The 72089-nt window shown below is 38.3% G+C and overlaps 1 protein-coding gene and 1 non-coding gene across 2 annotated transcripts; one reads left to right on the top strand and one right to left on the bottom strand.

Moving 5' to 3' along the window:
• The first annotated feature begins 12517 nt into the window (after positions 1-12517).
• Positions 12518-12660, top strand: LOC129677874 (small nucleolar RNA SNORA48). Its single transcript, XR_008720278.1, has one exon. It is a non-coding gene; the product is annotated as a small nucleolar RNA SNORA48 (small nucleolar RNA).
• An 8016-nt stretch (positions 12661-20676) lies between these two features.
• Positions 20677-37839, bottom strand: Slc10a2 (solute carrier family 10 member 2). The gene is made up of 6 exons (XM_055608509.1): positions 37463-37839; positions 30493-30611; positions 26664-26752; positions 25311-25486; positions 22840-22997; positions 20677-20804 (listed from the first exon to the last, which is right to left on the bottom strand). Exons 1-6 carry the CDS (start codon positions 37837-37839, stop codon positions 20677-20679), a joined length of 1047 nt encoding a protein of 348 aa, XP_055464484.1.
• Between the last annotated feature and the right edge of the window lie 34250 nt (positions 37840-72089).

Here is a 72089-nt window from a genome sequence, read left to right as displayed (position 1 = left end):
TTTTTAATATGAAAAAGGAGCAAGAGCATCTGTTTTCTCTGATTACAGCTGTTTGTTACTATCTTGAGTTGGCAAGTCAGTTTTGGGCACTTTTGTAAGAAAGGAATAGTAAAAAGAGAAAAAAACATTCTGTTTCTGATCCTGATGTGTGAACCCCCCTGTCACCAGTCTTGTAACTGGAAATGTAAGTACTTAGGAAGCTCTGTTTCTCAAGGTCTTTATCAGCCATGAGATCCATGTTAATTAATTAATGTGGAATGTGTGTTTTTTTCTCCTTTCACTAATTTGTTATATATATATATTTTTTTTTCTTTCTCGAAGTTGGTTCACTTTTAAAATGAACAGAAATGTTAAATAAAGTATGTAGACAGTAAAAAAAAATGCTTAGTCATCTAAATCATTGATGTAAGCTAAGCAAAGACCTTGAGGGACAGTTTAGCTCTGCCATGATTATGCAAATCTCACTGAGGCAAAAAGATGTGTGTATAAGAAATACCAAAGTGACAAGCAGGTTGGAATGACAAAGTGATTACTATTATGGGTAAAATATTCTAGTCATTCAGAAAGGAGAGAGAGTAATGAGAAGCAGAAGTCATTCTAGTCAGCTACTAATGGAGGCAATAGGGAACATTTTGCAAACGTAGAAAGAAAAGGATATGTTGCAGTCTGCCTTGCTTAGGGGAAGCTTCCTGGGACAGTATCTCAGTTTGGAAATACATGGCAGAAGTTACATTCAGATTAGAGACATATTTGAAGTCTGGGTTATGACATACTGGCATCAGAATGACTATGGAGAACATCTTATCCAAGGTACACCATTATTGTCTCTCAGTTTTGATTTCTTTCATACATTAAACAAATAGTATGTGGCTGCTAATATTTGATAAGCATGATGTCAAGTGTTGAGTGCACTAGATTTTATGAGGGAGAGAAAAGAATAAGGGGAGTTAAGTGGATGATGTAATTGCTGTGAGAAAATGAGGGCTAAGATTGTATTATAGAGCTAGTAAATTCAATAATTGGTTATCTCAGATTTTCTTTAAATACATTTTATTGAGTGTCTCATACATGTGAGGTATTATGCTAAGTATTAAGGTTACAGGAATTAGCACGCATGTAGGGTGAATTCAAGGAAGAATGAAATATTACTATCACATGAAATAACAGAAATATTTTAATAAACTGACAGGATGCATTTTATGAATATTCAGAATAAACACAAAACTCAGAAATTATATAAAATATGTTTAAATTGAATATTTTCTACTTAAGTTTATGATTCAGTAACACCAATGACAAGAAAGTAGTCATAAAAAAAAGATATGAGGAAGTAAGGATTGCATAGAACTTTATGTGTATGACTGATATGTATCTCAACCATCATCAGATAGGACCATAAAATGCCTGAGACCTTGAAGAGGGGTGGTTGTACAAGGGGTGGGGCAGGGACAGGCTTAAGACAGGCACTTAAGACATTCCACCTTGAGAAATGAAGCTGTTGAGTCAGTTTTAATCACTACATTTGACCTCCAGTGATTTGTCAGGAAAGTGATAAACAAGGAAAACAACATTTAGATAGCCAGACAGCATATTAAAGTCACAATTGTGAGGACTTTTATTTATGTGTATACGTTTTGCCTCTGGGATAACACTTGTCAGGGTCCTGTATATACTAACTAGCACATGAAGCATGCACCTATACACATGCACAGCTATGCTTTTACAGGCACATTTACAGTTCATTCTTTGGTAAACAGTATCATCACTTCTTAGACTTTGCAAAGACTTTCTTAATCTGGAGAAATGTTTATTATGAGCTCTAGATTATGCTTTTGTAGCCCAGAAAATCTTGGTATAAATGACAAGGATAACCATGAGTGGGCTGCTGATTAATATGTATGAAACCAATATATATTTTGTGTTATATAACGATACACTTTAGTGCTGATGATTATCTGAAAGACAAGAACATTTTGTTGTGTGGCATGGTAAACAAATGCAGATAATTTACCTTTTAAAATATATTATCCTTTAAGTAACTATAGAATTAATCTAAGAATATATAGTCTTTAAAAGCATACTATACTTTAAAGCAGTGATTCTCAACCTGTGGATCACAACCCCTTTGGGAGTCACATTAAGATATTCTGAATATTAAATTAAATATTTACATTATGATTCATAAAGGTAGCAAAATTAAAGTTATAAAGTAGCAACAAAATAATTTTATGGTTGGGAGAATCACCATAACATGAAGAATTATATTAAACTGTCTCAGAATTAGGAAGGTTGAGAATTACTGCTTTAAAGTCTCTACTCCTCAGAGATTATTTGTTGAAGTTCATTTATGATGTTGGAGAAAGAGAGAGAAACTAATAAAACTTTGAGAAATGTCAAAATAATTGTAGAGATAATAAGAGCTATGAGAGGTTTGGGTAGGTAGAAAATAATAGGCAATTGTATTAGTTTTTCGGGGGAGCTGTGAGCAAACACCTGTTTAACCTAATGAATGCACCAATAGACAAAAGTCATAATTTCACCAAGTCTAGCTTATTGAACCAATATCTTTATTGTGCTAACTTACTGGACCATCAGTGCGGGCTTGATTATGGAGGTTACAAAAGCTGGATAACTGAAAAGTCCCATCCCAGTATGGGTGATGTCCTCCTAAAAGCTGTACAAATGGAGTCACCTCTTCAGGTAATATTCTGTGCCTATATGCCTCCCTGAAATGCTGGTACAGCTGGTAGGCAGGTGTAGAAGAAGGCAATAGCTGAAATCTTAGAATACTAATGACTCTCCTTATTTCTCTTCTTTATGTGAAGGAATGCCAACAGGTCCTGTTTTGCTAAATAATTATAGTCACTGTTATCAAGAAGGTAACAGATTTGTCATGCATAAAGAAAAGTATTCCATTATATTAGGAAATGGCTCAGAGTATGTATTGCTGTTGTTGAAGATCTGAGTTTGCTTCTTAGCACCTATGTGGTAGCTTACAAACACCTGTAATTCTAGATCCAGAAGATTTGACAGCCTCTTATGGCATCTATGAGGACTGAACACATGTATATATATCCCACCCCATAATTATAGTCTTTAAAATAAGTCTTTAAAAAATATAATTGAGCCTACCTCTTCAGCATTTTGAAGACCACCATTAAGCACAGCCTTAAAAATCCATGGTATATTGAACATATTACTTTGGGATTTTATAGACTCCAATGAATGTAACATGTGAGCCATTCTCAAGAATCTAGTCTAGATTTACTTGATAAATCAGATAAGCTTACTTTTAATGGCCTTGTTCTGGTTAACTGAGCTCATAGTAATGAGTACTTGAAACCTATACCTAATACAAATGACTCAATAGTCTTTAAAAAGTTCAAAAAGTAAACCCATGTACAGAAAGCTAAGGCAGTAAATGAGCATTTCAAGCTTTGAAGCAACAACTAAGCATTAAGAGTCCACCATTTTTCCTTTTTTGTGTTCTGTTCTATCTATATCTGGTTGGTATTTGGTAAGGACTTAATTTTTCCTATAGCAAATAAATTGTGTATTTATCCTCAAAGAAATGTGTATAGTGTGGAAAGAGTTAAAGTCATGATAATAGTGCTGTATAAATGTGAAATATTTCTAGCATAGATAACTTGACTTTAACTGCTCAGAAATACAAATTAATTCCTCTTCTCTATATATGAATCTTATGTGTTAATTATTTTTATATGTATGTCTATGGGGAGGATTGTCTTGGAAATAGGCCACATTAGATAATTTAATTCAGGTCCAGTGTTCTCAATTTCCCAAGTGCAATTAAACTCCTTTTGTGATAATGAGAGATGTGGAAAATTAAGTGTCAGTCATTGTCTTTATGGAATTTTGCATCCTGTTTCCCAGACAAAATACTTTATGGAAAATTTTTGTCTTCACATTGTCCTCTACACTCTTACTACTGTCAGCCCTCACTGATTACTTATGCATTTGTGGAGGTATTTTACTTAAGACAACTCTGGCTATAAGGTACCAGGAGGTTTAAAGTTGAAAATATTAGTTTCAAGTAAAACTGGCTGTGGGCATGCATATCTTAAGTAAACAGATGTTTATTTTGCTCTTGGGTCAGTATATCTAGAGGTAAACAGCAACTGGCTGTGCTTCCATGGTGGCTCACTTAATAGGGAATAGTGTTTCTATCCTTCTCTTCCTAGTCATGTTATGGTATCAGTAGACAATCTTTTTTTCTTCTTTTATAAAAGCAGAAGGTAGAAGGGGATCAATGCCAGCACACATTGCCTTTTAGTGGCATCAACACAAAAATAGCCAAGGATGACCTTAACCTTCAAATCCTGTTGCTTCTTCTCCCTAAGTGCTGGGATCACAAGGGTGTGCCACCACAGCTGGCTTATATGGTACTAAACACATGCTTTGTGCCTGCTAGATAAGCCCTTTAACAGCTGTCATCCTTATTCAGGAAAGAATTTCATTCTGGTGTAATGCACTCATGCATGCTTTGATATTCATTTGCCTATGGATATGTGTTTTAAAGTTTAACACTGTGGTCAACCTATAGATTGCAGAACCTGACTTATTTAGTTCAGGCCTTGTCATTTTTCAGCTGAGTGATCTTAAAACTGTTACTAGCTTAAATTCCTCAACTGTAAAAGGGGATAATATGACATCGAGTTATTGTGCGGACTTATTTAATTGCTCTATACAAATAACCTAAAAGAAAGCCAGGAGTAGTGCCAATATGTTGAAGATGTCTGTTGTTGTCATATGGAGACAAATTTTTATATTTAATTGACAGTAAATTTTGTTTACATAAAGAATTAGATGGTATGGAAGGGCTTGGGCATATGCATAATTCCTCATCCCTTAACCTTTCAAGTTAGATGGAGAAAAAACACTATAATACTGACCCATCATCAGAATAATTCATTATTTATGCCTTTCAGACAGGATCTCACAATTATCCCAGGATATTTTAGAATTTTCCACACTCTTGCTTCAGTCTCTCAAGTTCTGGGACTGTACACCATACCTGGCTTTTTTGAACCTTAGAAAAAAGTCTGTAAACAACTTGATGCTAGCTTTTTACAATTTTGCTGAAAACAGAGAATTGGAACTTTCAAACTGTTTCTCTAACCAAAGTTATTCATCATTTCAATTTCTGTTGGCAGTCAAAGAATTTACTAGTTTTTTAAAAATAACTCTTAGTTCCAGCTTCTTGTTACTTAGAGGCTCTAAATTTAGTTTAATGTTCTTTGAAAGTGCTGGAAAGTATATTGAATGAGTTTTACTGCTACACCTTGACCAATGGCATTTCCAGTCAGCTTTATTATAGTAAAACCTATATAAATCAACTTTAAAAGTATAATTTTTCTAGATGGTAAGACATGACTGAAGATACTATATGCCTCTGCATCAATCGAGATAGAGAAATCTGTTTTGAAGTGTTCTGAATCTTCTTTCCTGATTCTAGCTACCAAAAAGTGTTATACAGACTCCTGGGGAGCATTGTCACCAACACTCTCACTCACCTGTGGGCCTTGTATGAAGCAATTCTGATAGGTCAGGTAGGACCACACACTAGTGTAATAGTGGGAAGTCAGGTACTGAGGTATCCATTCACATTATTGGATTTGAGGCCTGCTTCATAGGAGGGATTCAAGTCTGGTGCTATAAACTCAACTGAAACATCTAGATGAGAAGGCCATAGACCATTAGTGGGGAAGCTCCTGCTATTGTTTTGCCAAATGGGAATAAATGTGCCTCTTGGATTACCTTAAAAATAACTTTATGCCCATAAAATAGTGTTACTTCAGCTTTGGACAGAGAAGCTTCATTTTACAGTGGTGGGTGGTGACTACAGAGATGTGTAACTGGCTAAAGTTCAAAGAATAAGTGACTATGGAAGGCACAGCCATAAACGGAACAGTCATACCATCTTCCCCAGAGACAGGGAACATCATGGAAGATGGCGCCGAAAGAATATAAGAGCTGAAGGAAGGGTGAGGGTGTGGTATGGAATGCTGACTTCTGGGCATGACATAGTTGTACCCTTGAACTTACAGAAGCTGTGATTACCTTCACAAGACCTGCACAATATTGGGCCTGTCAACACCCTGCTATAGAAGGGGGAAGAGTTCATAAGACCTACCCTCTCCCTGAAGATCCAAAAAGAATTAACATTTGATGAGGAAGGGAAAGATATTTTCTTTAGTGATATTGCATTAGTTGCTTTTGGTTGTTATGATAAAATGCCATGACTATAAATAACTTATGGAAGCATTTATTTGGTTTTTAATTGCTGAGTAGTATTTCATTGTGTAAAAGTACCACAATTTCTGTATCTATTCCTCAACTGAGAGACATCTGGGTTGTTTCCAGGTTTTGGCTCTTACAAATAAAGCTGCTATGAACATGGTTGAGCAAATGTCCTTGTTGTGTACTTGAGCATCTTTTGGATATATGCCTAGGAGTGGTAAAGCTGGATCTTGAAGAAGCGCTACTCCTAATGGTCTGAGAACGCACCATATTGATTTCCAAAGTGGTTGTACAAGTTTGCATTGCCACCAGCAATGGAAGAGGGTTCCTCTTTCTCCACAACCTCTCTAGCATGTGTGATGAATACTTAATTAGAAAGACAAATGGGATTGACATTGGATGTAAGAGAAAACAAGTAACAGGACAGTAGCCTACACAGAGGGACTCTGAAAGACTCTACCTAGCAGTGTATCAAAGCAGATACTAAGACTCATAGCCAAACCTTCTGCAGACTGCAAGGAATCATAAGAAAGAAGGGGGAGTTAATATGACCTGGAGAGAAGAGGAGCTCTATAAGGACCAAATATATCTGGGCACAGGGGTCTTTTATGAGACTGTTTCTCCAACTAAGGACCATGTATAGATATAACCTAGAACCTCTGCTTGGATATAGCCCATGGTAGCTCAGTATCCAAGTGGGTACCCTAGTAAGGGGAACAGGGACTATTTCTGACAGGAACTCAATGGATGGCTCTTTGACACCCCCGAAGGAAGAACAGCCCTTATAGGCCACAGAGGAGGACTTTGCAGCCAGTCCTGAAGATACCTGATAAACCAGGGTCAGATGAAAGGGGAGGAGGTCCTCCCCAAGCAGTGGACTTGGAAAGGGGCAGGGAGGATATGAAAGAGGGAGGGTGGTATAGGGAGGGAATGAGGGAGCAGGATACAACTGGGATACAAAGTTAATAAACTGTAACTAATATTCAAAAAGTAAAAAAAAAATTAAAAAAAGAATTTATTTGGGCTTATGGTTCCACAGTATGAGATTCCATAATAGTGGAGAAGAATGGTATCAGGCTGCTGGAATAAAAAGCTGAGAGATCCCATCTCCAATCACATACAGAAAGCAGAGAGAGTAAACTGGAAGATTAATGAGACTATAGGCTTGTCCCAAGTCATGTATGTCCTCTCTTAAGTTTCCACATACATAAAAATTCTGTAACCTCCCTGAACTGCACCACTATCCTGGAACCAAAGTCAAATAGATGAGCTTAAGTGCTACATTTCTAATAAATAAATAAATAAATAAATAAATAAATAAATAAATAAATAAATAAATAAATAAACCATTTAAAATCTAATCAGACAAATGTGGTAAGATTCCCACATTTATCTTAACAATTATAATAAAAATCGTTGGGTTGCACGATTCCTGGATGTCACCCAGAACTGTGTAGGGTGGGGTCTGAAACGTACATGAGCTACCTGCCAGTTAGTACCTGTCTACACACATCATGACAATCCAGTTCCTGACACAACATTACACAACACTGGTTTTGATGGGTTTAGATAGGGAACTGTGCTAGAATATGGGACCCAGAATGACATCTCTGAATCACCATTGCCAAACAGAGCTGAGACAGAAAGTGAGGGAAGGAAGGGAGAGAGGGAGAGAGGGAGAGAGGGAGGGAGGAAGAGAGGGAGGAAGGAAGGAAAGAAGGAAAGGGGGGAAGGAGGGAGAGAGATAAGAGAGAAAGGAAAGAGGAAAAGAACGAAAAGAAGCCAGAAAAAAAGGAGGTAGTGAAGGGAGAAGAACAGAAGAATGAGGAGGAAGAAAACAGGAAGGAAGAAGAGAAGGGAAGGATAAGGAAAAGATAGTGATGAGAGGGGAGAATGGGAAAGTGAAAAGACAGAAGAAGGATGGAGATGAGTGTAAGGAGGAGAAAGGGAAGGAGAGTATAACGGAGGGGAGAAAGAAAAGGAGGAGAAAAGGGAGAAAGAAGGGGAGGAGGGGAGGAGAAAGAGGAAGGGAAAAATGAGAAAAGGGAAGGAAGACAGGGAGGAGTGTAGGGAGGAGGGAGAGGAGAGGAGGAGGGAGAGAAGAAAGAGAGGAAGGAGGGGAGGAAGGAGAGAAAAAGGGAAGGAGAAGACCTGAAGTAAAGAAGTAAAGAAGACCTGAAAGTAGGTGCACTAATTGCGAAGAGGAAGGGTATAAGTAGAAGGAGAAAGGGAACAAGAGAGAGTAAGAGGTATATTATGTCTATATATATGAAAGTAGCACAAAAATAGACATTATTATGTATTATTAACATATGCTAATAAAAATTAAAAGTATATTTTAATGAATTTTTTGTTTACATTTATTGTACAAAATAATGGGTATCATTGTGACATTCATATATTCCTAGCATGCATTCATGTGCTTTGCTCATTTCCAACTTCCTTCCCCTCCCTTGATTTTCCCTTACCTCAGTGCCTGTTCTTTTCTTTTCCCCAAATATTTCCACTTTTACTACTATTACATTATTAAAATTAAAAATCTAAATTTTGACTGAGAGAAAACATGTAATATCTTTCTTTCTGAACCTGCCTTATATTCTGTAATACAATGATCTTCAATTTTACCCATTTTCCTGCAGATGATATACTTTTCATAAACTCTTACAGATGTGAAGCCTCCTCCAAAGTCATGATGACCTCAAATTACTCCTTCATGTTTCCTTGAAGCCAATCTCTTCTCTATGTGCTTTGAAGATTGGCTTTTAGTGACAATTTTTATTTCAGGTGATATTGCTGGAATGCATAGGGATGAGATCGATGGCTGGTTTTATCTTTTTAAAAATCTGCAGTGTTTTTTTGTTTTTAAAGCAGTGGCACCACCAGGAGTCTATGAGAGCTGAGAGCTGTTGTCTGCCTCTTGTCATCACTGATGTCTTCTCTTGCTAGCTATTTTTCTGGACATTCAGTGGTACATCACTGTGGTTTAATTCACATTTATTAACTGTCATGGTGAGTATCTTTTCATTGTTTGTCATTGTTTTCTGCTCATTGTCTCCAGTTGCCAGTGTTTGATGAAAGATTTATTAAAATATTCTTAAAAATTCAGTTAGTTGATTGGCTTCTTACTATTGAAATTTGAGTTATTTTATTTTGGTTTATCATGCGAGTTTTGGTTTGGTATATGTCTGTGTGTGCACATGGGCACAGTAAAGTCAGAGGAAAATGTTGGTGATCTAATCTACCAATGTCCACCTTATTTTGAGAGAGTGTCTCTCACAGGACCTAAAACTAACTGTGTCTTCTAGGATGGCTGGTCAGTGATCACTCAAGATCAACCTGATTTTCCCCCTAATCCTGGGACTACAGCCATTCAAGGCCATGTTGAACTTTTATGTGAGTGCTTGGAATTTGGATCCAGAGCCTATAGTTGTACAGCAAGTTCTGTCACCTACTGAGCAATCTCCCTAGTCTTTCTTATATATTTTAGACTCATTACTTTGTAATGTGTTTTTTATGATAGAATATCTATTCTTTCTTGACAGAGTCTCATATGCAGTCCAGACTGACTCTGAACTCACTATGTAGCCAGGCTAAGCTGAAATCCACAGCATTCCTCATGCCTCCCCATGCAGCTCCGGTATTATACATACACCACCATACCTGACTTTATCCTGTTTTATATGTACTTTTTATCTTAGAGCCACAGATTGAGCTGATGTATACTCTTTTCTGAAGAGCTGTGAATCTGAGGGAGAGGGGAGGTGGGAAGAAATGGAAGCAGGGGAGGAAGGGGAGGCTGCCATCAATACGTATTGTATAAGAATAAAGAAAAATGAAAAGTATAAAAATGTTTTGTATGTTTTTTTAAAAAATATACTGGTATGTCTTTTACTAATTTGGGCACTTTTCATTCATAATCCCATTAAAAGTCTGGTCAATGCCATTTAATTAAGAGTTCTTTTCTACTGTGCCTATAGTTCAAAAATTTGTTATTTTCATGGCATCTCATAGTTTCTGCTTATTCCTTTAGTGTATTTTAAAACATTTCATATTCTTTGACTGAGTGGCTGAATTCCTCTACTTTATTCCCAAGTCCTGATATTCTGTCTTGATCTACTCTACTGATAAAGCTTTCAGAGTCTTCTAACTGGGTTGTTTAGTCTTTACCCTTATATTTCCCACTTCACACATCAAGGGATCATGTCAAAACAATTAGCCAAAGTAGATCTTTTTTATTTTGTATTTTTATTATTAGTTACATTTTATTAACTCTGTATCCCAGCTATATCCTGCTCCCCCATTCCCTCCCAATCCTACCCTCCCTCCCTCATCTCCTCCCTGCCCCTTTCCAAGTCCACTGTTTGGGGAGGACCTCCTCCCCTTTCATCTGATCCTATTTTATCAGGTATCTTCAGGACTGGCTGAAAAGTCCTCCTCTGTGGCCTAGCAGGACTGCTCCTCCCTTGGGGAGTGAGGAGGTCAAAGAGCCTGCCATTGAGTTCCTGTCAGAAATAGTCCCTGTTCCCCTTACTATGGGAAACCAATTGGTTACTGAGCTATTACGGGCTACATTGAGCTGAGGTTCTAGGTTATATCCATAGATGGTCCTTGGTGGAGTGTCAGTCTCAAAAAAAAAAAAAAAAAAGACCCCTGTGTCCAGATATATTTGGTACTTGTGGATCTCCTATCATTTCCACGTAATACCAACTCCCCCTTCTTTCCAACCCAGATGTCCATCAACAGAGGAATGGGTACACAAATTGTGGTATTTTTAAACAATGGAATACTACTCAGCAATCAAAAATGAGGAAATCATGAAATTTGCAGGCAAATGGTGGGATCTAGAAAAGATCATTCTGAGTGAAGTATCCCAGAAGGAGAAAGACACACATGGTATATACTCACTTATATAGACCTAGAAGATATGATAAACATAATGAAATCTATGCACCTAAAGAAGATAAACAATGACATTGAACATTTCTTTAAGTGTTTTTCTGCCCTTCTATATTCCTTTACAGAGAATTCTCTCTTTAGCTCTGTTCCCCATTTTTTAATTGGATTACTTGGTTTGCTGCTTTTCAGCTTCTTTAGTTCTTTATATATACTGGATATTTACCCTCTGTCAGATAAAGGGTTGGTGAAGATTCTTTCCTAATCTGTAGGCAGTCGTTTTGTTTTGATGACTGTGTCCTTTGCTTTACAGAAGATTTTCAGTTTCATGAGGTCCCATTTATTGATTGTTGCTCTTAGAGCCTGTGCTTTTGGTGTTCTGTTCAGGAAGTTGTCTCCTGTACCAATGAGTTTTAGGGTCTTCCCCACTTTTTCTTCTAATCGATTTAATGTGTCTGGTTTTATGTTGAGGTCTTTGATCCACTTGGGCTACAGTTTTGTGCAGGGTAATAAGTATGGATCTATTTGCATTTTTCTACATGTAGACATCCAGTTAGACCAGCACCATTTGTTGAAGATTAGCCATCAGGAAAATGCAAGTCAAAACGACCCTGAGATTTCACCTTACACCCATCAGAATGGCCAAGATGAAAAACTCGAGTGACAATACATGCTGGAGAGGCTGTAGAGAAAAGAGAACCCTCCTCCACTGCTGGTGGGAATGTAAACTTGTACAACCACTCTGGAAATCAATCTGGCGCTTTCTCAGACAACTAGGAATAGTGCTTCCTCAAGATCCAGCCATACCACTCCTAGGCATATATCCAAAAGAGGCTCAAGTACACAATAAGGACATTGGCTCAACCATGTTTGTAGCAGCTTTATTTGTAATAGCCAGAATCTGGAAACAGCCCAGATGCCCCTCAACTGAAGAATGGATATAGAAATTGTGGTACATCTACACAATGGAATATTACTCAGCAATGAAAAATAAGGAAATCATGAAATTTGCAGGTAAATGGTGGGATCTGGAAAGGATCATCCTGAGTGAGCTGTCCCAGGAGCAGAAAGACACACGGTGTTTACTCAGTCATATAGACATGTAATATAGGATAAACCTGCTAAAATCTGTACATCTGAAGAAACTAATCAGGAGAGAGGACCCTGACTAAAATGCTCAATCCCCATCCTGAAAGGCAAAGAGGAAGGACATCAGAAGAAGAAAACAGGAAACATGCTAGAAACCCACCACGAAGGGCCTCTGAAAGGCTCTGCCCTGCAAACTATCAAAGCAGATGCTGAGACTTATGGCTAACTGTTGGGCAGAGTGCATGGAATCTTACGTAAGAAGTGGGAAACAGTAAGATCTGGTAATGGGCAAAGAGACACTTTATTGGTGATGTTATTCTTACATCAGTCAGGGGCAGAGCAGTTGGCAATCTTTTGTTCATCCTAGCTTGATGCCTAGCTTGATAGCTAAAGCTGTCTTATGCCTAGGACTCACTAAAAATAAAATAAAATCCAGGTAACACAACACAGGAGAAGGAAGACAGTCAGAGACCTGGGGCCTGCCATACCACCCACAAACCTGACCTCCAGCACAGGTGGGCCATAGACACCTGCATGTGGGGTGATGCCCTTTCCCTCTCCCCTCTTGACCACCAGCAGTAGCTGAGAGAGCTGCCTCTCGGGTTATGAGAGCAGGAGGGAGGGCTAACCCTGCCCATTCAACTGGCTGTAGCACTCAGGAGAGAGGGCTCTACACCTTGCCTAGGCAATACAGTGGACGGTTGAGCCAGTCCTAAGGTTTGTGAGAGCAGGGGAGCTGTCTCAGCTCCTCACAGACTACTGACACTTGGGAGTGTGAGCCCTGAACTTTGACTGGGAAGCACAATGGAGCTGGCCCTGGAGGCATGAGTGTGGGCGAACAGGCCCTGAAGGTATGAAAATAGGAGAGCTGACCCTGTCTCCTGCCATTGACAGCATTTGGTGGCCTAGCCAGAGCAGTGCTGGAGAGTTTGCCCTGGTTGTTCAGAAAAAAACAGGCTGACCAGCTCAGCTACCATCCAGGCCTAGATCCAGGTCTCTGAATTGTCTCACCCCCAAATCTATGTTATGTACAAACGGTTGGGATGTGTGAAAGTATCAGTCCTGCTGTTCCAAAGATGCAGGATCTCCATGACAAAGGACAATAAGAGGGTAACCGAAGAGAGTGCTAAGAAGGATACAATGTTGATGGTGTCACAGAAGCCAGAGATCTTGAACCAGACCAATGACTCATTGCAATGAGTATGTGCAAGTGAAGATGTGTGGATAGAGGGATATATTGTGGGACAGACACATTGTGATATACTTCAGCTTCCTCTATGAGATTTTTTTTTATATGCTTTTTGTTTTGTTCTTTGTTTGTTCTTGCGTCTTTTATTTTATGTGTGGGAGAGGTGGCAAAGACAAAGGGCAGATATAAGGGGATGAGGAGATGAGCAGAACTGGGATGCAAGATTGAAATTCACAAAGAAGCAATAAAAAGTTAAAAAATGCGTCATTGTAAGTCCCACTGGTACATATCTTAAATTTAAAGGCTGATTTTATTTATTTATTTATTTATTTATTTATTACAATTTATTCACTTTGTATTCCTCCTTTAGCCCCCTCTCCTCCCAGTCCCACCAACCATTCCTCTTCACCCCTATGCCCTTCCCCTAGTCCACTGATAGGGAAGGACTTTCCTCCCCTTCTCTCTGACTCTAGCCTATCAGGTTTCATCAGGGCTGGCTGCATCATCTCCCTCTGTGGCCTGGTAAGGTTGTACTCCCCAAGAGGAGGTAATCAAAGAGGCAGTCACTGAGTTCATGACAGAGACAGCACCTCCTTCCTTACTAGAGAACCCACTTGAAAACTGAGCAGCCTATGGACTTCCTCTGAGTGGGGTTCTAAGTCCTCTCCATGCACGGTCCTTGGTTGGAGTATTGGTCTTTGTAGGCCTTCCTGGGTCCAGGTTATTTTGGCTCTGTTGGTCTTGTTGTGGAGTCCTGTTCCCTCCAGATCTTCGTATCTCCCTCTTCTTCCATAAGATTTCCTGCATTCTGCACAAAGTTTGGCTCTGAGTCTCAGTATCTCCTTTGATACCCTGATGGGTAGAGTCTTTCAGAAGCCCCCCATGAAAGGTTCCTGTCCTGTTCCCTGTCTTCTCCTACTTCCGATGTCTATCCTGTTTGCCCTTTTGAATGAGGTTTCAGCTTATCCCCTAGGGTACTTTTTGCTGTCAAGCTTCTTTAGGACTATAGATTTTAGTATGTTTAAACTATATTATACAGCTAATATCCACTTATAAGTGAGTATATACCATATGTGTTTTTCTGCTTCTGGGTTACCTCACTCAGGGTGATCTTTTCTAGTTCCCACCATTTGCCTGCAAATTTCATGATTTCCTTGTTTTTAATTGCTGAATAGTATTCCATTATGTAAATGTACCACAATTTCAGTATCCATTCTTCAGTTGAGGGACATCTAGGTTGCATCCAGATTCTGGCTATTATGAATAATGCTGCTATGAGTATAGTTTGAGTAAATGTCTTTGTGGTATGCTTTAGCATCTTTTAGATATATTCCCAGTAGCTGGATCTTGAGAAAGCAGTATTCTTAATTTTCTGAAAAACCAGTAGATTGATTTCCAAAGTGGTTGTACAAGTTTACATTCTCACCAGCAATGGAGGAGGGTTCCCCTTTCTCCACATTCTCTCCAGCATGTGTTGTCACTTGAGTTTTTAACCTCAGCCATTCTGATGGGTTTGAGGTGGAATCTCAGGGTCATTTTGATTTGCATTTCCCTGATGACTAATGATGTTGAACATTTCTTTAAGTGTTTTTGTGCCATTATATATACCTCTGTTGAGAATTCTGTTTAGCTCTGTACCCCATTTTTAATGGGAATACTTGGAGAGATAAAGTGTAGTCATTTGTTTGTTTTGTATCTTTTATAGAAAGGATTTTATGTGGATTAGATGTCTTCTTTCAATGTCTCACTGATGATCTTGGATCTTTGAAGGATTACAGCTGCTATATTCTGGTTGACAAAAGAATCTCCACCTCTACCACAAAGTCTTTTTAGATTAAAAGCATTCCAAAACAGAGCCAAACCCTCTTTTTTATTATTCATTACAATTTATTCACTTTGTATCCCAGCTGTGGCCCCCTCCTTAGTCTCCTCCAACCCCCCCTTCTCCTCCTATGACCCTACCATAGTCCACTGATAGGGGAGACCCTAGCCTATCAGGTCTCATCAAGACTGGCTGCATCGTCTTCCTCTGTGGCTTGGCAAGGCTCCACTCCCCCACCCCCAACAGGGAAATAATCAGAGAGTCTGCCACTGAATCCCTGCAAGAGACAGCTCCTGCTCCCCTTACTAGGGAACCCACTTGGAGACTGAGTCTATCGGCTACTGGTTGGGGTATCAGTCTCTGCAGGGCTCCTAGGGCCCAATTAGTTTGTCTGTTTGTTTGTTTGTTTGTTTATTTATCTGTTGGTCTCCTTTCGGAGCTCCTGTCCCCTCCAGGTCTTTCTAGCTCCCCTTTCTTTCATAAAATTCCATGCCCTCTGCCCAAAGTTTGGCTATTAGTCTCAGCCTCTGCTTTGATACCTCCATCAGTAGAGCCTTTCAGGGGCCCCCTGTGGGTATATCCAAAATATGCTCAACTACACAAGAACATTTGCTCAACCCGGTTCATAGCAGCTATATTTGTAATAGCCAGAATCTGAAAACAACCTATATTCAACAGAGGAAAGGATACAGAAATTGTGGTACATTTACACAATGGAATACTACTTAGCTATTAAAAGCAAAGAAATCATGAAATTTGCAAGCAAATGGTGGGGACTAGAAAAGATCATCTTGAGTGAGGTAATCCAGAAGCAGAAAGACACATATGGTATATACTCACTCATAAGTAGTTATTAGACATATAATATTGGATAAACATACTAACATCTATAGTCCTAAAGAAGCTAAACAACAAAGAAGACGCTAGGGAAGATGCTCAATCCTCATTCAGAAGGGCAAATGTGATAGACATCAGAAGCAGGAGAAGACATGGAACAGGACAGGAGCCTACCAAACCCTCTTTATTCTAAACTCTTAAATATGTGTATAACTAGGAAAACATATGAATCTTTCCCTCAGATATCAATATTGATTGTATCTATTGATATTAAAGATTTTTTCTACTCTCAGCCAATGACTTGTAGTAATATTAGGGATACTGAGAGCTGGCTGTGGACGGGGTTTATAAAGAAGACTAGAGGATACTGCAAGCACTGAGAATGTCAGACAGGGAAGATTTATAAAACAGAAAGGGAAATTTGTTATATATCCTGTGTGCATACTCTTTGGACAATCCCATATTCCTGTGAGTACCCATGGCATAGTTTGAAGACTTGTGTTCTAAATATAAGTCCTAATCAATTGGCCTCAGTGAGATGTATTTGATATCCTACTGTGTCTCTATGGGTCCCTCAGTGATCCAATCATTCCAAAGAATATTTTTTTTTGTTAGAAGAAAATGAGTGTCTTCTTCATACTAACATAGAATAGAATGATATGTTTGAGGAGTTTCAGTAAGGTTGAGACCCTGAGTCTTCCCCATTGGCATTGAAGAGAAATTTTCATACATGAGTAATTGACCTCTCTCTCTGTGTGTCTCTGTCTCTGTCTGTCTCTCTCTCTTACACACACACACATACACACACACACACACACACACACATACACACATATATTTCTTTCCTATAGGGTGATAGCTTTATTAATAAGACCATGAAGTACTTTTATTATTATTTTAAATTAGCGATCATTGTCACATCACTTTTAAGAGTCTTTGATTAATGTTTCTCCTGCACTATTTTCTTGGAGGGGGGAAATCTCAATTGGTATCAGTAGGAGACTCAATTATTAGTGTATTTAATTAAGAGTTTCTTTCAGCACTTTTCAAAGAACAATTTAAGATCTCAGAAACTCCACCTTATTTATATTCATAGGATTGTACAGTGAGAACATCTTGACAGTACTCACAAAAACTCCACTAGCCAGATATTACAGAAATCATTTATTCATGCCTTTGAAATAAAATATGCATTTAATATGAAACAGCAGCAATAATATACATGATTTAATCAGCTTTTCAAACTCTTTTAAAAATAGAATGTCATTTTAGAAAGCTTAGCTATTATTCTTCCTTCTAAAATATTAAGAGAAAAATAAACTCACCAGCCACTACATTTCGAAGAAAACAATGTTCTATGTCGCTCACATTCTTTAATCAACAGGGAAGAAAAATGTGCTGTTGTAGCTGCTGGCATCCAGGCCCTCAACATTGGCTGTGTTGAGAACTTGATAGAAATTCACAGGGTGTCTTTAGTGCATCTGTATGTTTTCTGCTTGAGGGGGAAAGTGTAGAAGGTACTTAATGGCGAGACTTCCCTTTGCATCCGGAGGTACTTTGATATTCAAAAGGAGAAAAAAAATCCATTCTCTCCTCTTCTAATCAATATTCAAAGCCGTAAGACATTCCTCACCCAACTTACTGTATTTGTCTTTTGGTGGAAAAATGCTTCAAATTGTTTGTTTATTTATTTTTTATGTACGGATGTATGTATGAAGGCATATGTGGTCAATGGCAGGTGTCTTCCTTTGTAGCTCTTCACTTTAGTTTTTGAGACATGGCCTCTCATTGAACTCAGAACTCTTTTTTTTTTTTTTTTTACTCTACTGGCTGTGATCCTCCTGGCCCCTCCTTTCCAGCACTGGGATTACAGGTATACATTGTCATATCTGCCATCTTTATATGAGTGTTGGTGGTAAAGCTCAGTTCCTCATGCTGCCAGAGCAAACACTTTGCAGACTGTGACATCTCTTTAGCCAAAATGTTTTAAGTCTACTACCTGAAGCCCTTATTTCTCTATGGGAATTACTGAGTTCCTATAATCCTTTCATGCATCAGTGCTATTTGAAGTCAGATCACCAAACATTATAAGTTAACTGAGTCCACATGACATGGGAATATCCAAGTTGCCATGGGACTAACCACTAAAGGCTAGTTAAAAACATATATCTGCTCCAAAATAAAAAAAAAAAAAAGTAAATCAAGTTGGATCTAAAGGGAAAAGCTCAGCACTTGACCAATTTCATCCTTATAGAAGCCTTAAAACCTTGCTGATTTTTACTAAATCTTATGTGGCTTCTGTCATTACACCTATCTATGATACTGCAGGGATGCTCTTCCTATTTGCTGCCTAGGTACTTGTTATCTTCTTCAAATATCACTTCCTGACATGAATTTTCCTATAGCTACTTTCTGCCATATTAAGTGTTTTGGCCATATTTCTTTTTTTGAACATGGAATCATGATAATTTATTAATTTCTTATGCATAGCATATTTATTTTTAAAATTTTATTTTTTATTAATTGAAATATATTCACTTTGTATCCTAGCTGTAGCCCCCTCCCTCATCCTATGTCAATCCTGCCCTCCCTCCCTCTTCTCCTCCTATGCCCTTACTCTATCCATTGATAGGGGAAGTCCTCCTCCCCTTCCATCTGACCCAAGCCTATCAGGTCTCATCAAGACTGGCTTCATTGTCTTCCTCTGTGGCCTGGTGAGGCTGCTCCCCCTCAAGGGGAGGCAATCAAAGAGCCAGCCACTGAGTTCATGTCAGAGACAGTCCCTGTTCCCATTACAAGGGAACCCACTTGGACACTGAGCTGTCATAGGCTACATCTGTATAGGGGTTCTAGGTTATCGCAGTTCATGGTCTTCAGTTGGAGTATCAGTCTCAGAAAAGACCCCTTTGCCCAGATATTTGGTTTTGTTCCTAAGCAAGAAGGAGGACCCTGGGTAAGATAATCAATCCTCACTCAGAAAGGTGAACTGGATAGACACTGGAAGAGAGAGAAAACAGGGAACAGGACAGGGGCCTTCCACAGAGGGTCTCTGAAAGATTCTACAGGGTATCAAAGCAGATGCTGAGACTCATAGCCAAACTTTGGGCAGAGTGCAGGGAATCTAATGGAAGAAGAGGGAGATAGAAAGACCTGGAGGGGGCACAAGGAGAGCAACAGGACAAAATTTCTTTTATCTGTGCTTTTCTTTATGTTTCCTTGTCTCTCTCATTGTATTAAGTCAATTTCTAGACTGATATATGTTTTCTTTGTAACTTCTGACACCTCCCTGCTCATGATGGCTGCTATGGAATTTCATGTAAGCTGAATAGCTATTGTATTGACCCATTTGTACCTGCTTCATACAGATAATTCTTGAGTAGACCCCTCCAGAGTTCCAAATACCAGTTGCCAAATTCAAACTGTTTCGAATGAGCCCTGTTTCTTGAAAGATAGAATGGTCATCAGTGGATCCTAGTATGTGAATAGATGTAAAATATCCTTGATGACTTTTAGTCAATTCTAATTTGTTATTGAATTAATTAGTTACACTTTCTCTCACTTCTCCTTCTGGAATGTCATTGGAAGGAACTACTTTTCTAAAATACATGTACAGATAATTGCCAACATATAGTGTAAATATCACAAATAAATAGGTTGCAAAATTTCAAACTCATGATTAAAATGTCAGAGGAATACATTCATTCACATCAATCTTTTTAGAATCATAAACAGTGAAGAAATCAACATTTTATTGTAATAGTTGTTACATTTTAACATACAAAATGTATGTTACATTTTAACATACCAAAGTGTTTGACTCTGGGTTCAGCTAATATATGACAAAGTTTCCTGTTAGACCTATATTTTTAGGTCAGAAGATAATATATTAATGATAATCAATTATCTATTTATCATCTATCTATCTATCATCTATCTATCATCTATCATCTATCTATCTATCTATCTATCTATCTATCTATCTATCTATCTATCTATCTCTCTCTCTCTACCCACTTACCTACCTATCTTTAATCATCTATTTATCTATCATCTACCTATACATTCCATGCACATACATTTGACTTCCCAAGGATAAGTTTGACATCTACGGTTATAAGCCACTATTGCCAAAAATATCTGGAAAATTATGTCTGTACTGAACATACAATATCACAAATAAAAAAATATTATTCCATAAACAATACAATGAAGCAATTATTTACACAGTATTTACATAATGTTAATTATGTTAAGTAAGCTAGTATTGATCTGAAGTATATGGAGAAAAATACAAACCCTTTGCCATTTTATGAAAAAACTTAAGCTTTTGTGAATTTGGTACCAAGGGATATCCTGTGACCAGTCTCCCAAAGATACTGATAAATGAGTCATGTACCCACTAAAGAATGTGCCACTAGTCCCTTTATGCATAAAACAATAACTAATTTCAATTTGAATTTAACTTTTAACATTTTTTTTTGGCCATCACTCCACCAAAAGAAATAATTATAGTTGTAGTTTAATTAATGCTGTTCTGTAAGCTTTTTTTTTTCTTTTTCTTTTCTTTTTTTTGTCTTCTTAGTGCCTACTTCTCGTCTGGTTGAAATCCTTTGTTTGTCTCATGAAATGATGGCGTGGGGTCCATTTCATTGTCTGTTTTCTCTAGAAACTCAGCATCATTTTTCCCAGAACATTTCTTATATGCGACATAAACTGTAAAAACAATACAGGAGAGATCAAATAAATTTCAGAATGACACCTTGAAAAATTACTTGAACAGTGATTACATTGTACAGCTCAGAAAAGAGTTTTCATTTTCTACAGACTGGAGGTATTGTGAGAAACCAACTTTTTTTTAAAGTTCTGTAATCACCAATATGGCACAAAAACATGACCTTCTCATGGCTTCAAGCTATATATGCTACTTATCAGTAATGAAAATATAATTAATTATTTTGTATATGACCCACCCCAGTTAATGTGATAGTTTTCAACTAAATATGCCTGTGTGCATTCAAGGCTGTGGCCTGGTCATCCTTTGTGGAAAGACTTGGGTCAGGATAACATGCCTAGTCTTTCCTCTTCACCCATTCTTTCCTGTTGTTGATCAGACTTCCTTTCACCTGTGGTGAAAGTTTTTCTCAACACCTTATTTTTTATTTCTTTGCATGTTTATGAATGTGTGTACATGTGTGTGTATGTTGTAAGCAGGTATATGTATGTATTCAAATGCATTTCCATGCATGTGCCTGAGTGTGGAGGCCAGGGGCCAGCCTTGTCTGTTGCTCTTCAAGAGCCATCTATCTTGCTTGTTGATTGTTGAGCTAGGGGTTTTCCATTGGCCTGAAACTCACTGGTTAGGCTAGGCTCCCTGGCCAGAAAACTCAAGCCATCTACTTATTTGCATTTCCTCAGAGCCACAGCTGGACCAGTTTGATGGACCCTTATGATGCTCATGATATGAGACTCCTATACTGGAAAAGAGACTCTGCCTGAGAAGCATCACTGAGATACTAGGGTAAAGGGCACCTGCAGGCACATGGATACACATTCAAGCTGGGGAAAAATAATGCAAAGAAAAGTGAAACTATATCTGGGGATTTCCTAACTTAACCTTCAGAGTGTTTTTACTCTGCACCTCTACTTTCCATTTTCTATTAAAATCTTGTAAAACTTTAAAGGGAAGTTTATTTGTTTTAAATAGGATTTTATAAATGAGGCCTAAGCACCATCAAGCTTTGGATAGTCAAATGTAAGAAAAAGTTCCAATTTGGTGAAGGCCATTTGGTGTGGACCAAATAAGAAAGGATGAAATTATGCTAAAACAGAGTAAAATTAAGAATTGGACTATTGGGCCTATGGGGCCTTACAGAGACTGAACTGCCAACCAAAAAAACATGCATGGGCCAGACCTACATCCCCTGGGACACATATGTAGCAGATATGACACTTGTTCAACATGTGGGCCCTCTAACAAGGGAGTAGGGGCTGTCTCCAACTTGGTTGTCTGCCACTGTCCCCTAGCTGAGCTGCCTTGTCAGGCCCCAGGGGGAAGGGATGTTCTTAGTCCAGCTGCAACTTGAGGTGCCAGGGTGAGTTGGTTCTCCTTAGGGGCCTCCCCTTCTCTAAGAAAGAGAGGGGAGAATGAGGTAGGGGAGCTACAGGAGGGGGCTGGGATCAGGCTATAAAGAGATTAAACAAATAGACAAAAAGAATTAGACTATATATCTCTGGTACATCTTTGCTTACACTTCTTCAGTTTTATGGACATTTAAAATTGATATGTACAAATTTACATATATATCTGACAAGATTTTGCATGATAAATATAGTTTGCCATTTTTTTTTATAAACACCCTATTTACAAAGCATACCAAGACAAAGCTTTGAGGAAAAACCACTAAAACTTGGGTTCCTTGGAAGCATTTAGAAAGATGTACAATTAAATGTTCCTCAAAGGTTAATATGTCTCTCTAACTATTGAGGAAGAGAAAGTCAACAAAGAAGATCCATCTCCTTTGTTTTTCTCTTTAAAAAAGGTCCACTAAGACTTACAACAAAATTACAGTCTCTGCATCAGCATATATAAAGTCATGACAAGTGACTTCTGCATTTTCTCCAAATTGGTTTATACAATTCACTGCCAGATAATCTTACAAAGGCCTTTTTTTTTTAAAAAAAATAAATCAAATCCAAGATTTATTCAAAAGCAACATCACAGTAGAATTTTATTAGCATTATTCCTTACTTCCTAAAAATATCGCTGCAAAGATGATCTGGAAAATGCTATAGATGAGTGGGAAGGTGAACACAAGGTTGAGTTCCTCAGGGCTGAAGGAGAGCTGTACTATGGTAGAACACAGCTGTGTGTTCTGCATCCCAGTTTCCAAGGCAACTGTTCGGCACCTGGGAGTAAGATGTATATGATTTACCTTGTTATTTGACTAATTATGATATAACACAAAGAGAAAGTATAATGAGAGCATGTACATAGACTGCCCTTTTGTCTTTCTTCCCTCCCTCCCTTCCTTTTTCCCTTTTTTCCCTCCCTCTCTCTCTCCCTTCCTCCCTCTCTACATTCTTCCCTCTCTTCCTCCCCCTTTCTGTCTTCCTCTCTTCCTCCTTCCTTTACTCTCTCCGTCCCTCCTCTTCCTTTCTTCATCCCTTATTTTCTTTCCTCTATTTCTCCCTATGTTACTTTTTCTTCCCCTTACCACTTCCATCCTCCTACTTCCCCCTCTCCTTCTTTCTTTCTCTTTTCTTTTTCTCTTTCCTTTCTTTCTTCTTCCTTCCTGTCATTATTTCACTTCCTCCCTTCTTTCCCTCCCTTTATTTTTGTCCTTTCAAGATAGGTCTCACTATGCAGTCCAGGTTAGGTTGTCATCTCACTTGTGGCAATCCTCCTGCTTCAGTTTCCCTATTGATGAGATTACAAGCATGTACCTATGTTTTATCTCTGCTTTAAAAATACATATTTGGTGTATACTTTTAACACACAAATTTACATTGAGTAAATACATTAATACATAAAACAATCTATTACATATATTATTTTAAGCTTTATCTTTAATGTTGTGTGTGCATGTGGGTATAAGCATGTGAGCGCAGGTGCACATTGTGATCAGAGGCATTGGGTTCCCTTAGAGCTGAAGTTACAGGTGGTTGTGAATCACCCAATATAGATGCTAGGATGAAAACTCAGCCTCCCTGGAAGAGGTAGTACATGCTTTTAACTACTGAACTTTTTCTCTAGTCCCAATATGTTTATAATGTGAGAGGTAGATTCATTTATAATAGCATTCCATAGATCACAAAGGAGGTTTGGTTTACCCTTTTCAAACTATTTCCTTAGTAAAAGTATACAGAAAGTATCAGAGTTCAGAAAATATTGAAGCTATGGTATTTCTCATAGGCATTTATTTTTAAATAAATTTTGTTCTGACTAAATCTTGATGATAAATCTGCAAGGTAAAAATTAATGTTCTTAATCTTCAACAAAGAGAACTAAGATAAAGTAAACATGTAGCCCAAAGTCCTCCAGTTAGTGAGTGACAGGGGTAGAATGAAGCCCGAGTCTGCTCAGCTCAAGCAGACTGTGCCCCACACTGTTCAAGGTTGCTCACCTCTTTCCCAAATGCAACTCACACTTGTTTCTATACCTGATTTATATACCTATCTGTCTATTGATTTAGATAGACTATTTGGAAAGAAATGTTTTTGATAGTGACAAGTATACTCCAGTATTCATCACCCAAAGGTGATGAAGTCCATTTGGTACTGGAGGAATATATATAGTTATTAAGTTGATTATTTCCATGAAACATGCCATGCTTATTAAATCAGAATGCATAGCAAAGGAAGAGCTTTATTTCCTAGCATGTGGACTAATGGAGAATATCAGGCAGGTGAGGACAAAAGTAGTCAATACATCTTGAAGATTTGTATAATTTACAAACAAATGATGCTATTCAAATGATGTAATCTGTGATTGAAAGGTAAGGATTTTGAACTTGGCATCAATATTTTCAGGTCCTGTGGTTTGAGTAGGTCTCTCATCCAAATTCAAATGTTGCCATCCCATATCTAACCCTCAGTATCTAAGAATGTGACCTTGTGTGTGAACAGGGTTATTGTAGATATAAATAGTTAGGATGAGATTATGAGGGTGGCCTGTAATTTAATGTTACTCATGTGCTTATGAGGGGTAATTTTAGCTCAAAAGTGTGTACAGAAGGAATAAAATGTGACGAGACACAAGGAGAAGATAGGCATTAAAAGCCAAAGTGAGAGGCCTCCAATAAATCCTCCTCCCACACCTCAGAAGAAGCCAGCTCTATGCTGACTTAATGATTTATGACCTGTTTAACTGTAAGGACATGCCTTTTTGTTACCAAAACGACTGACTTTGGGGTATTTTTTATTTAAATATTTTATATGAATGGATGTTTTGTCTGCATATATGCTTATGTATTACATGTGTGCCTGGAGCCTGCAAAGGCCAGAAAATGATGTTGGGTATGCTAGCATTGTAGTTACAGATGACTGTGAACACTAGGGTGTTGGGAAGCAAACCTGGGTCCTCTGGAAAAGCAGCCTGTGCTCTTAATTGCTGAGCTATTTCTCTATGCCCTATGATTGTTTTATAATGGCATCCCAGAATGCTATTGCAACAGATGTTATAAACTAAAATGCTCAACCTCATTTATCTAAACCTCATACCTGTACCAAGGTTGACCAGCTATTCTCGCCAGGAAAAAACCCAGGCTGTATCCAGCTATAGGAAATATCGTTCCTATAACCCACAGTTTGGGTTCGATGATCCATGCACTTTGGTAGAGTATTCCTCCAACTACAGCTATGAGCACAATGAGAATGGCACCTGAGATGGAACCAATCTGGAAGAAAAGGTACAATAAACATGCTTGTGTCAAAGTGAGTCAAGAGATGTTTGTTAACAATCTTCAAGGGTTGGTGAGTCTATTCCTTTGGGAAAATGGAGATAAGTTTTCTATGTCCCTTCAGCTTCATAGAAAAGGAAAAGCTTCTCCTGTGTTCTAGAGACTAAGAAAACACCAGCACAGTATATTCATGCTTAATTGGCCCAAGGAAGATGTCTGAGCTTGCAAACCATCTTATATGCCTTTATGAAAGGAAAAAAAAAACTATGCTAGCAAAAGCCTAGCAGAACTGCCTCTTTTAGATGGATTTCTTTATATCATATGTCTTTTAGTAAACCACGAGCCTTTCTCAATTTTGATTTATTTTCACTTGTTATTGGGTATAAAATCTTGCCTCAGTAACATTTTATGCTTGTTATAATAAGAAGAAATAGATGTAAGGGTTAATAAAAGTCAAATAAGGTTAAACATAAGCCAGTGTTGTTATCTTTCCTTTTAAAATAGGTTTAATATTACTATGTGTAGGTCCATATGTATATTTGTGCACAGGAGTATTCTTGCCAACAGAGTTCAGAAGAGGGCCTTGGATCCCTTTGAGCTGGAGTTACCGGTGGTTTTGCATATCTTGATATGGGTGCTCTGCAAGAGCTGTAGACACTCTTAATGGTAGAGTCAACTTCCCATATTTATTTTCTTCTTTTATTAAACTTAAAAAAAATCTGAAGATGAGAACTTTCTTTTTTCCTAAGACAAGAAATGACAACTATCTTATTCCTCCACATCCCACAAGCTAATATGTACCAGTTTTTGAGCACTGAGGTCTATGTTGTTCTAGGTATGAGAAAGAAGATATGCAGTACCTCCTTAGAAAGCTGCCTAGATGTATTTTATACCATAAGCTCAGCCTATATAACAGCAAGGTTATTTGAGAATAAACTAAAAGCAACAGGTAGTGCTTGAATTGGTGGCTTAAAGGATGGATAGAAATTTTCCCCTCAGATATGATCAGAGAGGACATTCTTTAAGGAAGGACTTTATGACTGACAGTGGCAAGTATTTCAGAAGGTAGATTTAATGAAAATAGTACAGCTGAAGAGATGGAAAGACCATCTCATTCCAGTGCTGACTTCTGAACACTGAGTTTTGCAGTCTGTCCCTTGTAAGAGGTACTTACTTTAAGTATGATCTTTGCTTTTTGGGGCCATTTATGATTCACAAAGATTCCAATGGAAACAGGAATAACAAGGGCAACCAGAGAAGTGCCTAACAAAGATGAAAACAACATTAACATAAGGAAACAAAAATAGCTTGGAAAAGGCTTAGCAGTGTTCCTGTCTGTCTTCTTGAATACTGAAAATAGAATGTAGAATTATGTGCACACAGGTACACACACAGCAAACAAATTCACATATCCACATATATTTCTCTACACATCCATTATGTACTCAATACACATAGGAATTTTGAGGACTAACAAACTCTAGTTTAATTTTTATTTCAGTTATTCAAATTTATGACAGAGATGTGGGAAAATAAGATGAAAAAACATGCCCTAAATTTTATATGAGATAATATATATGGTAACTTCTCATGTAATTATAATCCCTTGAAGCTCAGTGTTCACCCAAACAGATAAAAGAGTCATACTTCAACTTCACCATGGAAGATTTACTGCCTTTCTTGTGGCATGCTATTTATGTCTCTATATTATTTAACACTTGTTTGCCCAATAGTACCTTTATTTACCAGAGCACTAGAGACTTCCAGTTTCTCATGGGATGTTTTTTTTTTCAAATACTCTTTTAAAATAGTATGAGAAAGTGAAACCAAATGTGAAATTTTGAAAGTATATGTCTGCCTGTGTTGGATAGATTGACATAGGTCTGGCTAACAAACTATGGATTGAAAGTTTATATGTATATTAATTTAAAATGAATCTAATAATGATTTCTTAATAGCTTCTTAGCTGTCCTGCTAATGACTCAACAATTATTGTTGCTCCCAAATTACTCAGCAGAATTGAAATAATAACTAAGAGAAAGGAGAAAACAAAGTAAAAGAAAGGAAAAACAATAAGATATATAAGAACTACTCCTTCTCAGGAGGAAGGGGCACAGGAAGAGCTATGGAAAAATGTTCGATTTCATAGTCAAATCTTCTAGAAAGTCCTTTTGGTTATTTCTGTAACCATACAATTTTGAAGAGATCTACCCTCCCCCTTATTTTGATCTTTAGACCACACCATAAAATTTTTAAGTTTTTAGGCTTTGAATTAAAATTATCTTGACACAACTGGTTTGCTCCTTTGGCCTAGAGTCCTCCCATTTTGGGGCCTCTAAGGTGACAGGACAACTGAAGAGGACTTTGGAATGTTCATGGGAGAAACATTTATTCTCTGGGTGAGGTAAAGCCAATGAAAGTTTTTAGTGTCTTCAAGAACCATTCTGGTTCTTCTTCACACCCAGTAGTGTGGTCCCTGCCCATGTAGGGCAGGTGCTATAATGTTTATTCTCTAGTGGATGGGGGAACTGACTCTTTCCTCTCCAGACTTCTTGATTTACTGACTTATTGTCCATGCTGTTTCAGATGCCTGTCTGTACAGATCCAAAAGGAGATGTTTACACATATCAAAACTATCATACACTCTTTATTTAAGATTTAATAGTGGGAATAGGAGAAAAGAAGGACAAGAAGAGGAAGAGTGAGAAGACGGTAACATGGACTGAAAGCTGTCACTTCCTTAGATTTTCTTACAGAATAACTTGATGGAATGATGCCTGCCTCACTGTGCTGTGGTGATTTGCACAGTAATGTTGACATCAGGCATTCACTGCCTGACACAGTTCAGCCTTAATGGTTCAAGCTGCAGAGGAGCTGATTATATCCACATGTCAGCATCTTCTGGGTTCAGCAGCGTTTTTAGAGTGGGAGAAGCACACTGAGAAATGTGGAGAGAAAGCTGTAGAGCCTGCCAGTAACTATTCCCAGTTCTTCAGTAATCTTGAGCAAATGTAATAATTACCCCAATCTCAACAATCTCATTTATAAGTGATGACAACATCTCATGAAACTCTTAGCTCATTAAAAGACTAGAAAAACAAACAGGAAAAAGGTCAGTTTGGAGAACAGCTTAGGCAGAAATTGTGAGCAAATAGTTAATTTTTGTGTTAAAACTTTTCTTTGTATTATTTTTAAATCCTGTTTTTTTCTGTTCTTTCTCCATTCCCCATGAACATGCAATTGATTTCTCATTTTCTCCTCTTTTCAAAATTTATTTGTCTTTCTTAGCATCATGACATACATCTTTAATCACAGAACTCAGGAGGAAGAAGCAGGCAGATCTTTGTGAGTTTGAGGACAGTTCCTGGTCTATATAGCAAGTTCCATGACACCCACTGTGATTCCTTGTTACAAAGCAAAACAGAAAAGAACAAAACCAAACAAAACAAAGCCCAACTTAAAATTTATTTGCCTTGAATTATATGGTATAAGTCACCCAAATAGTAGTTTGTATTTTTTAATATTCCCCTGGGACATTTTCCAGAAGGGACTGAATATCAAAAGAAGAATATTTTAAGGCTTAAATTATTTCTTTTGGCACTGAATAATGTCCCATCAAAATTGTTTAGTCAGCCAATACTTTCTCTGAGACACCTACAATATCCTTCACTGTTCAAACAGATGGCATTATTTAACTCTGGGGGAGGTTTTCTCTAAAGGTAAAGTTTGAGATGCAAACAGGCATACACACTTGAGCTTGGATGTTACTCTAAGCCCATTTTGGAGGAGATTCTACCGATACTTAGGAGTTCTTCAGGGGACAATAGGACATACCAAAGTCCCCACTAAAATCAAGGGGAACCCACAATTTAATGTACATGATAGGGATGGGGGAGAGCAGAAACTGAAAATTTTTGCAACACAGATGCTTACTTCATAGTCAGTCCTCACAAAATTTGTTCTAATTCAGTTGTTTCTAGGCTGAATCACATTTAATCATGGAAATAATCTTTCTTTGAAATGGAAGAGATTTTCAGTCTTGATTCCCACCACCACAGGAATTAATTTTACAAATATCTTTGGGAGTTTCTATTTGACATTGGACACATGCTTCTGTTAATAGTAAACCCAGCCTTTCGAAGATAGCTTAGGAAGGAATTCTTTGCAAAGTCAGCTGAAAAAGCTACTATCGTGCATTGTACCTGATGCCTGGTGCTGGATACTATATTCTCTACAACTCATTTCTGTCAAGGTAGTTCTGAGAGGAAACCTGCTTTGCACATGCTGATCATTTTCTCAGCCTGTACCTGACTCCATCTCCATGTTATACCAACTATTTCATATTCTACCACTTCCTTTCTTCCTAAAACATAAAAGAAGTTTCTTCAAAATGGAGAGGCATATAGGAGTTGAAATGAATAAAGGCAGAGTCATAACTAGCAAATTTGACTTCCAAGACATGATAATATTGAGAGTACCATTAAATTGTCTGTTGTATCAAGATACAGCATGCAGTTGATGATAGAGAACAATATATTTCACCCAGGAGTGTCCATTCTGCCACTCACGACTACCTACAATCCTGAAGTCATGTTATGATTTTCTTTGTGTGTGTGTGTTTCTTCAATTTGAATGTGTGGTACAAAGACCCAGTACCATAAACTCACCACAGGAATGATGGTGGTTCCCACCTGCCAGCAGTCTAATACTCCTCAGGGCAGACTGCTAGGTTAAGACTGCATTCCTAAAGCTATTTCTTTTCCATGTTATTTTGTGCTGAGGCAAATTTAGTATCTCTTCATGGAGTCAACTTTTGGAATGTACATTCTACCAATTCTCCAGGATCAATTCATAAAGAAATTATATATGGCAAAAAGTATACTCCTCGTTCAAAGGGAAATGATGCTTAGGTGTGAGCTTGGAGCCTAACCTGAGATCTTAGCTGGGACTTTCGCAGAGGGCTTGATTGGTAATATGAAGCATCCTACAGATAAATTACTTACCAATGCTATCATAGGGAATCACAATTTTTCCTGAGTCGACCCACATCTTGGTATAGATGAAGAGGCAAAGGGGCATCATTCCAAGGGCAAGCAGTGTGGAGCAAGTGGTCATGCTAACACTGGAATGAAAGAAACAGCTTGAAGCAGCTACCTGGTTTTTCTAGGAAAGATGCTCTTTTATTTCAATTTCTGTGAGAGTCAGACTCAAACATAAATTACTTTGTATGATAGAAATATACTTGGTCATGTTTGTAAAGTGGCTGGCTTTGGACAGGGTCATCTGCACTTGATGTCTTTTCATGTAGTCTGCACCATCAGTATCTGTTCTCAAAAATCATAGAGGGTACTGAATAATGCTTAAAAATAATGATTGAAGAAGGTACCAGGTGTCTGGGCTTGTGAACAGTTGTATAAACCTTTTTCCTCCAAGAAAAACCTATAATACCAGGTTATCTTGGAACAGAAATTACCTTGGCTTAGTAGCCATGACAATGAAATAAGCAGAAGAGTATGGTGCTAACTAGTCTATGATAATTATAATGAAGTGGTGATATTTTCCTGTAGCAAGGACATGGGAGAGTTGCAGGGCCCCATTCAGAATTCCAGTATGAAACCCATTTCCTACAGGATGTGGAAAGTTGGTTACAGGGCGGACTCTGACCACTACCTGTTGGACTTTGTGGTGATGCACCTGTCTGGGGGCTATTGACACTTCAAGGAGTAACCTCTTCCCTGTGCTTTGTAAATAAGTTCAATAAACTTATTGTTCCACATAATGGGATTTGAGTGAAACCCTTACTTTTGTCTCTTATAACTATAAAAAGATGTTTGTTCATATCTTCCTTGGGAAAGTTAATGCAACATCACTGTTTGATTCAACAGAGAACAGCACTTTGTTTACTATGGGTGTCTGACTGAGCAGGAAGATTTTGGGTTTTGATCTGGAAGAGTCTTTTAAATTAAATTATGCCATTTTTAGCACAATGACAAAGAATGGAAGAGAGGTTTTGAGCACTGGGTCTTCCTGAGCCTCTTCAAAATATTCTGGACAGAGTGGTACATTCTCTGCTTATAGACAGAGAGCCTAAATACCTGTGCTCTGAAGGCACACACTGGGTTGGAATATGTGATAACCCTTTTTATCTGGGCCTGTACAATGTGTTGGACTTCTCTTTGTCACTGTTACCTCACATGCTACAAAGAATTAAACAGCCAACAGGTAGAGTTTGGTTTCTAGAGCAATACGAAGAGGAAAGTCAATTGTATTTATAGTACACATTCCCTCTTCACAATAAATAACTATGCTGTGGTAAGGAAAATATATGAATATTAATGATTTTATCCCAATGATTCTGATAATAAATTTGCATAATTTTGGTAAAATAATGGTAGTAACAAAGTCTATCAGGGGTCTTAACTTCGTTAGAAATATTTTTTAAGTAAATGGACTTAAAATAGGTTTAAAAAATTCTGATTAAAATGTTTGTGTTAGTAGAGCTAAAATACCATGACAGTAAACCAATACAAAAGATGCATTTAGTCATTCAGGATTGCTGAATGGTAAGGCGCCAGTATTGTAAACAAAAGATGCGTTTAAAAGACTTTCTGGAGGCAGAGAGAAATGAATGACTAATATCATGTTTTTGCCCACACATCAAACCACCCTTGTCTGTCTGTCTGTCCCCCACCTCTCTTTACATATATATATGTATATATATATATATATATATACATATATATATGTGTGTGTGTGTGTGTGTGTTTTTACTGTCTTAAATATGATGTAGCCATTTCCCTCTTGAACTCTCAGCATCTGTGATTACCAGAAGAAAACATATACAAGACTGGGTCTATTAACTTTTATCATGGCAGGATATATGTGCTCACAAAGCTGTAAGCTTCCCAAGGATTTATACAGCCAATGGTTGTTTGATGATGAGGGACATTTTCTTTAGTAGGGTAGCTAGCAATGGGTTGTCCATGCTTCTGTAAGTAACATTTCACTTTTAATTCTCTAAGTAACCCCAAAACTTGTTGGTTCATTAAGGAAGATTTTTGTAGAATCATTTCTTTGCTTCTGTTGTTGGTGTTCTATTTATGGTGAGTAGCTGTTTATTCACATCTCCTCAGAAAAATGTAACACAATGATATATAACAACTTGAAAGCAGAGGAGGACTAAGCACAAGGAGGCAGGGCAAAAGTATGGGGAAGACACTGGGAAGTGAATCTTAGTGAAGCACAATGATAATCTATGAACTTAGATATCATAATGAAATGTGTAAATGTGTTGTTTGACATACTAACTAAAATGAAATGGAAAAAACTTTTTGACAAGCTTAAGCTTAATTGTGAATAGAGATGTACTTAGTGCAGACAGCTAATGATCTACAGTAATTTACTAACAGCACTTCACCTATTTATAACTAACACTCTGGAATTTACAAATCTGTGCCCCACCATTCCTTCTCTCATTGTGCTGACCCTCTCTGTCTTAACCTGCTCCACAATTAAAAAACCCTTTGTTGCCAGACAGCTAGTATATCCTCAGAAAGAAGGAATTCGGGGGAACAAGACTTTTTATCAGCTTATAGTAAAGAGGAGGAGGCTGAGAATGGTTTTAATTTACAAGAACAGATATTAGAAGCAAGTTAGAATTTTTCTCTCTTGTTTTTGAAATATCCTTGTAAAAGTTTGAATGAGCATTATTGATTGTCCAACTTGACATTGTATTGTGTTTTTTTATCATTTATTTTACTTATTTGTTTTATTTAAGATTTATTATTGAGTTTTATTTAAGAAATTTCTTAGTGAAACATTATGTAAGAGAAAAAAAATAGAAGTTGGAAAATGAAGGTTTTAGATGTTGAAGAATAAGTGAAAGAGGACTAGAAGTTCATGTTATCTGTGCTAATAATAGAAGCAAAACAAAAATTTTGTTGAAATGGTCCACAGAGAATTTTTATATAAACAGGAAGAACAATAACTTTGCAAATAAAAATGTACCTTATGTGAAAAAATTTAAGTTCTATAAAGGACATAGGTGTTGAAAATATAAATACTTTTGAAAGATAATATTGGAATGATAAAACTCTAAAGTATTCAAAAATTAAAATATAATTTGGCTTTTGTTTTTCTCAAGTAAGTCTTTAACTGCTAGGGAAAAGTTTTATGTGTATAGGGAAAAGAAGTTCATAAGTGAAGATCTGGTGTGTGTTGAGGAATTGAGTGTAATCAAGGACAAAGAAATACAAAGATTGCAATCACATCAAAAGCAAAACTTCACCTCTGAAACATCAGCAGAAGTGTGTCTGACTCTGTAGTCTGGGCAGGTGACGGATACGATATGATCAAAGGTCAAACACTAAGAAGAGTCCAGTAGATATTGTCTATCTGGATACCAAATATGACACTGACAATCACCAACTAGATGACCTTGGCAAAAGTTACAAACCTTAATTTTTTCATCTGTCAATGCTGAGGACCCTAAGATTCTTTGAAGAATTAAAATGCATCAATGTTCTTTAAGAACTTAGCCTTATATTTGGTGGCTCACAGTGTCTAATAAACATAGGCTAGTAAAATAAAAATCAACATTTTGTAAGCAACAGAGTTTGCTTACTGTGAGTGAGGATAAAAGAAAGAGTCAAGTGTGATTGTGTTGATTCTCCTATAGGAGATAAAAGATGTGTGAACATGTACGTGTATTTGAAAGAAGAGACACTGTTTTAATAAGCCAAAGGATCAAGGGTCTTAAAAATAAGGGGTAGGGAGAAGATGAGGGAGGGGTTGGGAGGGAATGAGGGAGCTGGATACAGCTGGGATACAAAATTAATAAACTGTAACTAATATTAAAAAATAAAAAATTAAAAAATCAATGAACAGTGAAATGGAAAATAAAGTATGTAATATTTGACTAAAGACAAAGGTCATGGTTGGAAAAGACACTAAACAGGAAACCGAGAAAGTAATGATGATAGAAAGCAAATGGGTAGTAAAGAGTTGGGGAAACTGATGAAAGAATGAATGAGAATATATAGTTGAAAAAAGTTAATGGAATGGAAATATAGGAAAGTTTTTGTATTGTGCAGCTAAAATAAGCATGGAAATATCATATATCACCTTTGTGTGGAGACAGAACACAAACACAAAGAAGAAAAGAAAACTCTGTGTAACTTGACCCATAAACTCGGCTGCCACCAGATTCACCTTTTTGGTCCCATTTACTTTTCCCTGATATATTTTGTGCATATGCTGCCATGACACATGTTAGCTGAGAATTTCTGTGTACTGATCAGATCTTCAAACAACAGTGTCTCAAGCTGGAAGTTGTAAGAGAAGTATTTAAAATATTATTTGCTGCTAAAAAATCACTATTTTTATTTATTTATGCATTTATTTTAAGTAATTAGACACTATAAAATTCTGATTATAGATAATATGGGACAGGTAAATAATTTCTTTTTCCAGGGACCACATCCAAGAAAGCTAAAAGCCAAATGGTATGTTTTGGTACCATATTGCATTGTTAGTGCTAGTAAGGAAGTAACTGTTCTCAAATTATCTTGTCTTGTCTGACATTGCTTGAGTTCAAGTAGAGATGGAGCAGGCAGTGTTATAAGAATACAGAATTAGAAATCTAGATGATAGAGAAGGCTGCATCTATATAAATTTTCTGAGACTTAAGTTGTATAAAACTTACTCCACAAGAATTAAGTCTTGTAAGGGCTGTTACCTAGTCTCTGAGACTTCACTTTCTTTAAAGAAATGTTTAAACATAGTTTACCTTACATGAAATGTGTAATACCATCTCTTCAAAAAAAAGTTTGTTTGCTATTTATTTATTTATTATTTATTTATTTATGCTTGTGTGTGAGTTTGCATACACGTGTGTGTATATAGGTGCCCACAAAGGCCAAGAGAGGCCATTCTATCCCCTGGAGCTGTAGTTACAGTTTTGATCCAACTGATATGGGTGCTGTGAGTGAAACTTAGGTCATATGCAAAAGCAGCAAGTATTCTTAACCCCTGAAACATCTTTCTAACCCCTAATGATATTTTTCATTATAACACGACCACCTCTTTATGACAGAGATACATTAGAATTGCTGTGGCAGAGCAGGGTAATGCAATGTCTTCTGCACTATACTACTGAGTGATTTGTCCTCAGCATAAGTGATATAGTGAAATTAATATGTACCATATACAGCTGATCTCATATTCAGCAATAATGTGTGGCATTATGTTCAGACATAGGTTGTACTGTTATGAGATATATTGTTTAAGACTTACAAATTTTAAGAAGCTGTTTAGTGAAGTGTAGGCTTCTGGGTCATTCCTGGCAATCTGGTAGTTATGAATTCCTGGAACTCTCACTCTGTGTATGTGTGTGCCCATGCACTTTCACACAAACGTGAGTGTGCAGGTCAATGGAGTAGAAGCCTAAAGAACCCTGATTACTATATTGTGCTTCACAGATTAACTATACATCAATAGCACTTAGAATTCTTTGTTTATTTACAGAAATAGTATCTGTTTCTAGGCAGTAATTCTATGTCCCCATGAAAAATGAGTACTGTGTATTCTTTGTTTTTTAAGGCATCAGGAAAATAGTACCAGCTGGGAGTTGGTGGCTAGTTTCCAGCTGCTCACCAGGCACCCCAGAACAAATAGAGCTGATGGCAGGTTGTCCAGGATTTAATAAGCAAGTGGTTCTGGAACAGCTCAATGCTTAACTGAAATGTGTATCTTCCACAAGAGAGGAAGAAAGTGACACTTAGTTATTGAACATTCCACATTAAAACTCCCACATTAGCCCTGTCAGGTTTTTGTTTGTTTCTTTCTTTCTATTAGTCACCAGTCCTCTCTTCTACCCAGTGCTAGTTCAAACTGGCATAAGTTGGACTGGACAAACATTACAGTTAGATTCCTCTTTTGAAAAACAGCGAAAAGGTTTTCTCTTTATTTTATAGAGAAGTAGGCATAATTAAATAATACTGCTGAGAATTTTTTTCTTTTAATGTCAGCAGAGATCAAATAAATTTATGAATTGTTTATTAGATTTTTAACCAAGAAGTGTTTTGTCCAAAGTACAGGCTCTTAGGTGGAAATGATGCTGACTACAGAGTTTAACGTTTGATGAGAAATTTGAGATTGTATTTCCACTCAGACTACCTTGTCATATACAGAAAATTCATCTTTATTCCATTCAAAAAAACTTTCTCAGTTACAGTTTGTAGATTGGGAGGAATTATTTAATGAAAAAAAACTTTGACTCTTTCCCCAGAGGTGATACAACTTTTGTTAATTGAATTAAAATTCAAAGTGCAAGCATAATAATCCAGACTAAGAAAAACAAATACCAAGGATTCACATAATAATCCAGAGTAAGAAAGACAAATATCAAGGATTCCTCTCAGAGGCTGATCTAGATTTAAATTTAAACATATACACATTACCATACACACACATACACACACAGGACATGATATGGAGGGAACTATCAGGGCAGATCAGGAAGTTGAAGGCAAGGAGGGAACAGATAAGATAAGGGAATGTATGTGATATGAAAGCAGAATAGGAAGTGGATCAGCAGAAGGGAGAAAGGGGGACTAGGATGGTAATGAGGAATGAGTAAGAACAAAGCATAATGATATACACTTACACAAATGTCACACAGAAATCCACAACTTTGTGCGCTGACTAAAAATACTAAAGATACAAAATTGAAATCTAAATTACTGTTTTGTTTCAGGATGAAACAAAATAGGCAGGCAGAAGTGCACAGGCGAAAACCAAAGGCCCCAATTCTAACAGCAAAGCTGCTGCCCCAAAAGGTGCACGCACTGATTCTTCCCGTTTAACTCCTTAGACATTTACTCAGTACAACACATCAAATGGACCTCGGAAAAGATACAGGTGTCTAAGTTTAGCCCCAGCTGATTGCAGCAGTTGCAGATTCTTCTGTCTTACCTGAGATCCATGTCGCCATCTACCCAATAGGCCAGGATATTGGAGGAAGTTCCACCAGGGCAGCAACCCATAATTAGCACCACCACAGCCTGCACTGGGAGGATACCAAAGGCCGTGGACAGGATAAAGCCCGTGAGCGGCATGATTCCAAACTGACAGAGAAAGCCCACGAAGATGCCCCATGGCCGCTTTATGTGTCCTAGGAACTTGTGGATTTCCACATTGCATCCCATAGAAAACATCACCATGGCGAGCAGGATGGTGAGCACAGTGCTCATCACCACACTGAGAATGGCATTGAAGTTGCTCTCAGGTACTAGGCAGGAATCACCGTCACAGAGAGTTGCATTTGGGGAACAGACAGAGGAGTCAGCCATCACTGTCTGTGGTGTGCAAATGGCCAAGTCCACAGAAGCACCAGTTCCCTGGTTCTGTCTCTACTGGCTTACTTTCAACACGTCAAACTTTTAAACCCTTTCTAAACATGTGGTACTTGGTGTCTCTTTCAAAAGCCACATTAGAGAAGCAATAAAAAACAATAAATGCTAGTATGTCAGTTTCGAGAGACTGAATTACAACCTAGCACAAATAATGAATCATAAAAGTCCAGAAAAACTACTGGCCAAGACAGAAAGTTATAATTAATCATTTATTGACATGATAATGAACCGTGCCACATAGAATTAACCATGTTAATGTTTAATCCCAGGAATGTTTGCTGGTAATAAGTTTAGTTAAATAAGTAAACTGAATTTTACAGAACTTTCTAAGGGTTGAGGTGTAGGAAAGTATATTATTCCTTCCTCCCACTTTAAGTAGGAAAGGTTAGAGTGTAGAAAATTACATTAGAAACAAAAATCAATAACCTTGTTACAAGCTATTTTACAAACTGACAACAGACTGAAGGAGATTTCCAGCTTTCTTAAAATAGCTCTCACATGGTCACTCTTTCTAGTATGTACTACGGTGTCCATAAAACATATGTATGCTCCAGAGACTTCTAGGGCTTGGAAGAAAATGTGGGAGGGTTGTTAACACTTGAGGATACAGAATGTTTTCTGCTGGAGAGAGTCTGTCATATGGAGCCATCTCAATTACTTAACACATGCAATTATGCATATATTGCCATGGCAACAAAGTGCTTTATAGATAGAGACAATACAGTTATTTAGAGGTATGAACTCTAGATTAGGTCAAAGTGACAGTATATCTCTTTGTGCTTAGAGTCAGGAATTAAAATTAGATGTGTGTGTGTGTGTGTGTGTGTGTGTGTGTGTGTGTGTGTAAAGCGGAAGAATTCTAAGAGGTTGGAAATATCAAGTAATTGCTTTTGTGATGGATGCAGAGAATCCTGTAGTTAGGTATACAGGGAAGACATAAAAATAGGCAGAGGAGAGATGATCCAGTTCTCAGGTGTTTAAAGCCTAACACTAGAATAGGTTGGATTCTAGCTCATGTCTGTAGTCTCAGAACTCTGAAGAGAATGAAGCATGGGGATGACCACCCTGCAGAATGAGAAAACAAACACACTAAGTAAATCAAACAAATGAACAACTCAGAATAACTCCTTAGAGTGCAGTGTGCTCAAGATCCTCAGGAGGCCTTGCTAAAATGCAGGTTCTGACTCTGGGCAGGTTTTTGTTTTCTATGGAGCTCACAGTTAATGGAAATGATGCTGAACAGGGCACCCTCTGAGATTGGCCAGGGCTTTGACTGTGTCACCAGTTGTACCAGGATGGTAACTCTCACACTTAGGAGCTGCCTGTGAAGAACAACTCTACATGGGAAGGATGACCTTCTTATCATCAATGGGCCACCAGGCAGAAGAAAAACAGTCCCAGAGTCAAGCAGCTGGGCATCTGGGGACACTGTCTCTTTAGTTTACACTTGAGTTAATGTCATGCTCAGGGACTTTTCCTTTATTAGAAACTGATTAATTCTCCTTGTTGTTATAATGTCTGTCCCAGAATTGTCCTCTATCTTTTATATTGCTCTGCCTGTCCTTTCTTCTGTGGGTGGGTTAAAATTGTCTCTGCCAAATCCAGCCCCAGACTGCCTAGACTGAGTTCAGTTGGCTAGAGGATAGGTTCTGGATGATCCTTTCTGTTCTCCCACTATGCCCCACCTTGTGGCTAAATAATTAGCCAAGTTTCTCAGAAAGACATGGTTGTACCATGGCAAGCATCTCCCAGGGACTGACCTCTGGTTCATTTCCTCACCTGGTGTGAGATAGCCACAAGTCACGTGGGTCAGGTGCTCCTCCTGCTGCTGCCTCTATGTACCTGTCAGCACTAGTTTTTTTTTTTGTTTGTTTGTTTTTTTCCTCTCTCTCTGCCCAGCTTTACCTAACTTTTCAACTTAAGTAAAAGTAAGAAAGGTAACCTAGAACCTGACTCCATATAGCCTACTTATTTCATCAGGTCTTGTCTGCCAAGGGAAATTTGAGCCCTAGGCTGAAAATATTTTGGTTTGTAAATTTCTCCTAAGTTGAAAGGCTTCACTATTAGGTCAATGCACCTAACTTTCAGACTCCCTCCTTTGAATGCCAGGGCTGGTCAGGGCAGCAAACTTTATGGTTGGGACTGAGCTTGTGGGGCGGCTGGTCATCTGCAATCAATCCTCTCCTCATCTTTCTTCTTCTTTTTTTCATATAAATGTGTTTATTTAGCTTAATGGCCATGTAATAACAGTCAGCAGATGCTGAGACTCATAGCCAAACTTTGGGCAGAGTGCAGGGAATCTTATGAAAGAAGGGGAAGATAGAAAGACCTGGAGGAGACAGATGCTCTACAAGAAGAGCAACAGAACCAGAAAAACCTGGGCACAGGGTTCTTTTCTGAGACTGATACTCCAGACAAGGACCTGGAGATAATCTGGAACCCCTGCACAGATGTAGCCCATGGCAGCTCAGTGTCCAAGTGGGTTCCCTAGCAAGGGGAACAGAGGCTGTCTCTGACATGACCTCAGTGGCTGGCTCTTTCATCACTTCCCCCTGAGAGGGAAGCAGCCTTACCAGGCCACAGAGGAAGACAATGCAGTCAGTCGTGATGAGACCTGATAGTCTAGGGTCAGATGGAAGGGAAGGAGGACCACCCCTATTAGAGGACTGGCGGAGGGGGAAGGGAGAGGAAAAAAGAGTCAAGGTGGGATTGGGAGGGGTCAAGGGAGGGGGCTATAGCTGGGATACTAAGTGAATAAATTGTAATTAATAAAACAAATTAATAAGAAAGAAACTAATTATGATTTTTTGATGGCTACACATTTGTCAAAATATTTTTAATTAGTGCATATTTGTTGCCTATGATTTCATAAAAACATTTTCTTTTAAGTATATTAAGAACTTTACTGCCACCCCCATCTGTTCCTCAAAATTTCCCAATCTTGCTTCTGTTTTTCTGTCATATAAATAAATAATTTAATGATTTTATGTATCTATATAGACTATAGATCTGCAATAAGAAAAATATGTGATGTTTTTCTTTCTGAATCTGGATTATTTTGTTTAATATCATCATCTCTAGTTCCATTTCTGACAAAATATGTCAGAATTTTATTCCCTTTTCTGGCTGAATAAAGTTCCAATGCATAATTATACTACAGTTTCTTTACCCATTTCTCTGCTGATAGACACCTAGGCTGATCCCATAACTGGGGTATTGTGGGTAATGCTACAATAACCATGGATATGAAAGTGCCTCTGTGGTATGTTAACTTAGAGTCCTCTAAGTAACCCACCCAGGAATGACCACCTGGAGCATAAGGGAGTGCTATTCCTAGTTTTTGGAGGACTCTTCCCATTGACATTTTTGGCCACAGTGTTAGAAGCAGAGAAGAGAAAGTAAAGGATGCAGAAAGCAGGACCAGAACAAAGCTGTTACTCAATTTGAGATGACTTGATGGGGGGATCTTGATCTTTCCAGGGATAGCATGCTTTGCATGTAGACAACTTGCAAATGAGCAGTCTATTTGACTAGACAGAGTGCTACAGGTATGGCTTAAAAAAATGTGTCAATGCATAACATGTCATATTGTTTTTACATAAATTTTCACATTAGGCTGGGGAGGTCATATATTCAAATGTTAGAATGATTCACAATTATTGAGTATCCTTAACTTTAAAGACATTCAGTTCCAAAGCTTTGCAAATGTTTAAATACATAGAAATAACTGCTTATGTACAGAATGGAGGGCCAAGTACACACTTGTCAGGGGAGGGTGGCATATTGAAGCTGAGTTTTTCATTGCCATGGCTCTCAGTTTCCTCACATGAAGCTCAGTTTCCAGTGATTCTAAAAAAAGCAGCACCTGGGGACACTGAAACATTGGCTCAGCAGTTGAAAGCCCTGGCTGCTCTTCCAGAGGATCTGAGTTCAATTTCCAGCACCCAGGTGGCAGCTCACAGCTGTCTGCGATTCCTGTTCCAAGGGGTCTGAGGCCCTCTTCTGGCCTCTGTGGGCACTCCGGATGTAGTACAGAGACATATATGCAGCTCTCCCTGCCATACACACACCTAGGAAAGAAAGCAGCATCTCACTGCCCTGGCATCCTGGGATAGGGACATGGAGGTTATGCTTTATTTAACTTGACACTTAAGGCTACCTGTTGGCTTTCTTCCCAAGTGTCAGTTGATAGGACCTGGTTAATAGCTTGCTAATGTGTCTGCCCTAAAGTTCACATGATAAAAGGTACAACCTCTATTTTCTGCTGTGTTCCACCAAGAATTTCTCTGTTCAGATGCATGGCCATTTCGGCTGTGAGTGAATCTGTCAAATACTTTCCTGTGGCCGAAATATTTTACTCCATCTTCTGGGTATTGATGCTGAACAAAGCATAAAATTACCAGAACTACAGTTATTTGAGACCTCCATTAACCATTTTTTTAAATAAAACATATCCCAGAAATGAGTGGCTGATGACAAAATAGTTTGGAGTGAAAGGCAGCAGAAATAGAAAAAGCAAGCGGGATTAAAGGGTTAGGACATAATAAAGGGCAAGGTGGCAGGTTTAGAAGCAGGACTTGTTACTGTACACTTCCTTTGGAAAGTTCTATGCAAATGTTCAGGTCTTAATAACTGTGAAGCCTTACCAAAAGGCTTCAGAAATATACGTGTACACAGATTCTATAGCCCAGCTATCATGTACCAAGGTATTGATCTGAAGAAAATTTTTAAATGGTGCTTTCTGAAGTCATGAACTATATATCCTCCACATTAGCCCCACTGAGAATTTCTCCATAATGGAAAGCATTCAAAGTCCTATGCAGAAGAACGACTTTTGTGAACACAATAGATTTTTTTTACACCATTTAGGAAGAATGAACTATAGCCATATATCTAATATTGAGTGAAAGAAATCAAGAGATGGAGAAGAGAGAGAGCCCACAAAACCAAGGGAACTGTAAATCTTGGCAGTTGTACAAATTAGGAGAATAGAGAAGAGAAGGGAAAAGCCATGCCTTTTAAGTTAAACTAGCAAAAATGTCAGCTGGACAAGCAGCCACATGGTGATGATGAGAGCTTTAGAGAACAGGTGAAAATGCCCAAACTACTAGCATACTTATTCTTACTTATTCTCTGGCCAGCACCCATAAGAAAAAGATATAAAACATAAGAAAATAATTTCTGCTTTTCTTAGTATTCAGACAGGTGGACAGACACAAAATAACATCTTAGTTTGGAGGGACTATCCTAAAGGGAAAGAATTCTAGGATGGGAAAGTAATTTAATTAATATGTTGGTTATTTCTTTTGTCTTTTTGGCATGTTTTAAGGTAGACACACATTTATGAAGCAGCCCATTAGCCAAATGATTGACCTACAAAGCTGTATTGACTTTTTTTTTCAATGAATCCTTTTTTTATTTAATGAAACCTGAGCCTAAAACCCAACCAGCAATTTTAAAAAAATTAACATTGTAGCACAACATTACCCAAACATATCCTATTATGATGCTTACCCTTTAAGAAATGATGGCACAGAAATACCATTTTTACTTTCAATAGCTAAACTATTACATTTGTGTCAGACCAGAAGACTCTGTACAATAAAAAAAAGACACTGTAATCAAAATATGTAATAGTGTCTAAGCTATTCCGAGATGTTGCAGGCAAGCATTTGTCGGTGTTGCTTGATGTATTGACATGTGCAATACAAAAGGTACATGTTCTGTGCTCAGGAACAAGGCTGCACAAGCATGCTGAAGACATCGCAAGTCCAAAACAAGTCCCATGATGCAGCCTGGGCGAGTCCTGCCAGACACACCTCTGATTCATCACGTGTGTTATTTTCAGTTAAGTTTTGGTGGTTATATGTTAGGGAAGTTTTGTTTTTTTTTTAATTTTTTTTCAGTGTGTCTTTTTTATTTTTTATTAATTACACTTTATTCATTTTGTATCCCCCCCATAAGCCCCTCCTTCCTCCCCTCCCGATCTCACCTACCCTCCCCTTTCTGCATGCATGCCCCTCCCCAAGTCCACTGATAGGGAAGGTCCTCCTCTCCTTCTTTCTGATCTTAGTCTATCAGTTCTCCTCAGAAGTGGCTGCATTGTCATCTTCTGTGTCCTGGTAAGGCTGCTCCCCCCTCAGGGGGAGGTGATCAAAGAGCAGGCCAATCAGATTATGTCAGAGGCAGTCCCTCTTCCTATTACTATGTAACCCACTTGAACACTGAACTGCCATGGGCTACATCTGTGCAGGGGTTCTAGGTTATCTCCATGAATAGTCCTTGGTTGGAGTATGAGTCTCTGGGAAGTTTCCTGTGTTCAAATTTTCTTGTTTTGTTGCTCTCCTTGTGGAGTTCCTGTCCTCTCTAGCTCTTACTATTTCCCACTTCTTACATAAAATTCCATTCACTCTGTCCAACAGTTGGCCATCAGGCTCAGCATCTGCTTTGATAGTCTACAGGGCAGAGCCTTTCAGAGGCCCTCTGTGGCAGGTTCCTAGGTTGTTTCCATTAAAATCTGTACATCTAAAGAAACTAAGCAAGAGAGAGGACCCTAGCTAAAATGCTCAATCCCCATCCTGAAAGGCAAAGAGGATGGACATCAGAAGAAGAAGAAAACAGGAAATAACCTAGGAACCTGCTACAGAGGGCCTCTGAAAGCCAGAAGAAGAAAACAGGAAACAACCTGGATTGACTTTTAAAAGAGAAGACACACACACACACACACACACACACACACACACACACACACACACAGAGAGAGAGAGAGAGAGAGAGAGAGAGAGAGAGATAGATTCTATAACCCAGATTCTATAATCTAGAGAAATGGCACTCTTTATTCTTTCACTCTTCTCCACCAGAATGTTCTGCCTTTTCACTGATTCAGAAGAAATGGGGTCTACACACCATGGATTTAAATCTCTATATCTCTGAACTTAACAAAGAAACAAGCAAACAATAATCACCTTTCTTTTTGTAAATTGATAGCCCCAGACAATTTTTAAGAGGAATCTAAAGCTGCTGAACACATAATATGTTTAAGCAGTGTTTGTCTCCATTCAAATGCTTCAGTGTGATTCTAGTATATGCAGAATAAAATCCAAACACTGTTTTACAAGCCCATGCAGTGTAACCCTGACCACCCGGTCACCAGCTGTGCTGTGTTGTTGCTGCTCATGAATAAAATGAGCTCACATCTTCCCTCAGGGTTCTATACAGGCAACTGCTTTGCTGGAATACTTTTCTATTTGATCCTAGGGCATTAATGTCCTCTATTTAAATCTTCTTTAAATATAACTGGGCAGACAAGCCTTTCCCAGTGATCCTGTTTAAGAAGTTCCCAGCCACTTACTGGGTCCCTTATTTTGTTTGCTCTTAAGTCCTTCCTACTAGGCCATGCCCTGCCCATCATATACTGGAAAATTTCTTTGTTTACTCATTTATTGTAAGTTTATTTATTACAGGTAGTTTATTTCTTCTTTCTTTGTTTGTTTATTTTTTAATTTTTTTGTTTTGTTTTGAGTTTCTCTGTGTATCCATGGCTGTCCTGGAACTTGGTATGTAAATCAGGCTGGCCTTGAACTCACAGAGATCCACCTGAGGAGGATCTCTGCCTCCTGAGTGCTGGTATTAAAGACATGTGCCACCACTGCCATCTGGGAGATACCTCATGGCTCACTGCATCTCCAAGGGGATTTGAGCCTTGACCATTGCATATATACAGCTATACACTAGTATACCAGGATGTTCACAATCAATGGTATTTTTAAAAACAAAGATAAGGTTGGTGAAGATCCTTTCCCAGTCTATAGGCTGTCATTTTGTTCTGATGACAGTGTCCTTTGCTTTATAGAAGTTTTCAGTTTTATGAGGTCCCATTTGTTGATTGTTGCTCTTAGAGCCTGTGCTGTTGGTGTTCTGTTCAGGAAGTTGTCTCCTGTGCCAATGATTTCTAGGTTCTTCCCCACTTTTTCTTCTAACCAATTTAGTGTGTCTGGTTTTATGTTGAGGTCTTTGATCCACTTGGACTTAAGTTTTATGCAGGGTGATGAATATGGATCTATTTGTATTTTTCTGCATATGGACATACAGTTAGACCAGCACCATTTGTTGAAGATGCTATCTTTTTCCATTGTATAGTTTTGGCTTTTTTTTTTCCTGCATGTTGACATCCAGTTAGACCAGCACCATTTGTTGAAGATGATATCTTTTTTTTTTTTCCATTGCATGGTTTTGGCTTCTTTTTTAAAAATTAAGTATCCATAGGTGTGTGGATCTATTTCAGGGTCTTCTATTGTGTTCCATTGATCCACCATTCTGTTTCTATGCCAATACCATGTAGTTTTTGTTACTATTTTTTTCCTTTTTTATTAATTACAATTTATTCATTTTGTATCCCCCCATAAGCCCTCCTCCCCTCCCGATCCCACCCTCCCTCCCCTTTCTGCATGCATGTCACTCCCCAAGTCCACTGATAGGGGAGATTCTCCTCTTCTTTCTGATCTTAGTCTATCAGTTCTCATCAAAAGTGGCTGCATTGTCCTCTACTGTGGCCTGGTAAGGCTGCTCCCCCCTCAGGGGGAAGTGATCAACTAGCAGGCCAATCAGATTATGTCAGAGGCAGTCCCTCTTCCCATTACTATGTAAACCACTTGGACACTGAACTGCCATGGGCTACACCTGTGCAGGGGTTCCAGGTCATCTCCACGAATAGTCCTTGGTTGGAGTATGATTTTCTGGGAAGTTCCCTGTGTTCAAATTATCTTGTTCTGTTGCTCTCCTTGTGGAGTTCCTGTCCCCTCCAACTCTTACTATTTCCCACTTCTTACATAAAATTCCATTCACTCTGCCCATCAGTTGGCCATCAGGCTCAGCATCTGCTTTGACAGTCAATACTGCAGAAGCTTTCAGAGGCCCTCTGTGGCAGGTTTCAAGGTTGTTTCCTGTTTTCTTCTGGCTTTCAGAGGCCCTCTGTAGCAGGTTCCGAGGTTGTTTCCTATTTTCTTTTTCTTCTGATGTCCATCCTCTTTGCCTTTTGGGATGGGGATTGAACATTTTAGTTAGGGTCCTCTCTTTTGCTTAGTTTGTTTAGATGTACAGATTTTAGTGGGTTAATTTATATTGTATGTTTATATGAGTGAGTATATACCATGCATGTCTTTTTGCTTCTGGGACAACTCACTCAGGATGATCCTTTCCAGGTCCCACCATTTACCTGCAAATTTCATGATTTCCTTATTTTTCATTGCTGAGTAATACTCCATTGTATAGATGTACCACAGTTTCTGTATCCATTCTTCAGTTGAGGGGCATCTGGGTTGTTTCCAGCTTCTGGCTATTACAAATAAAGCTGCTACAAACATGGTTGAGCAAATGTCCTTTTTGTGTACTTGCGCCTCTTTTGGGTATATGCCTAGGAGTGGTATGGCTGGATCTTGAGGAAGCGCTATTCCTAGTTGTCTGAGAAAGCGCCAGATTGATTTCCAGAGTGGTTGTACCAGTTTACATTCCCACCAGCAGTGGAGAAGGGTTCCCCTTTCTCCACAACCTCTCCAGCATGTGTTGTCCCGTGAGTTTTTCATCTTGGCCATTCTGATGGGTTTAAGGTGAAATCTCAGGGTTGTTTTGATTTGCGTTTCCTTAATGGCTAATGAGGTTGAGCATTTCTTTAAGTGCTTCTCTGCCATTCGATATTCCTCTGCAGAGAATTCTCTCTTTAGCTCTGTTCCCCATTTTTTAAGTGGATTACTTGGTTTATTGCTTTTTAGCTTGTTTAGTTCTTTATATATATTAGGTATGAGTCCTCTGTCAGATAAAGGGTTGGTGATGATTCTTTCCCAATCTGTAGGCAGTCGCTTTGTTTTGATGATGGTGTCCTTTGCTTTACAGAAGCTTTTCAATTTCATGAGGTCCCATTTATTGATTGTTGCTCTTAGAGCCTGTGCTGTTGGTGTTCTGTTCAGGAAGTTTTCTCCTGTACCAATGAGTTCTAGGGTATTCCCCACTTTTTTTCTAGCCGATTTAATGTGTCTGGTTTTAAGTTGAGATCTTTGATCCACTTGGACTTCAGTTTTGTGCAGGGTGATAAGTATGGATCTATTTTCATTTTTCTACATGTAGACATCCAGTTGGACCAGCACCATTTGTTGAAGATGCTATCTTTTTTCCATTGTATGATTTTGGCATCTTTGTCAAAAATCAGGTGTCCGTAAGTGTGTGGGTTTATTTCTGGGTCTTCTGTTCGATTCCATTGATTCACCATTCTGTTTCTATGCCAGTACCATGTAGTTTTTATAACTGTTGCTCTATAGTACAGCTTGAGATCAGGGATGGAGATACCTCCAGAAGATCTTTTATTGTAGAGGATTATTTTAGAAATTCTCGGTTTCTTGTTATTCCATACAAAGTTGAGAATTTTTCTTTCCAGGTCTGTAAAGAATTGTGTTGGCAATTTGATGGGAATTGCATTAAATCTGTAGATTGCTTTTGGTAAGATGGCCATTTTTACTATGTTAATCCTGCCAAGCCATGAGCATGGGAGATCTTTCCATCTTCTCATATCTTCCTCTAATTCTTTCTTCAGAGACTTGAAATTTTTTTCATACAAGTCTTTGACTTGCTTGGTGAGGGTTACACCAGGTACTTTATGTCATTTGTGGCTATTGTGAAGGGTGTTGTTTCTCTAATTTCTTTCTCAGCCCTTTTGTCTTTTGTATACAGGAGTGCTACTGATTTTTTTGAGTTAATTTTGTATACGGCGACTTTGCTGAAGGTGTTTATCAGCTGTAGGAGTTTCCTGGTAGAGTTTTTGGGGTCACTCATATATACTATCATATCATCTGCAAATAGTGATAATTTGACTTTTTCCTTTCCCATCTGTATCCCTTTGATCTCCTTCGACTGTCTTATTGCTCTAGCAAGGACTTCCAGCACTATGTTGAAGAGATATGGGGAGAGTGGGCAGCCTTGTCTTGTCCCTGATTTCAGTGGGATTGCTTTAAGTTTCTCTCCGTTCAGTTTGATGTTGGTTATAGGCTTGCTGTATATCGCCTTTACTATGTTTAGATATGTGCCTTGTATCCCTGATCTCTCCAATACTTTAAACATGAATGGATGTTGGATTTTGTCAAATGCTTTTTCACCATCTAGGGAGATTATCATGTGGTTTTTTTTCTTTCAGTTTGTTAATATGGTGGATCACATTGATGGATTTCCGTATATTGAACCACCCCTGCATACCTGGGATGAAGCCTACTTGGTCATATTGGATAATATCTTTTATGTGTTCTTGGATTCAGTTTGCAAGTATTTTGTTAAGTATTTTTGCATCAATGTTCATAAGGGAGATTGGCCTGAAATTCTCTTTCTTTGTTGAGTCTTTATGAGGTTTAGGTACCAAGGTGATTGTGGCTTCATAGAATGAGTTTGGTAATGTTCCTTCTGTTTCTATTTTGTGGAATAGTTTGAAGAGAATTGGAGTTAGCTCTTCTTTGAAGGTCTGGTAGAATTCTGCGCTGAAGCCATCTGGTCCTGGGCTTTTTTTGGATGGGAGACTTGATGACTGCTTCTATTTCTTTGGGGGTTATAGGACTATTTAATTGATTTACCTGGTCCTGATTCAGCTTTAGTGAGTTAAATTGATCAAGAAAATTGTCCATTTCATTTAGATTTTCAAATTTTGTGGCATATAAACTTTTGAAGTAAGTCCTAATGATTGTTTGGATTTCCTCAGTGTCTGTAGTTATGTCCCCCTTTTCATTTTTGATTTTGTTGATTTGGGTGGTATCTCTCTGCCTTTTAGTTAGCTTAGCTAAGAGCTTGTCGATCTTGTTGATTTTCTCTAAGAACCAGTTCTTGGTTTCATTGATTCTTTGAATTGTTTTATTTGTTTCTAATTGATTGATTTCCGCCCTGAGTTTGATTATTTCCAGCCGTCTACTCCTTTTTGGTGTGTCTGCTTCTTCTTTTTCTAGGGTTTTTAAGTGGGCCATTAAGTTGCTTGAATGAGCTGTCTCGAATTTCTTCTTGAAGGCACTTAGTGCTATGAACTTTCTTCTTAGCACTGCTTTCATTGTGTCCCACAAGTTAGGGTATGTTGTGTCTTCATTTTCATTGAGTTCTAGAAAGTCTTTAATTTCTTTCTTTATTTCTTCCCTGACCCAGCTGTCATTTAGTAACAAGTTGTTCAGTTTCCATGTGTGTGTAGGCTTTTTGCTATTTCTGTTGTTATTGAAGTCCAGCTTTATTCCATGGTGATCAGACAGGATACAAGGGATTATTTCAGTCTTCTTGTATCTGTTGAGGCTTGCTTTGTGACCAACTATATGGTCTATTTTGGAGAAGGTTCCATGAGGTGCTGAGAAGAAGGTAAGATGTCATTGTGTTCTGAAGACAGTGTCCTTTGCTTTACGGAAAGTTTTCAGTTTCATGAGGTCCCATTTATTTATTGTTGATCTTAGAGCTTGAGTTCCTGAGTTTTGTTCAGGAATTTTTCTCCTGTGCCAAAGTGTTCAAGGCTTTTCCTTACTTTTTCTTCTAACAGATTTAGTGTGTCTTGTTTCCCTGCATTCTGTCCAAAGTTTGGCTATGAGTCTCAGCATCTGCTTTGATACCCTGCTGGGTAGAGTCTTTCAGAGGCCCTCAGTGGTAGGCTCCTGTCCTGTTTCCTGTTTTCTCCCTCTTCTGATGTTTGTCCCATTTGCCTTTCTGAGTGAGGATTGATCATCTTACCCAGGGTCCTCTTTCTTGCTTAGCTTCTTTAGGTGTACAGATTTTAGAGCCTACCCTATACCTATAAAGTCCTAAATGAACCTAATACCCATGCCAGAACCCTGAGGTCCCATGGGAGAGAACCAATCCCTGACACTTTTAACGTTACCCTGCTATGCTTATAGACAGGAGCCTATCAGCACTCCTCTGAGAAGCTTCACCCAGCAGCTGATGGAAAGAGATATAGAGACTGACAACAACCAAACATTAGACAGAGCTTGGGGAGTCCTATAGAAGTGTTAGGGGTTATGCTTGGTTCCTTGTCTGTAAACATAGCAGAGTACCATTAATGATGTCAGGGGTTTACTCTTTCCCATGAGGTGGGTCTCAGGCTGAGCCAGGCATTGGTTAAACATTCTTCTAAGAGGCCCCACCCAGAAGCTGATTGAATCACAGCTAAGCATTAAGTGGAGTTCAGGGAGTCCTGTGGAAGAGTGGGAGGGAGGGATAGAAGGACCCTGGGAGGACAATAATACCACAAGAAGACCAACAGAGTCAGCTAACCTAGGCCCTTGAGGACTTTCAAAGAGGGAAGCACCAACTAAAGAGCATGCATGGACTGGAATTAGTCCCTCTAAACATCTGTAATTGATGGGCAGTTTGATCATCATGTGAGTTCCTTAGTAAGTTGAACAGCTGCTGTCTAAAAAAAAAAAAAACTCTGTTGCTTGCTTTTGAATACTCCCCCCTAAGGGGTTGCCTTGCCCGGCCTCAGTGGATGAAGATGAGCTCAGTCCTGATGCAGCTTGATCTGCAGGGGGCTGGAGGGAGGCTTGTTTGGGAAGATGGGGCATTGAGCAATTTGGGGAGTTGGGGGCTCCCTTTTTCTGAAGAGAACGGGAGGAGGATAGGTGGAAAAGGGTGGGAGGGTGGGACTGGAAGGAGAGAAGGGCTCCAATTCGGGTGTAAAGTGAATATATAAATTTAAAACAAATTAAATATTAAAGAGTTTGGGAACAATCGGAAGAGCCAGAGGGGTCAAAGACTCTAAAAAAAAGAACTACAGAGTCAATGGCCTGGAACCTAAGGGGCTCACAAAAACTGAACCACCAACCAAGGAATATGCATGGACTCATCTAGGCCTCTGCACATATGTAGCAAATGTGCAGCTTAGTCTTCATGCGGATCCTCCCAACAACTGGAGCAGGGGCCCTCTATGACTCTAATACCAACCTTTGGATTCTTTTCCTCTAACCAGGATGCCTTGTCTGGCTTCAGTGGTAGAGGATGGGCCTAGGTTTGCGGCTACTTAATGTGCCAGAGCATATTGGTACCCATGGAGGACCTTTCTGAGAAGAATGAGAGGGGAGAATGGGTGGGCTGGAGGAGAGAAGGGGGGGGCAAGAATAAGGTTGTAGAGTGAATGAATGGATAGATAGATAGATAGATAGATAGATAGATAGATAGATAGACAGACAGATAGATAAAATTTAAAAATAAGGTTTACTTTGTAACCTTCCACAAGACTAGAGTGTGTGAACCTTGAAAGTTCTTGTAGTCATCAAATAAATAATAAGATATAAAATGTAAGGGCATCCTCTACTGAAGTACAGGCCATACTAGACCAGCCAGAACAGGCAGAAGCTATCTGAAACCACCTACACCCTCATTTCTAAATGGAAAGACCCAAGCTGTTGACAACCCTAAGCTCCCACCCCACTTCCATGCCCCTTTCCCTACATAGGTAGATATCCTTAGATGAAGTACAGGTTATGCCAGTCAGAAGAACAAAGATCCCATGCTGGACCAAAGACAATTATAAATAACAGAAGTCCAGCTCTCAACTCTGATGGAGAGTCCCTTCTGGACCAGAGATCTTTTGGCGCTCTTCAGATGGTAACAGATTGGGAAAATATCTTCACCAACTCTACATATGACAAAGGGCTAATATCCAGAATATATAAAGACTTTAAGAAATTAAACACCAACAAACCAAATAATCCAATTAACAAATGATACACAGTGCTAAGCAGAGAATTCTCAACAGAGGAATACTGAATGATGGAGAAACACTTAAAGAAATGCTAGACATCCTTACTCATCAGGGGAATGCAAATCAAAATGATTCTGATATTCCCTCTCACACCCATCAGAATGGCTAAGATAAAAAAAATTCAAGTGACAACACATACTGGAGAGGATGTGGAGGAAGGGGAACCCTCTTCCTTTGCTGATGGGAATGCAAACTTGTACAACCATTTTGGAAATCAATATGGTGCTTTCTCAGAAAACTGGGAATAGCCATACCTCAAGACCCAGCTATACCACTGGGCATATACTCGAAAGATGGTCAACCATACAACAAGGACATTTGTTTAACGATGTTCATAGCTGCTTTATTCATAATAGCCAGAATCTAGAAACAAGCTATATGTCCCTCAACTAAAGAATGATACAAAAAATATGGTACATTTACATAACAGAATATTACTCAGCAATTAAAAACAAAGAAATCATGAAATTTGCAGGCAAATAAATGGAACTAGAAAAGATTATCCTAAGTGAAGTAACCCAGAAGCAGAGAGACACGCATAGTATATACTCACTTATAAGTGAATACTAGCCATTATATATATATACACACACACATGATAAAATCTCCAGTCCTAAAGAAGCTAAACAACAAGGAGGACCCTAGGGAAGATGTTTAATTCTCATTCAGAAGTGAAAACAGACTAGACACCAGAAACTGTAGAAGAAAGGAAACAGGATGGGAGCCTACCACACATGTCCTCTAAAAGACTCCACCCAACAGGGTATTGAAACAGATGCACAGACTCACAGCCAAACTTTGGTTAGAGCTCAGGGAGTCTTATGGAAGGAGGGGGATACAGAAGGACCTGAAGGAGACAGGGACCCCACAAGGAGGCCAACAAACCCAAACAAACAAACAAACAAACAAACAAACAAACAGATGGACAAGCAAACCAAACTAAAACAAACAAACAAACAAACAAAAAAAACCCCTGGGCCTGGGGGGAATTGCAGAAGCTAATGTACCAATCAAAGGCCATTCATAGAGAGGACCTAGATCTCCTGCTCAGATGTAGCCCATAGTCAGCACAGTCTCCATGTTGGTCCCCTAGTAAAAGGAGAAGAAACAGTCTCTGATGTGAACTTGGTTGCCTGCTCCTTGATCACTTCTCCCTGGTGGGATGACCTAGACATCCCACAGAGCAAGAGGATCCAGGTAGTCCTGATGGAACCTGATAGGCTAGAGTCAGAGAGCAGGGGAGGATGACTTCTCCTATCAGTGAACTAGGGGAGTGAGATAGGGGAGGAAGAGGGAAGGAGGGTGGGACCAGGAGGAGATAAGGGAGGGGGCTACAACTGGAATACAAAGTGAATTAAAAACAATAATTCATAAGTTCTGTTGCATATATATATTTCCAAAATTAAAGTGTCAGTTTTCACAGCGAGGTAGGAAGGATCAAGAGGTAGCCAGCCACATAGGGTCCTCCTGGTCTGTTGTGTACCTTATTTTTACCATAGAAAAGCTTTCATATAGAAGTCTTTCTTGTGAATCCCTTCCTCTCCTTGAGAACATAACAAATATAATGAAGCTTCTCAGCTGTGCTAAGAACTGAATAAAGAAAATAAAACAAAATTCTGAGAATTATTATCCTGGAATTTTAATTTTTGGAAAAGTTACTTTGACTCCAATAAAGTTTAACTATTTACTCACAATTGAGACTATCTGTTTCATTAAGCATGGTCTCTACATTTGAAAATTATTGAGAACATTTTGAAATCTTGTATATGTGGCTGAACAATTTTGAGACATCATTAGTTATAATTACTATTTGTTGTAAATATTCTTCTTTATTAAAAAGGTTGGATTTTATAAGAATTTCATCTCATGATGGGTAAGGGGAATGTTCTGCTAACCAGGAAGAATCATAGTGAGAGTCCCTGGCAAATGTTTTAATTTGCATTTTTTTTCTGGAGTAGGCAAGTATATAAATTTTCCAAAAGCTGGAACCTTATACAACTCACTGCACAGTTACAGTGATGTATGGCTAAAGACTCATATTATTATTAATTACAAGGAAGAGAATATATTTCTGGTGGTTTCAGTCCAGGTGGCTTCTCTGGAATGTCAGGCACATTAGGAGATGTGCAATATTCTGCTTGTTGATACAGAACAGTGGTAAGTAGATAATCTTGAAGGTGAGTTTTCTCTAGGGTATGTCAAATAATGAGACCTCTCTGTGGTTTGCCTTATTTTTCTATTTCAGAAATCTTTGGGGAAGACAGAATTTCTAGCCAGCTCTATATTAATTTCATCCTGGTGATAACCTATAAATGCTGAAGAATTTCTTTGGTTTGCACACGTTTTTCTCTGCCCACTTGCTGAACATTCCCTTGCTTTTTACACATTCAGTTTCAGAATAATATTATCCATGATATGGTGATTAAATTTCATGGTCAGTTTGACTGGAATTTCAATCACTTAGGACACACATCTCTATGTGTTTTGTGAGAAAATTTCCAAGAAGGTTTAAGTGAGGAGGCAGGGGCATTCTGAATGTAGCAGCATCTCATGGTTTGGGATCTCAGCCCAAATGCAAAGAACAAAGGAAAATTTTAGCTGAGTGTCAGCATTCATCTCCATCCTCTCCCTGACTTTGGATATAACATTAATAGCAGCCTTAAGCTCTTGTCCTCACATTCTTAACTGCCTTCCCCACCACTATGGACAATATTCTCTCAAGCTGTGAGCCAAAATTAATCTTCCCTTCTTCAAGTTGCTTTTGTCAAGTATTTTGTCAGTGATGGGAAAGGTAATATGTGTGATTTAAAAAAAAAAAACTGGCTATTTATTAGTTTCTAAATCCTATTTTTTTCAGAGTTATACTACAAAAAAATTCTACTTTTCAGCAGACTTTGCAACAAATCTTTTAAGCATTTTACCAATTTAACTTGCAGGAGGCAATATTTTGCATATTTAAAAAATTATTCCTGCAATTCTCCATTATTTTTATTTAAAAAATTTTAAACACAATATATTTTTTCATGTTTTTCTCATCTTTGAACTTCTCTCAGATAATCTCTACCCATCAACTTTGTGTTCTGTTTCTCTTTCCTTCCAGAAACCCCCAAGCAAAACAAAACCCCGAATTCAAAGGAAGCAACTAAGTAAGCAAGCAAATAAACAAACAACAAAAACCCCAATAAGATGACAAAAATAATACAATGAAACAAAATCCCACAAAAAACTATGGAGTCTGTTTTAGGTTGGCCAACCTAAACCGGGGGCTTGCTTTGGTTGAGATACATATGACAGTCCTTTGGAGAAAAACAGTTTTTCAGAAGACAAGTTTTACCTTAAGATTTTAATAGGAAGTATCTGATTTTGTGAGTTACACTCACAGATTTATGAAAGAATAAACTTTTGTACACATTTCATATTAAATACCACAAATAATAGTTTTCCTTTAAACATACGTTCCTGTCTCATATGAAAAGTGGAAAAAATTGTTAGATAATTGTGTCTGTGTCTCTGGAAGCTCTTACTAAAATGTTGAAACAATAGGGAATCACTGATCAGGGGTAGATAGAATTATTCCTTGTCCTAAGGTATTAAGAGAAAAGTAAATGGAATGAGCATCATCTGTGAGGTTTGTGGAAAATGAAGCAAAGAACAGTATGTTTTTTGTTTTTTTGTTTTTTTATTTCTTTAACTGTCCTGGAGGAATCAGCAGGAGGTTGTTCTCAAAAGGCCATGCAGAACTTAAGGGCTCTTAACTGTGAGGCCAGGGTTGGAACAACAGGCAGGTGAAAAGAATGATAGCAATAAACTTATGTTTCTAAAGAAAATAAAAAAAGGAAAGTAAGAAAGGAAGTCAGGAAGAAAGAAAAAGAAAAAGAGAGAAAAGAAAACAAAGAAATAGAACTCTTTGTAATCCAATATCTCAATTACTACGTATTTATCTTCCAAAACTTAAAATCAGTTCTCTAGGAGATGTTTGCATAAGATTGTTCATCATTCACAATCATCTAGAAGTAGTATCAGCCTGACCATCCATTTGCAAATGAATTGATGAAGAAATGTTATATATATAAATATTACCCTGTCTCAAAAAACAAAAACAAACAAAACTAAACAAAAAAAAATTATGTCCCATTTAGAGCCTGAGACAATCATAGTTAATGGCTGTAGACTATTTGAAGCATTCCCATTGTGTGGGATTAAAACAAAAAACATATTAACATAACATAACTGGGTTTTTAAAGAAACCAAAATTCTCACTACACCACATCAGCCTATAAACACTGGTCTCTATCCTTCAGATGGTGGCACTGTCTCACTGACTCACATACCACTCCCTGAACTTGCTCTGACCTCTGTGAATTACCTTGTCCATGGTTCTCAACTCAAAATATCTTGTTTCCCCAAGTACCTGAATTGAGTAAGAGTTGAAAAAAAAAGTTAGTAAAAAGCTGAAGAGAAGGCTTCTACTTTTTCAAGAGAGGTAGGAGAGGTGCTTTATCAGTTGCTTCCCATCATTAGTCATATTCTTTCCTCCTTTGTTAATAAGTCAGTTCTACTGGTGAGTGTTTGCATAAAGATCATCTGTTGGATCCTTGGAAGTCTTGTATTCATACTCATCCTCACCCAAGTGCTGGCCAGATTCTGAAGATACTTCAGAAACTGTTTGAATAAACTAGATGACCTTGAAATCCTTTCAGTCTTGGGACTTCATTAACTATAGAGAGTCCATCTACCCACAGGCTTTTGTGGAATATTGATATATCTGTTGGCACTTTATATTTTTCTAAATGTCACATTTTTATCAACTGTATAAAAAGATTTTTATTAAATTATATATAGAACAATTTATCCAAAATAAGAAACTTTGTGTAATTTTGGAACTTTTGATTTTTGTAAGATATTAAGCACAACTTACTTTCAGTTTCCATGTCTCTTTGTCTTCTGAATCTGAAAGTGGAAGACCATAAATTATATTTTACAGTTAACCACATTCAGAAAATACTAATAGGGTTTTTTGCTCTGATGTCAGTATGATTTCTAGGGATAAACAGATTTTCTTTGACATGCTTTTTCTTAACTACTGAGAACATACTACACCATTCTTCTGTCTTAATGCAGCAGTCTAAGAAAAATGTGAACATAAAATCCAAACTCTGAAGAGCCTTACTTCTTTTTATTTTAATTTTTATATTAATTAGTTTATTCATTTTATATCCAAGCTCTAGCCCCCTCCTTAATTCCCTCCCAATACCATCCTCCCTCCCTCATCTCCTCCCATGCCCCTCCCCAAGTCCACTAATAGGAGAGGTCCTCCTCCCCTTCCCTCTGACCCTAGCCTATCAGGTCTCATCAGGACTGGCTTCATTGTCATCCTCTGAGGCCTGGTAAGGCTACTCCTCCCTCAGGAGGAGGTGATCAAAGAGCCAGCCACTGAGTTCATGTCAGAGACATCTCCTGCTCCTCTTACTAGGGAACTCACTTGGAGACTGAGATGCCATGGGCTACATCTATGCAGAGGATCTAGGTTATCTCCATGCATGGTCCTTGGTTGGAGTTTCAGTCTCAGAAAAAAACCATGGGTCCAGATTTCTTGGTTCTCTTGCTCTTCTTGTGGAGCTCCTGTCCTCTCCAGGTCTTTCTATTTCCCCCTTCTTTAATAAGATTCTTTGTACTTTGCCCAAAGTTTTGACTATGACTCTCAGCCTCTGTTTTGATACCCTATTAAGTAGAGTCTTTCAGAGGCCCTCTGTGGTAGGCACATAGTGAAAATGGCCATCCTACCAAAAGCAATCTACAGATTCAATGCAATTCCCATCAAAATACCAACACAATTCTTTACAGAACTTGAAAAAACAATTCTCAACTTCATGTGGAAAAACAAAAAATCCAAAATTGCCAAAATGATCCTGTATAACAACAGATCAACTGGAGGTATCTCCATCCCTGATCTCAAGCTGTACTACAGAAAATAATAATAAAAACTGCATGGTACTGGCATAGAAACAGAATGGTGGATCAATGGAACTGAATAGAAGACCCTGAAATAAATCCACACACCTACTGATATTGATCTTTGACAAAGAAGCCAAAACCATACAGTGGAAAAAGACGGCATCTTCAACAAATGGTGCTGGTCTAACTGGATGTCTACATGCAGAAAAATGTAAATAGATCCATATTCATCACCCTGAACAAAACTGAAGTCCAAGTGGATCAAAGACCTCAACATAAAACCAGATACACTAAATCTGTTAGAAGAAAGAGTGGGGAAGAGCCTAGAACTCATTGGTACAGGAGACAACTTCCTAAACAGAACACCAACAGCACAGGCTCTCAGATCAACATTCAATAAATGGGATCTTTTCTGAGACTGACACTCCACCAAGGACCATTTATGGTCCTTGAGCCTCTGCTCGGATGTAGCCAGTGGTAGCTCAGTAACCATTTGGATTCCCATAGTAAGGGGAACAGGGACTGTTTCTGACAGGAACTCAATGGCAGGCTCTTTGACCTCCCCACCCCCTGAGGAAGGACCAGCTTTACTAGGCCACAGAGGAGGGCTTTGCAGCCAGTCCTGAAGACACCTGATAAAACAGGGTCAGATGGAAGGGGAGGAGGACCTCCCCTATTAGTGGACTTAGAAAGGGGCAGGGAAGAGATGAGGGAGGGAGGGTGGGATTGGGAGGAAATGAGGGAGCAGGCTACAGCTGGGATAGAAATTTAATAAATCTAATGATTGTTTGGATTTCCTCAGTGTCTGTTGTTATGTGGCTCTTTTCCTTTCTGATTTTGCTGATTTGGATAGTTTCTCTCTGCCTTTTAGTTGGTTTGTCTAACGGCTTGTCTATCTTGTTGATTTTCTCAAAGAACCAGCTCTTGGTCTCATTGATTCTTTGAATTCTTTTCTTTGTTTCCAATTCATTGATTTCAGCTCTTAATTCGATTATTTCCAAGTGTCTACTCCTCTTGGGTGTGTCTATTTTTTTCTCCCTGTGGCTCTTAGGTGAGCAGTTAAGTTGTTTGTATGAGATATCTCAAGCTTCTTTCTGGAGGCACTTAGTGGTGTAAACTTTCCTCTTAGCATTGCTTTCATTGTGAACCATAAATCTGGATAAATTGTGCCTTCATTTTCATTAAATTTTAGGAAGTCTCTAATTTCTTTTTTCATTTCTTCCTTGACCAAGCTGTCATTGAGTAGAGAATTGTTTAATTTCCATGTGTATGTAGGATTTTTGTTATTTCTGTTGTTTTTGAGGCCTTTTAGGCCATGGTGGTCTGATCAGATACAAGAGTTTGTTTCAATCTTTTTGTATCTGTTGAGGCTTGCTTTGTGTCCTACTATATGGTCAGTTTTTGAGATGGTTCCATGAGGATCCTGAAAAGAAGGTATGCTCTTTTGAGTTTGGGTGAAAAATTCTGTAGACATCTATTAGGTCCATTTCATTTAGGACCTCTGTAAGTGTCATTATTTCCCTATTTAGGTTTTGTCTACATGGTCTGTCCCTTGGTGAGAGTGGAGTGCTGAAGTCTCCCACTATTAAGGTATTGGGATCAATGTGTGATTTAAGCTTTAATAATGTTTAATTTAGGAATGAATGTGCTCTTGTATTTGGGTCACAGATGTTCAGGATTGTAATGTTCTACTGGTGGATTTTTCCTTTGATGAGAATGAAGTGCACCTCTTCATCTTTTTTGATTAATTTTTGTTGAAAGTCTATGTTATTAGATATTAGGATGGCTACTTCAGCTTGTTTTCTGGGTCCATTTGCTTGAAAACATTTTCCAGCCCTTTACTCTGAAGTAGTGTTTATCTTTGTTGCAGCGGTGTGTTTCTTGGATGTAGCAGAATGTTGGATCCTGTTTCCCTAACCATTCTGTTAGTCTGTGTCTTTTTATTGGAGAGTTGAGTCTGTTGATGTTGATAGATAATAGTAACCAATGAATATTAGCTCCTTTTATTGTGGAGTTGGTGGAGTTACTGTGTTTCTATGCTTGTTTTATTTTATTTTATTTTTTTTGTTGTTGTGAATTTATCTATATCCTGGGTTTTCTTGTGTGTAGTTATTTTGGTTGAAGTTTTCCTTCTAGTATTTGCCGTAGAGCTGGGTTGTTGTGTAGATATTATTTAAGTTTAGTTTTGTCATGGAATATTTTGTTTTCTCCATCTATGTTGATTGAAAGCTTTGCTGGGTATAGTAGTCTGTGTTAGCATCTGTTGTTCCTTAGAGTCTGTATGACATCTGCCCAGGCCCTTCTGGCTTTAAATAGTTTCTGTTGAGCAGTCTGGTAGGTCTACCTCTTTATATTGCTTTTCCTTTTTCCCTTGTTGCTTTTAATATTTTTTCTTTGTTCCTTAGATTTAGTGTTTTGACTATTATATGACATGAGGAGTTTCTTTTCTGGTCTAGTCTGTTTAGTGTTTTGTAGCCCTCTTGTATGTTTATGGACATCTCTGACTTTAAGTCAAGAAACTTTTCTTCTATGATTTTCTTGAAAATATTTTCTGGACCTTGTAGCCAGAAATATTCTTTTTCATCTATTCCTATTATTCTTAGATTTTGTCTTTTCATGTCATCCTTGTTTTCTTGGGTGTTTTATTTTATTTTATTTTTTAAATTTTTTTTTATTCATTACATTTTATTAACTTTGTATCTCAGCTGTATCCCACTCCCTCATTCTCTCCCAATCCCACCCTCCCTCTCTCATCTCCTCCCTGCCCCTTTCCAAGTCCACTGCTTGACGAGGACCTCCTCCCCTTTCATCTGACCCTGTTTTATCAGGTATCTTTAGGACTTGCTTTGGGTGTTCTGTGTTTGGAACTTTTCCGATTTTACTTTTTCTTTGAGAGATGTATGCATTTCTGCAATTATATTTTCAATGCCTGAGATTCCCTCTTCTCTCTTTTGTATTTTATTGGTGATGCTTACTTACCCTTTTGGTTCCCGATCTTTTCTCCAAGTTCTCCAGCTCTAGCGTTTTTTCTGTTTGTGTTTTCTTTATTGATTCTAATTCTGTTTTCACGCCTTGCACCATTTCCTTCATCTGTTTGAATGTGGATTCCTGTCTCTCCAGGATGGCCTCTATTTTTTCGTTTGTTTCCTCTCTATGTGCCACTAATTGTCCCTCTACCCCTGTCTCTATTTGTTAGCTGTAGTTGCCAGTATTTCTTTGAGAGCTTTATTCATTTCCTCATTTGCCTCCGTTTGCATGGCTTTTTCTTTAAGAAATTTGTTTCCTCTTTATGTGCTTCTAATAACTGAAAAGCGTAGATTTAAAATCATTTTCCTGTGTTTCCAATGAATTGAAATATTATTTGATTTTGGGGTGGTTGCTGGTGAAGCCATGATGTCTTGATTTTTGTTGGTTTGTTTTTATGCTGACCTTTAGTCATCTTCTCCTCTGTAACCTTCACTGTTCCTGGAGTTTACTTCAGATTGGGTCATTCTCTGGTGTCTGGTGTATTTTTCAGGGAAAATGAGAGGTCCACTGGTTTGAGAGTGTGTGTTGGTGTTTCACCTTTAGCTAAGGGAGTAAGGTCGCTACACAGGTGTACATGTTCAGGCAAGCAAGTGTGGGTGTATGCGTGGAAGTGTGCCTTGAAGGACAGGGTGTTAGAGAGTGTAGATTCTTGGAATGTGGGGCTTAAGAACAGGAGAAGATGTGGGTACAGGCGCTGTTCACGGGTGCAATACACATGTGCAGTTTTCCTGAGTACCTCAGTGGCCTACTGGCCTGTCATACTGTCCTCCTGGTATTCAGATCTTTCTGGGCTCCAGGAATTGTTTGCCTGGACTCCACTGGTAGACCTACCAAACAGGGGCTTCAATGTTGATAACACTGTTCCAAAAATCCCTCTGTTGCCCACAGTGGGGTGTGGGTGGGAGGGATCCAATGTCTGGCTGCTAGGGTAGAGGGACCCCTGGGTCTGGGGCTTTGCATGCATTCACTTGAAAGTGCACTCACTCACTTGAAGGCACACTCACTCTCTAGCAGGCCTAATTGGAAAGCACAGGAGTTCCCCCTGTTTTCTACTCTCAGATTTGGGCCTGCCTGGTCAAATATGAGTGTAGTAGAACTGTCAGTTCAGTAGTGCTGCAGCTGCAGAACTGGGAGGCTGGTACAGTGACCTGCTGGGAGGCCCTGGGGATCCTGTACAGCTGTCCAGGGACCTGGGTGGCCTCTACAGCTGCTGCCTGCTGTTGAGAAACTGGGACGTTCCTTTCTGCTGTTTCAGTTACCGAGCAGGGAGTTCTGTGCTAGGTGGGCACTGTGAGCTGCCTCCACTGAGGAAGAAGATCTATCAAGGAGGAGTGCAGGGGGATTGACTATTCTCCACTCTCAGTCCCCTGAGAAGTCCACGGGTGACCTGGATCCAAATGGTCTCAGCTCACATATTGTCCCCTCTTGCCCAGGAAGCCTCAATGTCAATGTTCTAGCTTCAGCTGCTCCTCCACTCACCAATTTCAGAGTTTAAGATCCTCTGCCCCTCAGATACAATGCATGTTGGTTGCTGCCATCTTGGATCCCATTTCTTGATGAGGCAAATCTGTTTGTCACTGTCATTTCTTCATCTGTTTTCATTTTGTGAGAATAGTTTTTCACCTGGTACCTATTGATATGGTAGATAGCTTACATGTATATCATGAAACATTTTCTAGAAATCTTATCCATGAAGTTCTGGGAACAAGACACACGATAGAATGGAGGTTTTATGTCTTTTTCTACCCACTTATTTCTATGTTTCAAGTATCCTCACTGGACAAGTGGAGAAATGAAGATTTTTAATATTCATCATAGATCACAAGATAACCATTTTGAAAGACACCAAGACTCTAGGAATATCTAGCATACTTAATTTGTCATTTACAGATCAAGACCAAAGTGATAAACCCCAGTGCTTTTCTCTGGTCTAGCTTTGGTTTTCTCAAAAAAATGTTACCAAATATTTAATGATGCTTTAATTGCCTTGAAAAAAAAATATTGTTGTTGGTTGTTGTTCTAACCACTAAGCAGCCCAGGCTAGCCTCAAAGATAAGATCCTCTTGCTCCACCCACTTGGGTGCTGTGATTACAGATGTGTGTGTGTGTGTGTGTGTGTAACTTGTCCAATGTTTAAAGCATTTTAAACACCAAAATAACTCATCTTAAGTGAAATGATCTCTCAAGAAAGCCCTTGTGATCCTACTTTTCCAGATTGCTCAGATTTGTAGTGGCCCAGTAGTCACAGGTTTATGCACAGTGTTCATACTTGAATTAGATCCTGTCAATGGCACAGAATTAAATTATTTGAGTGGGCTGCAACAAATATGAACATAAAAATTAATATACACTCTAGTTATGAAAGGTGGTATGGCTTCAGTTACCTTCTTTTAATATTTTCACCTCCTCAAATTGTATTTGAGCATATATGGCTCATTTTTGAATCATCAAAAGCATAGTAAAAAAACCAAGCTTTTACAAAATAAAAAGACAATATAATTAATAATCTGGGGAAGATTTTAGAAGCCAATTTAATTTTTTGATATCAATTATGTTACTCTCTTGTAGAGTGTCAACATAACAGTTAGAGGCAGAATGTTCAGTTTGGGTCTCAGTTCCTCTTTTACCATTCTTGCAATTGGGGTGAGTAAAAAAAAAAAACATTCTATGTCTTAGTCTTTTACATAAAATGGCAAATAAAATGTAGTGAATTCATAGAGATGGTATGAGGATTAAATGACTGTGTAAAATTGTAGAGAAAAGCCTTCCACATTTAGTATATTGTGAAGTCACAATTTCTCACTGTTCTTGAAGTCATATAAACCAAATCAACCATGTAATAACTCCAGTGAAGAGTCACTGAATGAGGAGAAAGTGGCTCTGTTACATGAGAGCAGATAAATTAAGTGCTAAAGCAAAGCTCTTCATTACAGAGACTGAAAGGTGTTAGCTGCAGCTTCCTAATGCTGGTAGATATACTGATAGGAAATGAGAAGGTAGACATCCTGAAGTTCTACAAGGAAGCTCACTGTGGATCCCATGTGGTTCTCTGTGCATCCTTGGTACTTGCTCCTGACTCATATTTGTTCTATCCATGCTATCCTCTGCCTTTGAACAGTGGGCTCCTGGTTTAATCCCCTGTGCCTGATATGGTTTGTGGATATTATATATATCAATAGTGTAGGATGAGTTAATACATTAATCTTTTTGTTTGTTTGTTTTTGTTTTTATAGACAGGGTTTCTATGTATAGCCTTGGCTGTTCTGGACTCATTTTGTAGACCAGGCTGGCTTTGAACTCACAGAGTTCCTTCTGCCTCTGTATCCTTGAGTGCTGGGATCACAGGCATGCACCACCACGGGAAGTTTACTTGAATCTTGAAGGGAGATAGGTATAGAAACATTAATTAGTGTAAGAAATGGAATTTGGGCTTCAAATAATAGGTGAATTGCCAGGTAGAATGTTGAGTTGCCAGGTAGAATAAACAATATCCAGATGATTAGGATTTTAGATAAGCAACACATGATTTCTCAGTGCAAATAGGTTCTACCGAACATTTGGGAGACACATATGCTAAAAATATTTATTCTTTAAAATTCTAGAGAAGCAATACATTTTTGCTATAAGTACATACGAAATATTTCATGTATTATAATAAGATGATTTCTCATTTATCTGAAATTCATATTTATTTGCTGATTAGTAATTCTAATCAGAAAGTTTTTCTTTAAGCTAATGAAATGCAAAGTATAAAATATATAGACATTCTACTTTTAAATAAATCTGTATTTTTGAAGTAAGAATGAGTGAAATAATAAGGTGGACAATGACTAACTTAATGTTTTCCCAGTTCGCCGATATTTTTAAAAGATGCATGTTGCAGTTTCTCAACATTTCTTACTCTCAGGCTGTCTTTTCACCCTCCTCAGTGGATGTGAGGTAAAGGTCACAGAATTTCTGATGTATTTAGCCTTTTGGTCATTGAACCTGCACAGTTTCCTTAAATGCCACTGCCTTTATAACAGACAGATATATGACTGTGTGTTCAGGGAAAATCACACATTTGAACACATCCAATAGCTTTATTGGAGCTCTTCAATGAACAACTGCCCATATTATGTTCTTTAGATAGACTCAACCCTGGACCTTGACCAGTGTTATATATTAGTTCAAAGTCTTTTCTCTCACAATGTCAGCATTCCCCACACTCCCTTCCTCTTTTCTTAAATATTTTTCTAAAATGTCTGAAAACAAAGAAAAAAGTATCAGAGTTTTCTTGTTTATCACATTGTATTTACTCTGAGATACATAGTCAGTTGCAGGCCAGCCTGGGTTGCAGATTGAAATCCTGACTCAAAACAAATGAACAGAAAAATCTAGCAATCTATGTAAATGGAATAGTACATTTAAAAAATATATTCTTATTTTTTCACAATTTATTCATTATATATTCCCGATTGAAACCCCCTCCCTCAACTCCTCCCAGTCCCACCCTCCCTCTCTCTTCCCCCCATCTCTTTCCTCTAATCCACTGAAAGAGGTAGTTCTTGTCCTCTGCCATCTTCCCATAGCTTATCAAGTCTCAGCAGGACTACTTGGATCCTCTTCCTGGCAAGACCACATCACCAGGGGAAAGTGATCATAGAGCAGACAATGGACTTCATGATTGAGGCAGCCCCTGCTCCCCTTTCTCGGATATACACATGGAGATTGAGCTGCCAATTGGCTACATCTGAGCAGGGGGTCTAGGTCCTCTCCATGCATGGTCCTTGTTTGGTGCATCAGTCTCTGCAGGAGCCCCTGGGCTCAGAAATTTTATCTTTGCTGGTCTCCTTGTGGAGCTCCTGACACCTCCGTATCCTTCACTCCCCTAACCCCCATTTCCAACCTTCTTCCATAAGGTTCCCTACCCTCTGTCCAAAGTTTGGCTGTGAGTCTCAGCATCTGCTTCAATATCCTGTTGGGTGGAACCTTTCAGAGGACCCTCTATAGTAGGATCGCATCCTGTTTCCTCTCTTCTATCACTTCTGGTGTTCTATCCTGTTTGCCATTCTGAATGGATTTAAACATCCTCCCTAGGGCCCTACTTAGTGTTTAGCTTCCTTAGGTCTGTAGATTTTAGTATGGCTGTCCTATATTATATTACTAATAGCTGCTTATAAGTGAGTGTATATCATGCCTGTCTTTCTGTTTCTGCATTACCTCACTCAGAATGATCTTTTTTAGTTCCATCTCTTTGCCTGCAATTTTCATAATTTCCTTGTTTTTAATTGCTGAGTAGTATTCCATTGTGTAAATGTGTCACAATTTCTGTATCCATTCCTCTGCTGAGGGACCTCGAGGTTGTTTCCAGATTCTGGCTATTACAAATAAAACTGCTATGAACATAGTTGAGCAAATGTTCTTGTTGAATAGTAGGTCGTCTTTTGGGTGTATGCCCAAAAGCAGTACAGCTAGATTTTGAGGTAGTGCTATTCCCAATTTTTTTGAGAAAGTGCCAAATTGATTGCCAAAGTATTATATGAGTTTACACTCCCACCAGCAACGGAGGAGAGTTACCTTTTCTCCACATCCTCTCCAGCATGTGTTTTCATTTGAGTTTGGCTTCTGTAAAGCAAAGGACACTGTCAACAGAACAAAATGAGTGCGGACAGACAGAAAAAAGATATGCACCAACCCTACATTTGATAGAGAACTAATATCCAGAATATATAAAAAACTCAAGAAATTAGACACCAACAAACCAAATAATCCAATTAAAAAATGGGGTACAGAGCTAAACAGAGAATTCTCAACAGAGGAATATCAAATGGCAGAGAAACACTAAAGAAATGCTCAACATCCTTAGTCATCAGGGAAATGCAAATCAAAACAACTCTGAGATTCCATTTTACACTGATCAGAATGGCTAAGATTTAAATAGTACATTTTAAAATTATGCTCCTTTTGAAAAACAAGCTAAAGCATCACAATATCTTTTAAATTAATGTTATTTGGCTTCATACTTAATCTATTGACTCTAAAGTCCCACTACACAACTATATTCGTTTTCAGTAAATCTTTTGCTTTCCAACTTTAAGAAAAAAAGTCTCAGATTAGGAAAAGAAATTACTGAGAAAAGAAATTACCAATTAACAAAGTTGAGGAAGACTAAAGAGATAACTTTCTACCAGCATTTTTGATTATGCCAGATTTCATTACTCAGTTTAAAAAAAATTGTTTACAGTGAGATAGTAGAGTATTTTTTTAAATTTTTTTATTATTATCACTTATTACAATTTATTCAATATGTATCCTGGCTGTGTCTGCCTCCCTTCCTCATCTCCTCTCAATCCCACCCTCCTTCCCTCTTCACTCCTATGCCCTCTCCTAGTCCACTGATAGGTGAGGTCTTCCTTCCCTTCTATTTGACCCTAGCCTATAGGTCTCATCAGGATTGGTTGCATTGTCTTCCTCTGTGGCCTGGCAAGGCTGCACCCCCCCCCCCCCAGGGGAGGTGAGAGTAGAGTATTTTAAACTTCATGTGAACTGTGATATTAACATAATGATTGATACCAGAACATGAATAGTTTACAGTGAAAGCACATTTGTCTCTTGCAATATGCTGTAAGTGCAATGTCAGGTAACACCTGTTGAAGACTTCTTGTGTTTCAAATGGTAGAACATAAAAGATCAGATAAGTGTGTGTTAAAAAAACAGAAAAACTAGCAGGCTTCCTTTAACCCTGTCCTATCATAACCAGATTAATCCACATCAAGGACTCCACTTGCATGCTGCCACCCTACCTCTGAATTAGGCACTTTCTAATATGGTAGCATTTGGAAATAAGTTTGTAACCTATCAATTCAAAGAGAACAATGTAGCTCTATCAGGAATGTAAAATTCTCTTAAAGATAAGTCAATGGAAAGATATCGTGCCAAAGAACAATAAAATGATCTTGTTTTTAATCTCTATTTTATTCCAATGGTGCCATAACCTTGTGGTTTATGGGAGTCACCAGAGAACATGAGGTACCATTGAACTTTCATCTATAAATACTCACTGTGTTGCCTAGTTTCTCTTTTTTTCCCTCTCTTTCTGTCTGGCTTGCAGTATATAGACCCAACCTACTGAGAATATTGTTTACTATCAACAATAGGAATGCAAATGAGAAGGGAAAATATAGGACATTGACAGTAGTAACAAAATTTCAAATAAAAGAAATACAAGGTAATATAAAGATGTTTTCCTACAACATAATCTCTAACGTAAGCTAAAAAGTATTTATGAGTGCTTCTGCTTGTCAGGTTCTTTTCTGCTTCACATAGCATACAGTAACACAGTTTTTACCTTCAAGTGAACATGGTTGGATTATTGTAAAGAAGAAACACAGAGCAGGGTGTAATAAGGACCTGTGATAGAGACGAGATTAGATATACTATGTTGTGAGGGAGGATGTGGTAACTGTGGTCAGAAAGGCAGTAGAATTTAGCATGGAAAATTAACAAGAATGGAGAGAATTGGAAGAAAACTTTCAGGAAGAAATATTATTGCAAACCTGTTGGTATAATATTCTTTTAAAATGTATATGCCCTACCCTTGTTAATTCAAATGCTGATTTCCCCACCCCCAACTCTCTGGTTTCAATCTGGATATTGCATTGTGATACTCACTCTTGTGTAAACAGGACACAAATAAAGCAACTAGATACAATGTTGTGCAATGGGAGGAGCCAGAGGACAGGAAAGAGGGGAGGAGCTAGAGAACAGGAAAGGGTGGGAGGAGAAGGATGAGGAGCTCCAGGAGAGAACACTAGGAGAGCAGAGCGGGAGGAGAGAGCTTGGAGGACTTAAAGCATGAACCAGACCTAAGATTTCACAAAAAGCAAGTAAAATGTGGGAAATCTAAATGTTAGGAAACTGAGGGCTTGGAGGTTTAGGAGGGAGTAAATATTGCCCAGCATTGAGTTCTAGGTTAACTAAAAACCCAGTCTCTGTGTGGTGATTTGGTTATACAGCCACTGAGGATTAACAGCAGCCTTACAAGAAGTTAAAACAATAATAAATATTAATAATCAGCTACAACACAAACCCTGGTGAGAACTCACTGGAAAAGAGAGCCAATGAGGTATACAGTATGTGTTCCACTGAAGACCTGTGAACCACTGAAGACCTGGTGTAATAGTGATATGAGTAGCACATTGCTTCTGAGGTACTTTGGGTCATATGCAAAATAAATTAGTTGGAAGCTGTTTGGAATCCAAGAGGTATGAAGGTTAGTGGCAAAAGTAGTGAACAAGAGGAACATCAAGAACATTGATTATTTATGGCCATCTTCAAACACCTGGCTAGATTAAGACAATCATACTGTGTCTACTGGAGTTAGATGTGCTTCAATGATCTTTCAGAAAATTCTTTTTCTCTGAGATTTTTTGGTTTTGTCCAAAAAAAGAGAAATAGGAGTCTAGCATGTACTAATGCTACATGTGTCACATAATTGCTGACAATTTTTCTTTCCACTTGAATATAAGTAATGTGTACAAATATGGTTTATCTCTGTTTGAGCCACACAAGGATAGATGACTAAGTAATCTCAACATAGAATGATGTTTGCTCAGGATAACTTTACCAAGAATCTGAAATTGAGCAGCCACCTCCCATTATGTAGACACCTGGTTTTCATTGTTTATTTACACACAGAAATAATGTTCTGAGGGAGAACTAGAGAAGGTAGTGTTGTACAAATTTATCCTCCAAGGCAGTTATAATAGATTGGAGCCAGAGAACAATCAGAAAACTATACCTGTATGAAGCTTTGTCTGGAGCCACACAAAGCAAAACATCTAAGGTCAGAAGTCAGCTAATAATGGGAATGTCACTGATGAAAGATGAACAAGAAAAGCATGTTACAAATCTAGATACTTTTCCACAAGACTCCCTATGCTTCACCTAATGTTTGGCTGTGAGTCTCATCATCTGTTTTGAGGCATTGGTGGGTAGAGGCTCTCAGAGGACAACTCTGGTAGGCTTCTGTCTGCAGGCTTAGCTAAGTATCACTCATAGTGTCAGAGCTTGGCACTCTCCCATAGGGTGGGTCTTCTGTTGGGCCAGGCATTAGTTAAACATTCCATGAATCTCTTTTTGCTCTATCTTTATTCCTGTACATCTTGAAAGCCAGATAAAGTTTGGGTTGAATTTATTGTGGGTGGGTTGGTGTTCTCTTCCCTCTCTAGGAGACTTGTCTAGTTAGAGGGTATCCTCTTCCATCTCTGTGGCTTTTGCTAATAGGAGTCTCTGCTTGGTTCCTCCTAATATGCTCGCAGGAGCCTAGCCTGACTTAGGTCTCCAGCTTGTAACAGAGATGCCCCCACCATCAGTTTCTCTTTTCTCTACAGGCCTTCTGCCAGCACCTCGTCCTCAGGTCTGATCTTCATCCTCATAGTAAAAAAGTGGGAGGAAAAAGAAAAGGACCTGCAGATGACAGGAGCATCACAAGAAGAACAACAGAGTCAGCTAACCGATCCCAAAGGGCTTGCCAATGTTTAAGCATCAACCAAGGATCATGCCTGGACTGGACCTATGTCCCCCTACAAAATGTAGTCAATGGACAGTTTAGGCTTCATGTGGCTCCTCAAGTAAGGAAAGCAGGGACACTACATTTGACATGAACTTTCCTGCCAGCTTTTTTGGTCACTTTCCTCTGGCAGGACTGCCTTGTCAGGCCACAGGGGAAGAGGACAGGCTCAGTCCCGATGCCACTTAATGAACTGGGGTGGACAGAATGGAGTGCTCGCATTGGGGGAGGGAGGGTGAGACTAGAAGGCAAGGGCTACAACCAGGATGTAAAGTGAATAAAATATGTAAATTAAAAGCAAAACAAAATATAAAAGTCTTATTCTTTGGTGCCCCCCCCCCCCAATCTGGATACTTGAAAAATTTTCCTGTTTAGTAGTGAGTAATAATAACAGCTAAGACTTAGCTAGTGTTTACTTGATAATACTCACATTTCTGAATAAAATAGTAAGAAAATAATATTGCAGACTGATCTCAAACAATAACACAGATTCAAATATTCTCAATTAAATAATGGCAAACCAAATGCAAGATTGCATCAAATGATCTCAATCATCATGACCAAATTGGCTTCATTACAGAGATGCAGAGGTAGCATATATATATTAACATATATATGTGTATATATATATATACATATATATATATATATATATATATAAACAAACATTCTCCATTACAAAATATACTCAGATACAGGAATAATCTTACTAGATGAAGAAAAATAAAACATTTAATAAAAGACAACATCCTTTGCTGATGAAAGTCATGAAGAGGATATGGATGGAGAGGTTAGCCTAACATAATAAATGTTATATATGATAAACATGTGTCAACATAAAGAGAAATGTAGCCTGATATTTTTCTTTCTCCTGATGGCGATACTGCATCT

This window comes from Psammomys obesus, unplaced genomic scaffold, assembly GCF_907164565.1.
Source record: "Psammomys obesus unplaced genomic scaffold, mPsaObe1.curated_primary_1811, whole genome shotgun sequence".
In the NCBI taxonomy this organism is placed as follows: domain Eukaryota; kingdom Metazoa; phylum Chordata; class Mammalia; order Rodentia; family Muridae; genus Psammomys; species Psammomys obesus.
Note: the sequence above shows the minus strand (reverse complement) of the source record. Positions and strands in the feature narration are given on the sequence as shown.

Coding starts and splice junctions, on each gene's coding strand:
- Slc10a2 (XM_055608509.1), bottom strand. CDS start 37,839: ATGGCTGACTCCTCTGTCTGTTCCCCAAATGCAACTCTCTGTGACGGT. Junction 25,487..26,663: donor AAGCAAAGATCATACTTAAA/GTAAGTACCTCT, acceptor CTTTTCTTCCAG/ATTGGTTCCATCTCAGGTGC. Junction 22,998..25,310: donor GCTGGTCAACCTTGGTACAG/GTATGAGGTTTA, acceptor TCTTACTCCCAG/GTGCCGAACAGTTGCCTTGG.